This window comes from Rattus norvegicus, chromosome 3 (genome assembly GCF_021556685.1).
Source record: "Rattus norvegicus strain SHRSP/BbbUtx chromosome 3, alternate assembly SHRSP_T2T, whole genome shotgun sequence".
Taxonomy (NCBI): domain Eukaryota; kingdom Metazoa; phylum Chordata; class Mammalia; order Rodentia; family Muridae; genus Rattus; species Rattus norvegicus.
Window position 1 is genome coordinate 159,553,202 of NC_141536.1, and position 72,089 is coordinate 159,625,290.

A 72,089-nucleotide genomic window follows, 5' to 3' on the forward strand; every position below is an offset into this window, starting at 1 on the left:
TGGCCTATAATTTAATGTTAGTCCCGTTGTCTTTTCTTTTCGTACTGTTTTGCAATCATTTTAGTCTCACAAAAGAACCTTTAGAAGGATCCGGTTTTGGGAAGATGAATTCAACACACACTCTCTTACTTATGGCACGTGTTACAATGTAAACCTTTGCAGTTTTTATATGAAACAAAGTCAAGGAACCTTCAGGAGGTGGGGAGAATAGTTAGATGGCTGGGGACAAGGAGTGAGGAGGCAGAGCATTCTCTTGTGTTTTCCAAACAAACCAAGCTAGAAAACATTTAAAGAGGGGTGGCTGGGACAACTGGACTGTCATGCAGACAAATACACGAGTGGGGCTCGGACTTTGCCCCTTTCTCCCAAATTCCCTTTAAAACTCAATAATACACTTACTCTTAAATTGCAAAATCTAAAATTTCTGAAAGGCATGGAAGAAAATGTATGTGGTCTTGAGCCTGGTGATGAATTTTCAGACACAGGGTTGAAAGCACAATTTATGTAAGAAAGACTTGATGGATGGGTTTAATTAAAACGAAATGCTTCTGCTCTGTGACAGTCACTTGTACAGAGAGGCAAAGAGGAGTCACGGGCTGAAGAGCGTGCCCACAAGACACGCACCGCGCCGGGTGGCAGACGTGCATCGTAAATTGGCTAAGGACTCTCTACCTCGGCCAGAGCAGCCCTCGGTGTGTGCTGCTACCTGGCTTCCGTCCTTAGCTTGTCAGCTCTTCTCTCGTCTGCATTGTTCCTGGCCGCCCTAGAGTTTTAAATGCGATTAAACCCAGTGTCCTCACCCGTCTTCCACTTCTTGAGACTCTAGGACCTGCCCTGTTTGTCAGTGGAGGCTGCTGTTTGTTTCCCCTTCCCTGGTTGACTCATCTCTCGGTTGCTACTGTTACCGTCTTAAGGGAGGCGTCTCTTAATCAGGAGTAAGAGAAGAGGTTTTACTGAACACTTCCTTCTGCCCTTGAGTCCCCTTCCTTAGAGCAGCCTGCCCTCAGACCTTTGCTCTCCTCGAAGTTCTTTAGCCTTGAAAAATTTTCTTCTTCTTAGGAAGGGGCATCTTCTCCTCAGCCTTTGCTCATTTGAGAAACTTTTTATCACTTCCCTGGGTGTGAAGTGGAATTTCACCGGACCCGGAAGCATGATTTTAGCCCCCAGTGTTTTATATTCCACCAGGTGTCATGAACACCTTTAATTCCAACGTGTGGATGGCAAGGGAGGGGATCTCTGGGTATTCGGGGCACCTGTGGTCTCCGTAGTGCATCACAGGCTTGCCAGACCTGCACAGTGAGTTTAAATATGGAGTTCGGAGAGGAATCCACTGGAGGCTCTGTTTTGATTCTGTGTATATAGGCGCATGTGTGTATGTGTGAATTCATGTGTGCATGTGTGTGTATTCATGTGTGTGTGTATTTATGTGTGTGTATTCATGTGTGTGTGAGTGTGTATATGTGTATGTATGTTGTATTTGTGTGCATGTACATCAGCATAGGTACATAAGAAAGTGTCAGGCTCTTTGGAAACTATTCTTCAGTTCTTAAATTATTTATCACACACATACATGCACACACACACAAATTTGGGCAGTATTTTTTATGTTGACTCTCTTCCTAACCTATCTAGTTTATATGTGAATTCATCAAAGACACATTTCACGTGTTACATTTTCTTTTCTTTTCTTTCTCCCCTCCCCCTCCCCTCCCCCTCCCCCTCCCCTCCCCGTCCCTCTCCCTCTCCGCAGTATCACTGGTAGCTCACATTGGATTTGTAAGTATTTTGTAGCCAAGGCTGGCCTTGAACTATAAATCCTCCCACCTCTGTCACCCCAGTGCTGGGATGGAAGTTCCTGGTTTAACGCTATTGGTATTTAGATTTCTTAAAATAAATTCATTTCTCTTTTATTCTTCCTTGAGATTTCTACTCTCTGATGGCCCAGTTCCTTTCAATGATGTTTTTGTTCGGGAAGGGGCAGCTTCTCCTCATTAGCGCTTTCTTCCATTAGAGCCCTTAGCCTGTTAATCATGCTATTTTTAAATCTCTGTCTGATAGTTTAACATCTGTGCCATCTTTAAGTCTGGTCCTAATGCCTGCTCTGGTTTCCTCTGTCTATCCAGACAGCTGCTTTTATTTCCTTTTAATATGAATTTAGACTTCTTTTCTAAAACAAATAGCCAGTTTGGTTACATTTGCTAATAACAGACCCAGTCAATAGGTCTTTGGTGTAAGATTATTTTTATTAGTCTTCCTATGAGTTGGGCCGTGTTTAATTTTTAATATATCGGTATACATCAGTTTTCAAATTCCCAGCATTCCCTATGCCTTCATCCTTTGGCTTGGGCGTCCCTATGTAGTACTTCCCAGAGATGCTCCCCCGGTCATAGTCATGAAGTGTTGGGGAGGGGAGCATCCCATAGCTTGCAAATGAATCTCTCTGTCCACACTTCTATGGTGACCTTCCCAAGTGCCTTTGCAGGCTGCTGCTTCATTTTGAGAAAAGGCACTGGAAGTATTTGTGGCAGGAGAGGTTGGAAATCCCTTGCCCACAGTAGCTGAGGAGAAGCCTTTTTTTCCTCAGGAATAGTGAGGTCAGAGCCCTGCAGTGCTGGGGGCCCTCTAAGATTACAGCTGGGTGGTGTTTTCAGCCTCAGACTAGCATAAACCTAGCCGCCAAGATTTGATCAAAACGGCTTTCAAAAGCCACCTACAAGGTTATGGCGTCAGTAAAGTCAGCTCGAAGTAGCTTTCCTGTTTCTGTAGGAGGAGGGTGGTAGTGGTTTACTCTCCTCATTAATACATTCCCTCCTGCTGTGATGATCCCAGCCCTGAAAGTATTTTCGTTGCTACTTTGTAACTGTAAATTTGTTGCTACTTTGAATCTTAATGTAAGTATCTGTCTTCTGATGGTCTTAGGTGACCCCTGTGAAGGAGCTGCGCGCCACCCCAGGGGTCGCGACCCACAGGTTGAGAAGCTCTCAGGTTGAGACGCGCCCACCTAAGCCTTTCCCGGGTTTCACTACTGGACTTTCCCAGTTCCGTCTAGAACTCTGCATTTCTTTACCATTGCTCCTTGAAACTCCTTTAGTCCAGATGAGTTTTCCAACCTGCTTCACTTTTCCTGGCGTCGGTACTTTCATAGAGCACAGGGTGGGGTAGCTGCGTGTGTCCGTACTTAAGGGCTTGGCGGCAACTCCCTCTTTGAATGTTAGTTTTATTTATCCCTTGATTCAACCTAGCATCGTCTAGAAAGGACATGTCAATAAGAGATCTGGAAATCCGTTGGCCTATGGGCAGGCATGTCAGATTGTTTCAATTACCCTAATTGATGTGGAAAAACCCAGCGGGGGCTTGGGGTCTGGTCTGTATGAGGAAGGGAAAGCTAACAGAGTAAAGTCCTGTATGAGGCTCTGTGCTCGCCGCCAGTCTTGGGCTTCAGCTGCTGAGACTTCTCAGTGTCGGGCTGTCACTTGGAATTGTGAGCTAAATACTCCATATCAGTCTCTAATGCCAGTTTAGTTGACAATAAAATGTAAACATGCACACACATACATGACCACACATGACCACCCATGACCCACCTATGACCACACATGACCCACATATGACCACACAATGTGAAAACAGGATGAGATGTGAGAACGAAGTGGGAGTATAGAACTGGTAATGGGGGGGGGATATATTTCACGTAGACGGGGGATGATTTGGGGGTGGAAGGATATCATCAAGATGGGAAGGCGGGTTAGGGAGGGCAGTGACATGCCTAAGAGGACAGGACACAATGACATTGTGTATGAATATCTTATAAGATCACTTATCATGTATGCAAACTAAAAAATAGAAAGTTAAGCAGAAGGGTGCTAGGACGAAGTCTGTGCTATAGGAAAACCACTGAGGTTGTATGAGGAACAGATCAGAGACAGGAAAAGCAGCTGATATTTTACTTCCCTTTGTTCATCTTTTTACTTGTGGTATATGATATATGAAGTCCAATTCTTTTACTGTATTCTTTTTCCCAGGGTCACATAAATTTTAAAACCAGGCTATTCTGTTTTGACTTATACTGCGAAAGAGTACATATAGATATTCCCTGAAAATAAATATTAAGTGTTTACTGTATTTTAGAAAGTGCTTTAGTACAAAAATGTACAAAGTCCCCAGCCTTGTGCGACATGGGACGTAATATTTATTTTAGAAAAACTTGATTAACTGATATCAGTGTTTTTGCATTTCCTCAAAGATTTTAATCAACTCATGCAGCCGTGTGTGTCTATGCATATTTTATAATTTCTTCATAATATTTAATCTGTGTCTGTAATTGTATGTTTGTAGTTTATGTATTGTATAGGTTAAAGCCCTATAATTTCATGCTAAAAAACAATTCTACTAAACCCAGCAATGTATATTATTTTAAGCATCAAAACAACTTAAAAATTCCCTTTAAATTGTATATTTCATTTTTATAGCATCTCTTTTGTTTAATATATTTTCTATTTCTCTTCAAGTTCTTTTTGTTTGTTTGTTTTCAGGTAAGATCTCGTATAGCCCTGGCTGACCTTCAACTCACTATGTCACTGAGGATGACTTTGTATCTCTGATCCTCCTGCCTCCACCTTCCAAGTACTTGGATTATGGGCATGCACCGCCATATTTAGTTGATTGAGTGGTAGCGATGGAGCCCACCCACAGTCTGTGCTACAGCCCTGGCACCTCTCAAAGATTCCTAACTGGTCTTGTATAACACTCTGGTTTCTCTATCATACTTTATTCCCATAGCACAATTCAGCCAATCCCAGTGCCTAACTAAAATAGAGTGATTTGAAGACAGTGAATCATTTATTAGCAAGGGGATTAATTTTCTTTCCTTTTGAATGCAAGATATTATTGACTGCTCTCACAGACAATTCACCCAAAAGTGAAGAATCCATAGAGAGAAATTTAAGAAGAAACAGGAGGCGTGATTAGATGCCAGAGGAGCTCACAGTAGGGGTATGGCATCCCCATCACTTATGAATGTTCCTCTTAACTGTCAACGTGACAGAATCTGGAAATGACCTTAGGTGTGGGTTCTAGGCATGTCTTCGGGAGTTTACCCTGGTTGTGTTCACTGAGGTGGGAGAACATAACCACCCTGCACATTTTGTGGGGGACAGTCTGCATATCTGGCACAGGATGCTAGCAGAGGAAGAAATAAGCTCTCCCAGGATCCTCTGTCACAGCTCCCAGCCCATCAGCTGACAGGTGCTGAGCAGGAACCATGCTGTTGACCTTGGTGACCATGCAGCCAATGCTCACAGGTCTTGGTATTCATTTCTGAGTTGTCCTTTGCAAAGCCTGCAGCAAATCGCGTTTCCATCACAGCGGAGGAGCAAATGTTTGTCCCCCCTGATGCTTGGAATTAGGTCCTGTTCACCATCAATGATTCAAACTAAGAATCAGGGATCCGTTGAATGACAAGTTAATGAGTACTTAACCCAGGTAGCTCATTTCTGTCCAGTGCCAAGGTATGGCAAGGAGCTAGACGCTGTGCCTTTTCTGATGAAGCGCAGTGTCATCTGCTGCTCTGTGATGCACACAACTGCTGTGCCTTTCCTTCCTGCTTCTTCCTGGCTCCTCTCTTCTCCCCTCTCTTTCCCACCTTTCTCTTCATCTTCTCTTCTTTCTCTTTCTCTCCCCAACCTCTACTCCTCTCTTACCCTTATCTCTCCTCTTTTCCCCCTTCAGGAACACATTTATTTAATCAAAATGTTGATTTAAGAAAAATGAAATTTTATTTGTGATGGTTTGAATTTGCTTGGCCCAGGGAGTGGCACTATTAGAAGGTGTGGCCTTGTTGGAGTGGGTGTGGCCTTGTTGGAGTGGGTGTGGCCTTGGAGTGGGTGTGACCTTGTTGGAGTGGGTGTGGCCTTGGGGTGGGTGTGGCCTTGTTGGAGTGGGTGTGGCCTTGTTGGAGTGGGTGTGTCACTGTAGGCATGGGCTTTAAGACCGAGGTACTAATTGCCTGGAAGTCAGAATTCTCCTAGCAGCCTTCAGATGAAGATGTAGAACTTTCAGCTCCTCCTGCACCATGCCTGCCTGGATGCTGTTCTGCTCCCACCTTGATGATAATGGACTGAACCTCTGAACCTGTAAGCCAGCCCCAATTAACTGTTGTCCTTATAAGAGCTGTCTTGATCATGGTGTCTGTTCACAGACACCCTGACTAATACATAATTAAATTATACCACTCAAATAAATTTGTTCAAATTACAAAATGCGAGTGCATTCTGCCAAGATCAAATCAAACGGAGAAGACTGGGGGTCCACACAAAAGACCCAGTGCTCACCTGGATTGATCCAGCATTGATGAAATGCCCATCCTGAATGTTCACGTCAGCACAGCCATGGAGTTGAGAGTGGAGCTTCCCTCTGACCTTGAACAGGAAAAAGAAGAATGGAGAGATGCCCTAGAAACTCTTGGTGGATACAGAAAAAGAGAACAAATTTGAGGAGGCAAGATGCAAGTGTGTGTGTGTGTGTGTGTGTGTGTGTGTGTGTGTGTGTGTGTGTTTATGTGTGTGGTGGTGGTGATTTGAATATGCTTGGCCCAGGGAATGGCACTTTTAGGAGGTGTGGCCTTGTTGGAATAGGTGTGTCATAACAATGGCGCTTCATGCTGTAATGTCCCCCTTTTCTGTTTGTCCCTGTTTACGAGATTAATAAGCCACAGAAACCACTTGAAGACATGCATGCTGGGTAGGTAACTTAACGATGTTTTTCAATGTAACACCTGTAGATTGTTTGCCTCACCATCCTGCAACAGAAAACATTTCATACAGCCCAGGCTGTGATTATGTGTCCAGCCAGAAACAGGTGCTGCTACATCCATTATGATCTCCCCTGGATTACGGACGACACACTCAATACCCCTTGGCAGGGCAGGTGAATCAATTTTCTACCTCAGCGGGCCAAGGCACAAGGATATACTTCTGACATGACTCGAGCACATGACCGATGAGCAGCGGCCATGCTTCCTTCCCATTGTTCCTTAGTCTCTGTATTTCATCGTCTTTCTGACTTCAGGACATTTCTGTTGGTTTTTGCTCATCAAAATACACCTGTTAATAACCTGCTTATTCAACTGGTACTTAATACACAACAGGAGGATGTCGTAGGCTCCCTGTTCCTCGTGTTCAGTAGCCACGGTCCAGCATCTGACTGGGTGGCAGCGAGCAGCAAGAGAGAAGGTCCTCATTTGTCACAAGAAAAGATGGCTGCCTTCTCTCCAGCCTACCTGTGACCTCAGCCCTGTGCATTGTAACTTGGGTCATCAAGACACAGAGTGGTACTGGGTAAAGCCCAAGCCTTCTCTAAGACAAAGCAAAAGGGAATCAACGTCACTCATAGCAAAGTCTACATACAACCTCAGAACACAGCCACCAACCAGTCTTTCTTGAACCATAACCAGCTAATTCAAGGCACCCAGTATTAGCGGGTTAACTCAACTTTCTAAGAAGAAGGGAATAAAAGCTTGATGATGTGAAATCTTTGCCACAAAGCAGGAATGAAATGGTGGGTGCGAGGGAGGGTGGGCTGTGCTGGGGAGAGTCAGCTGCAGGGTTGGAATGACTTTCTCCCAATCACTCATGACTTGGTGGAAGGCTGGATAAGTTACTTGCTTTCTCTAGGAGGTTGAGAGCCCTTTCTGTAAAACGCATGTAATAGGGTTTCAGTGTTTTAAATTATTATTTTTCCAGCACTAAAGAGCGTTTCTAGGCTCCCCCACATGCTAAGCACGACTGCACCATGGAGGTCGCATTCTTAGATACTTTAAACTTTATTTTAAAACAAGGTCTACTATGCTGCCCAGGTTGGCTTTGAACTCACAAAGCTCAAGACTAGGCTTGAGCATGTTAACCTCTTACCTCAGTCTCTGGAGTAGTTGGGATGATAGGAGAAGAGCCTTACCCCCAGCTGGAATTAACCCTTTAGTACTGCAACCCAATGTGTGAACAGAATAAATTTGTTACTTTAGTATTTAATACATAGCTCCTATTTTTCATATTTTCATTATTATTCTTTTATGGACTCCGTCTTCTGGCTGGGTTCACTGCATAGTAGGTACCAAAGCATGTCCCCAGAAGTTAACTGACATCATTTCAACGGACACGTTTCCCTGTGGCAGGAATTATCCATTTCCCCATCTTTCAGATAATTGGCCCAAGGCTAGAAGAAAGTCATTTTCTCAAGTCACAGACAGCGAGACAGAGCAGCCAGGACAAAGCCAAGTATTTTCTGCCTGCAGTCTGTCTTCTGACATCTTTACATAGACACTCGCTTGACCATCCTGGCCGCTACAGTGGGCAGCCGGTCCCTCTTGAATTCTTTATTCGATCGCTGGGTTTCTACCAGGGGAAACAGTTCAAAGTAGGATTTTCTGAGTTTTTCCAAATTGTGGGTTTTCAAAACAGTTATAAATAAAGCTAAACAATTTCTGGTGTTCCAATAAAGTTGTGGTTTCTGGAACATCTAAATCATAGCTTAACCATGCTACAAACTATAAGCCATCCACAATCATTTATATGATTGTTGCTTTAGATGGATAAGCAATAACAAAGACTCCTTAGTTGGGCAGACTAGCATGACGTAAGAGATGAGTCAGCCTTTGCTTAGCTCCTCCAAAACGCCACAGCTGGGATGTATAGGCAGAGGAAGGGGTGCAGAAGCTAAGGGGACAATCCAAGTGCTGGACAGTTTCTGAAATGTGTTTTCTTTTCCTGTCTGTGAAATTACCATGTTGCAGGTGGCTTGTGATCCTATAGCTTTGCGGCTTACAAGTCTTGGACTAGCTGGGTCTTCTGTAAAGCTGTGGTTACAGTGCTAACCTGGTTGGAGACCTGCTGGGAAACTCCACTGTGGAAGGCTCCATTTCCAGATTCATGTCCTTGACAGAACCTATTTTGCAGTTGGGGGGGCTAAGAATTTCAGTTTTTTTTTTGTTGGGGGTCACTTGAAGGCCATTCAAGTTCAAGTATGCGTGCCTACTATGTATGTTTTCCAACATGGCAGCTTCCTTTCTTAAATCCAGTAGGGGAATAGTAGACTCTGGGTCTCTGACAGGATGCATGCAGCAGGGTCGGCTTGGGCCCAGAATTCTGTTATTATATATTAAGGAAATAATTGCAGTGAACAGTGAGTCACTGTGGCCTGCAAGCCAGAGAGAGTCAAACGTGAGGAGAAGAGCAAACACGTGTAAGTCAGTGAGTACTGCATGCTCTCGGACCTTCACAAGCACTTGGAGGAACCTTGGTGTCGGCTGGAGAAGTGTCTAACCATAAGTCATTTCACATCCGATTCCCTACGACTCATCTAACTGCAGGTAATTCCAGATCCACTTCCTTATGACTCATCTAACTCTAGGTCGTTCCAGATCCGACTCCCTCTGACTCATGAAAACAGGGAGTAATTTTATATAGTGTAGGTGCAGTTCAAGCTCCTGTAATTCAGATGCAAATGATGCTCTAAAGAGACTGGATCCTTTGTGACTTTAGCTTGATCACCTTTGACTTGTGTCTCGTTTCCCCTGTGGTCACACAATGCTTGCAGTAGCTCCTGGGCACACATCATTACCGAGGAACAGGAAAAAATTCTCGCCTTCCCCATGAATTTTTTTCCCTGTATTTGAAAGTTAAGAAATGTTTTGAAGAAATCCAGGCAGTGGACTTCCACCACATTTCATCAAATAGAACTCAGTAGCGATCACTTTTCCAGCCAATCAAGGAAAGGGGGCTGGTGGAAGGGTTATGGGCTTAAACTCACCAGTACTGATATAGCTGTGTCATTTTCTTAGATTAAAACCAGTGAAGACCGACAACACTGGAGCCCTGGTGGTAAGGAAACAAATAGGCAGACATGGGGCTCTTCATGCATCAGTGTGGCTGTGTGTCTCAAGTGTGTGTGTGTTCATGTTCGTCAAAGGTGGAAGTATGAGTTAAACAGCTGCCTTTGAAGGGTGTGTGTACGTTTCAAGAGATCTCCCTCCTGACAAAGGCGGTTGGTGTCAGACATAGGTTAAACCATGACCTAGGCGTAGACCAGCATGGGTAAGCCAGAGCAATCTCACCAGTAAAGTGGGCATGCTAGTGTTAGCCGTCTTCTTAGTCTTTCATGAGATTCCCCAGTGTCTGCCAAGTGCCCAGTGCTCAGTAGGTGCTGGTCTGTGAAGAAAGGGCAGATGAGAGTCTTCTCATGCCCCTCTCTTGAGTGATGTCAGAGTATCGTCTCCCAGGATCATTTCACCCTCACTCCAGTGGGATGACTAAAGTAACGAGGGGAGGCATATCGGAACCTTCTCAAGGTTCTTACCCACCTCTCTGGGGTTCTTCTTTCACATCTGCAGAGTTCACGTCTTGGTGGCATTTCTTCTCCATTTGAAGCCTTCAGAGTGCTTTCTCAAATCGCCAGCACAAGTTCAACACAAACACCCTTGCCAGGATCAAGGTCGTTTTTTACTTTTATATGTACTATTTCTCCCTTGACAGTCTCATCTCCCGAATCGAGTGCCATGGGCGACTGTTTGTTTACGGTGTTCTACGTCTTCCTTTCTCAGGCAGTTCCAGTTCCAGAAAGATCATAAAATACGTGACTGTGGTGGGCGGCTAAAGTTCTCCAAGAAGTCAGTCGTGAAGTTTAATTAAAGGTATTGGAGAACTTTTTTTTTCTGGTTGATATTTGCCCAGGATAATGGAGAAATATATATGAATGACTATTGAGCGTTAAAAAAAATGAGTTAAATAAAGTAAAAGGGTCTGTGTCCACAAGCAAGCAATCTCCAGGGACTGTGTGATATGCTAAAAATAAAGGCCCATTAGTGAGTCAAATTTTTCAGCAAGTCGATTGGGAGTTAGAAAAGTCAGGGAGTAGACCTGAGTTAGTGGAAGTGAAGACAGGTAGAGGAGGCAGGAAGGGGTTCTCCAGAGAGGAACCTGTTTGATTAGAATCTATTTTATGCACATGACAGAAACCCCACTCAAACGAGACCAAGCTGAAGAATATGCACTAGCTTTTGTGTACTTGACTGTATTGAAAGGTCCAGGCAAATGGGTTTCTGGCCCACAGTCTCTCTCCCTTCTCTTTGCTCTTCTTTCCTCATGATACCTCATTCACAGGCTAGCTGTGGTGGTTAGTTTTGCCTGTCATCCTGACACAGTGTAGAATTAACTGGGGAGGGAGTCTCAGCGATAAAGTGTCTGGATCATGTTGGCTGTTGGCATGCCTGTAGAGAATTATCTTGGTTAGTTGGAAGACCCATCCACTGTGGGCGGCCCCATTCCCTAAGAAATGAGACTGCACTGTGTAGGAATGGAGAAAGAGCTGAGCACTGGCTTGCACAGATGAATTCATCATTCCCTACTCTTGACTGTGGATTTGATGTAGCCAGTTCTCTCGCTCTCCTGTCTCTGTGATTTCCCTGCTATAGTAGATTATAACCTGGAACTGAGAGCTAAAGAAAGTCCTTCTTCCCCAAGTTATGTTCTGTCCAGATATTTTGTCAGAGAATCAGAAAATAAACTAAGCTGCCAGTTTTTGTCAAGATGGTGACAGTGAACTGTTGGGCTTTTCTATACTTCCCAGAATCCTTTCAACAGTGGTTGGAGCAAGAAAGGTTTTCTTAGTTTGGTCAATCTGTGATGCAGGTGCAAAATACTGTAGATTCTATAGCTTTAGCAACACATATTGATGTCTTGTGATTCTGGCAGCTGATGTGTCCAAGATTGCTATGCCAACTGATTAGATCTCTTGGGCTCTTCGGCATCAAGAGATGACCAACTGAGCATTGAATGCATGCATGCATAAGGAAGAAGCATCTAAAACAGCATCGGGGAGTCTCCTTCACAAGGCAATGGGCAGGAATCATTTGCACATGACTTTCATGGTGCTAACCAGACCACAGGGTATTCACACTCATGAACTCAACTGCCACCCAGGGGCATCACCCCGAACATCACTGCATGGGAGACTGGGGTTTCTACATGTGAATTTAATGTTTACAGAGGGAGCATAACTATATAACGTTAAATATGTGTATTTGTATATATGTTCCTCTGCTATGACGAATGGGCAGGGGATATGAAGAAGGTAAAATGGGATAGATCAGTTGGATTCAAGATCAGGTCAGTGACCCATGGGGAGAGTGGCATGAAAAGGATGGTGGCCAGATCTGCTTTTCTCTGAGGCCTGGATGCTGCGGGCATAGGAAGCATTGCTGGGTCCCTGATGGCTCAAAGACTCATAGACTTGTGAGGAGAAGGGTCTCCTCAGTTCTGGGAGGACTCTGGTAAGCTCCCCGGGCATCAGTGATGGAAGCCAGCCTTGCCTGTGCCCGTGAGAACATTAAAGTTCCATGGGATGGCCCATTGAGCATTTAATGTACTCCCAAGGAGAAAGACCTCTAAGCTGGTCCTGCAGACCCTAGTGACCATTGACTGGAAACTTCATGAGTCTTCCATGATACCTAACAGGCAGCTACATACTTAGAAGCATAACACAGTATCCATTTACCACCCCACAGTTTCTCCAGCTGTCATAGGGGCACAATAACCTCCATGTGTACTTAGCAGAAATACCCCTCTAGGAGTTATTTTTTGTTGCTTCTTCATAACCATAATTTTACTGTCAAAATCATAATGTCAATATCCGTGATTTCTGATGGTGTTGGGAGGCCCCTGTGAAAGGGTCGTTTAACCACCAAAGGTTCAGATCAGCAGTGTATACCTCGTGCATGTGTGGGAGACCTTAAAAATGATCAGTTATCAAGGAAGAGGCTTTGAGATGGTGTCTTGATCAATAAAGAGTACATTTAAGAAACAGGACAGGATAAAATATTCAATGTAAATATAAAATATTTTGTTTTCTAGTGGGAATAACTTGTGGGGAAGCAAATAATAGTGGACACAAGACAGTTAGAGGAGCTTGCTAAGGTAGAGGCTTTGGGCTCAGCTCCAGACTTTGTAAGGTCCAAAGTGTTCTTCTATTTAGTTCTTTCTCCTTTACTTGGTGAAATTCTGCATGTGAAGGGCGCGCCTGATTAGTTCAGACTCATGTAAGGACCTGTCACTTGCTTGTCACCACCTGTGACATTTCTACAGCGTAACTCCATCACAGGGTAAAGCAGACCGTCTTCACCAAAGATCATGCCCAGCACATACATGCTGGAGCCTGGAAAGCTCAAGGCATGTGCTAAACTTCCTGCCCTCTCCAGCAACAGAAAAGCTCACGTACGAAACTTAGAAGGGCGGACTCCATGCCTGGGTGGGGAACACATAGGAGAGCCCGAAATAACAAGACTCTATGCCTCGGCAGGACGCCTAGGAGGCCCTAAAACAGTGGTTCTCAACCTTTGTGGGGGTCACGGATCCTTTCACAGGGGCCCCCTAACACCATCAGAAAACACAGATATTGATGTTATGATTCTCCAGGATAGTGAAGTTCTAGTCATGCAGTAGAAACAAAAATAATTTTGTGGCTGGAGGATGTGATACTGTGGGGCCCTTTATTAAAGGGTCACGGCGTTCGGAAGGGTTGAGAACCATCGCTCTAAGAGGACAGACTCTAAGCTTGGTGAACACACAGGACGCTACGAAGCCTCCTCTCTTTTGCTGACTCCCTTCAATCTTACATACTTCTAAATGCCAGGGAAGCCTGGAAGGAGTCATATTTCACAGGCGGGCTGATTTTTCTTTTTATGCAAACCATTTTCTGCAGGCAAACTTACCTTCTTGGTGGCTCACTACATAATTCGAAGGAAAATAAGTCAAATTCGTGTATGACATAATGCCACTTAAATGGCAGCTGTTATAAAGGGCTTCCGGGAGGACCATCAGTCAGTAAAGTGGCGGCAGAGATCCCACCCCTGAGTCTGGATGTGCTCTGGAGCATGTGAGTAAGCAGACATCTTCAGCGTCGTCAGTCTCTGTCCGGTACGTGCTCATGTCTGGAAAACAGCCTATGTGATTTCCAGAGCCTTCAACTGTATTAGCAAAGAAGTCCCTCCAGTCTCCTGAGCTCCCTCCTGGTTGCTATTATCTAGCAATTAATCACTCCGTCTGTCCCAAGCTGCTCCTCAGTTTAATCCGTTTGAACTGTTGTACCCACACACATAAAACAGAACTCTTAAAGCTTACTTACACTTAAAAGTATAATGCTTAGATTAGTTTAAACAACTTTCATCGGGTTTTAGAGCTTTAGTCAGACCCTGGAAAGAACAAATCAGCTAAGAGAATGTATAAGGGGTGGGGCGAGAGGAAGTGTCTATGAGAACAGCACAGAGACAGAGGGGAGAAGTTTACTGTATCCCTCACGGTGGAGGGAGGGCATCTTCAACACACACACTACTGAGTTCAACAAATGGAAACAGCCTCCCCCCATTCTTATATGCAGAATGGGATGACAAGACACTTGCCAATTCTTGCTGGTGTTTGTAAAATCTCCCACACACCTTTGTGAGAGACTCACTCTTCCTCAGGCAATGGTGTGTGTGTGTGTGTGTGTGTGTGTGTGTGTGTGTGTGTGTGTGTGTGTGTGGCTATTCTTGGCAGTCAACTTGATGACATAGGAAATGAGCTACAATCCAGAAATGAGGGCACACCTATGAGAGACTCTTTGCTCAGTGAAGTGGGTGAACCCCTTCTAATCGGAACCTTCGAGGTGGGAAGACACATGGCTTTGATCCGGATCCTGAGTCTGGGAGACACACCTTTGGTCTGGGCCACATCTCCTGCTAGAAGGCTGTAGGAGGGCATGGAGGGAAGAAGCGTTTGCTCTTTGCCTGCTTTCCCTCACCCTGTACATCCAATTCCTTCACTGGCACTACAGCTTACTTCTCTGGGATCCCAGGGTTTACTGAAGAGCAGCTGAGACATCCAGCCATAAGGACTGAATGACTACTGGGTTATTGGACTTTTCATAGCCTGTCATTGTTGGGTTAGTTGGATGGACACAGTCTGTAAGTCAAGTCATCCTGAATATATATATATATATATATATATATATATATATATATATATATTTATATTTATATGGGACCATCCTAAGAGGGCCTGTGGTAGCTGGGGGACTTTTGTTGCATTTTGTTTTCAACATTTTATAGAAATTTAAGTTTTATATATTGAGTATTATTTTTATATTTTATATATTATATTTTATATATTATATAACATGTCATATAATAAATAAAATACGAATAAATATATATGATGAATACATGTATAAATTATATGTATAAAATATATACACACATATACAGATGCAGATTCAGATTCATATATATCACATATATCATATATATACATATACACATCATACACATACATGTACACATACATATGCATCATATACACATACACATACATATACATATTCATCATATAAACATACATATACATCATGTATATGTACACAGACACATACACAGACACATACATATACATAATCATATACACATACATCATGTACATGTACATGGACACATACACAGACACATACATACACCTCATATACACATACACACATATACATATGAGAGAGAGAGAGAGAGAGAGAGAGAGAGAGAGAGAGGCTCATACAGTAAGTTCTGCTACTCTATAGAACCCTGACCGATACAGCAGGGGGAGACTCTATTGTAAGTGAGCAGAAATGTGACTCAGCGTGAAGAAGGCTTTCTCTTCTACCATATTGTTTATATCGGTTTTCTCTTCATTTTCTTTTCCTTCCACTTTCATGTCATGTTCTGCTAACACCAGAACTGGGAGTATTGGGTGGTTAAGGCAACTCTTCCCTGAAATAGTCTATAGTGTCAAGACACATAGACTGGGTGTCCCAGGGCGGGCCCGACAAGCAAAGAGAGGACAGAGATGTCATGCTTGGGCTTTGGAGGGTCTCGGTGGACAATGCAGCACAGAAAGTGGGAAAAGGAAAAGGTGCCCAGCTCATGGTAAAAAGAAGTTCCCTCAGGCCTAAGACCCTGCATGGCCGTGTGCAGCCACAGTCTCTGTTCTAATAATAAAGATGGGGCGTCAGCCCCGGTGCTACTGCAAGCCCCATTGCCATGTTTGTGAAATCGTGGAAGTTTTGGTGACCATTTCTTCTAGTTAAATTCATGTTGCAGCTACAGGATCCTGGTAAGTGAGGGTGCTCAGTGTATCTTCCTGTGCTTATCGGCCATTTAGTCTTTTTATTTTTTAAAGTGCAAGTTAACTGTTAATGAAAATGAGGATCAGGTGTAGACGGAGGGGACTTGAAAGTGAGTTGAACTTACACAGCTTGTGTTTACTGAACACTGAAAAATGTTTATTTATTCACTTATGGAGGCCAGGTGTCTTAGGGTTGACTGCTGTGAACAGACACCATGACCAAAGCAACTCTCATAAGGACAACATTTAATTGGGGCTGGCTCACAGGTTCAGAGGTTCAGTCCATTATCATCAAGGCAGGAGCATGGCAGCATCTAGGCAGGCACGGTGCAGGAGGAGCTGAGAGTTCTACATCTTTATCTGAAGCTCGCAGAAGACTGGCTTCCAGGCAGCTAGGACAAGCGTATTAAAGTCCATGCCCACAGTGACACACCTATTCCAACAAGGCCACACCCACTCCAACAAGGCCACACCCACTCCAAGGCCACACGCACTCTAACAAGGCCACACCTCCTAATAGTGCCACTCCCTGGGCTGAGCATGCACAAACCTTCACACCAGAAAAGAGCACACCATGGCAGAGGTGTTTTTAGTGAATCTGTTCTCTCCTCCAACCATGTGGATCCCAGGGACATAACTCAAGTTAGTCAGGCTCAGTGGCCTTCAGCTTCTGATCCATCTTGCCAGTTCCTGAATTGTTTTTTTTTAAACTCGGCTATACTGTTTAAAATATTGAATCGATTTAAATCCTTATATATCCTGTATTAAAGTATTATGACCAATACAGATATTGAGCAAACAGTTTTTTAAAACACAGAACTCTTGGCATTTTTTTGTGCCTACTTTATTAGGTTCTTATATCTACCACCCTTGCACCTCCTCTCCCAACACTGGGGAGAAAAGACAGAAGGTTAGAGGGGAAAGAGGGAGTGGACCTCTTTAGGCTACTTCCTGCTGATTAGGAGTGTTGGGTACCTAGGCACAAGTCCAACCTTCATTGTCAGAATATCCAGCAATCTAGCAATCCAACGAATGCCGTAGCAGGGACAAGCAGGGGCAGCAGCCAGGGGCACAGCAGCCACCACAGTTCCCATTTATATCCTCTCCAGAGTCCCCAGAATTAAACTCTCTGCAGTTGGCAAAACCACGCCCCTGCTAGTGTACAAGGCAAATCATAATCACCTGCCGTGAAGCAGCCTCTTACCCCACCCCTGGGATTAAAACACAAACATTCATATAAAATAACTGGGTTTTTAAAGAAACCAGCATTCAGGCAGGAGAGATGGCTCAGCGGTTAAGAACCCTGACTGTTCTTCCAGAAGGTCCTGCGTTCAATTCCCAGCAACCACATGGTGGCTCACAACCATCCGTAATGGGATCTGATGCCCTCTTTTTGTGTGTCTGAAGACAGCAACAGTGTACTCACATACATAAAATAAATAATTAAAAAAAAAGAAGAAGCCTAAATTCTATCAGTGTTGTATAATCTGGATATTTATATAGAAGACTAAAAAAAAAATCCAACACACAGATCAAAGCATAAAAGTTAATTTGAGGTATATTATAGGTCTGAATCTAGAAAACCCTGTTGACTCTGGAGTATAACCAGGTTTTACAAGAAAGACAAAACTGTCATTAACAAGAAAGAAAAATAACTGTTGTCTTTTAATCCAGATTTTTTTTTTTGGTTCTTTTTTTTCGGAGCTGGGAACCGAACCCAGGGCCTTGCGCTTCCTAGGTAAGGGCTCTACCACTGAGCTAAATCCCCAGCCCCTTAATCCAGATTTTTAAATTTTATTTTATGTGTATGAGTGTTTTGCTTGCATGCACGTGTTTGCATCAAATATGTGCTTGGCATCAGTAAGGACCAAGAGAGGGTGTCAGATCTCTTGGAACTAGGGTTGTTGACAGTTGTAAGTCTCTCGATCTTAATGCTGGGACCTGACCCAGTGCTCTCCATCGCTGAGTCATCTCTCCAGCCCGTGATTTTTAATCTAAACTATTCTTATTTTGGGAAGATTATCTGGGTCTTCTAGATTTTTAGTTTTTCCATACAAATTGTAAATTTCTATAAAGCGTTTAAAACAAAACTCAACAAAAATCGACCCATATACCCCACAAACAAAACCACCGGTAAGTACCCTTGCATGGCTCTGATTGTAGGATCATGTACTCTGCTCATGCAGGAAGAACCATGCCTTAAGGGCACCAGATGCTCTACCCAGAAACATGCCTTGTATCTCGGCATGGACAGCCTCAGGTTTCTGTTTCCCTTTTCAATATAGAGATTTTGTTCATATTTTTCAAAGTATCTTTCTGAGCATGCCATGCATTCTGATGCTATTGTTACTGGTATTTTCTAAATTATGTTTTCTTTTTTACTCACAAGTAAAATGCATATTTCAAACTTGAAATCGTACCTAGCAACCTTGATTAATTGAGATATTAATTTTGTAATTGTCTTAAGGACACCTTTTGCATCTAAATGATTATGTAAAATGTTTCACTTTCAGCCCTATATAGTACTTGTTTTCCTTTCATACCTTAATAAACACAGTGAACTATACAAGGAAAGTTGACCAGAGAGAAGGGGTCATAAATTGAGATGTGACGCATTTGGACTGAGATGATTAATTTATGAATTTAGATGCCTTCTCACAAAATTGCCTAGACTAACCTTGAGCTCGTGATCGTCTTCCCTCAGCCTCCTAGATGTTGGAATTACAAACATGTGTCGCCATGACTGTCACCTTCCTCTTCTATTTTCTGAAAGATTTTTATGTAAAATTGATAGTGCCCTTTGAAATGTTTAATCGTCGGCGAAGGGATTTGGTTGTGGCATTTGCTTTGCCAGGAAGTTTGTGTGTTGCAAGTTCATGTTTGTTTGAGATAAAAAAAAAAAGAAAAAACTTACTCAGAATTTTCTATTCCTTTTCCTGCTCATTTTGTCCAAAGTTATCCTTCCAGAGAATTCGACAATCATCTAATGTACGGAAGGTGTTTATGGCTTGCCGTGTTCTCTACACACTCTCTGGAGAACGTGAAGTGTAGACGTTTTTCTTGTTGGGGGTAGGGCTACGTTTTGTTTGTTTATCTTTGTCATTTTTCCCTCATCACTGTGTACGCTGGTTGATTTTATTACTTACTGCAAGAAGAGAGCAGTTTACATCGCTAATTCCAGGGTTTTCCCTTCATTTCCTGTTCATGGAGTGTAGGGTTTGAAGAGATTCCCTGTGTCCTTCCTTTCTTCCGAGGATGGATCTTTCATCTTCCCTTTACTTGTAGGGTGCTTAGCGGACTCACGAACCTCACACCCACACTTGCTGACAGGTGGATGCTGGTCATGTGACCCAGCCCCTGCCTGCGCGCCATCCTTAGCCTTCTTGATTGGCTCACAGAAGAACCCGCCATTCGCCTTCTCCAATGAGACTCAGAAACCCAGAATTATTTTTCCTCTAACATTTGGCCAAGGGTATGGAAGCACAGACAGTGAACTAAAGCGACTCCCAAGATCCTCCAGGGGAGCAGAAGGTACATGAGCACCAGAAAAGAGGACAGAGAAACCGAAAGACAGTTGGAGGGAGGGGCAGGCAAAAGCACCGCACCATACCTTAAAGGTTCTTCAGACGGTCCGAGATGGCTCAGCAGATACAGGGGCTTGTAGCCAAGTCTTACAGGCCTACGGTCAATCCCAGGAATCGAGCAGTGGAAAGAAAGAACTGACCCAAGTTTTCCTTTGACCGCCACACGTATGCAGTTCCACCCAAATAATAAATGTGGAACTCACCACCTCCCCCAGCCTGCATTTGGTGATACGACAGTAATCTTAGTCATTTCGTAAATCAACTAGGGTTGGGGTTTTGCCGTTGGTCTGGGGGAGAGGATGACAATACCTGGTGTTTCTGTCGTGGCAGTTGTTACGAGATTACTGGAAATTACTCGAAGCACATTTCCTGTGCTCTGCCCTTCCCCCACAGGAGCAATGGCTGCTCACTTTCGCCTTCCCGCAGTGAGGTGATCTCAGCCCTGAAGGGTGAGGTGGTAGCAAGGAGTAACTTTGCATGATTTCGTTCCTAGGGCGCTTTTTAAACTTCACACTCAGTTTACTCCTTGCCAACACGCCCTCACATTCGCTGAGCTTAAGGAATTACTACAGGAGTAGGGGCAGGACTTTTCAGGAAGGATGCGGGGAGTCCTGGGTACCTTAAGGAAGCATCGTTAATGAGGCCGGCTGATGAATAAAATACCGTGCTTTGCACCGCTCCCCCGGCCTGCTAGGACTGCTTGTATTTTGAACAGGGTCATCATTCTTTAATGACAACTTGTTAACATTTAGATTACCATTTTGTGTTCTAGCAAGGCGTCATGCTGGCAGGAGACACAGGGAACACCCACAGTAAAGACAGGCGGTGGTCCTCCTGACTGGAATGCACAACCCTTTTGAAGTTGATTTGGACCACAATAGAGCCTGGAACTTTTCCTTCTTTCTATGCTGTTCCTAGCATGCAGATTGGGTCCTGAAGTAAAAGAAAAGTTAAATAAAGTGAGAGAGTATTGATGTTCAAAGTTTGCTGCTTAGACACCACCACCACCACCACCACCATCACCACTGCCACCATCATCATCACCATCACCAGTATCACCAATATCACTACCACCATCACCATGACCACCACCACCACCATCACCACCACTACCATTACCACCACCATGACCACCACCACCATCAGTACCACCCCTAGCAGCAGCAGCCTCCACCACTTGCTAGAAATGCAGAACATCAGGCCTGAGCCCAGAGCTGTTGGACTAGAAGCTACACTCAGAGCGGCCAATTAATTTGCAGGCACTTAATGTCTCGGCAAAGCCTGAGCAGACCGTGTGTTCCCAAATTCAGTCAAGGGTTACAATTACCAGAGCAGCTTCTCAAGAACCTGCATGTTCCCAAAGTTTCTAATGTGTTCCTGAACCCCGAAGATACTTTCTCTGGTAGGTTTAGGAGGGTTTCGGGTGTTTGAATTCTTAATAAGCTTTTCTAGCAACTTGGATGCACATAGCTTTGGATTGCCTTAGAAAGACCGAGCCGGTTGCTATGGGATACACAGGCGTGTTTAGCAAGAGGAGCAGAAAACGAGTAGAGATGGAAATAATTTCTACTGTGGTTTGAGACTGGTAGTTTATTGTGTTTGAATGCATATATTTCATATACATGTGTATATATATATGTTTATGAACATGCATATATGACACACGTATAGTATGAGGGCTAATCTTGGTTCTTAACTTGACACAACCGGGAAGAGGGACCCTTAACTGAGAACTGGCCTCCATTGGGTTGGTCAGTGAAACCGTTTTAATTGATTATTAGTTGATACAGATGGGGCTAGTCTGTGGACAGTGTCACTGTGGACAGTGACATCCTTATGCACGTGAGCCTAGGCCTTAGAGGAAAGGAAGCTGAGTTCGAGCTGGGGGGTTCAGGCAGTGAGCAGCCATCCTTCTGCTTCAAGCTCCTGCCTTGAGCTCTTGCCGTCACAGAGTGTAACATGTAAAATAGGACATGTGCGTTCCTCTCCGTGCCGCTTTCGGTCCCGACGCTTACTTATCGCAACAGCAGAACGGGGCCTGGAACATACATGTGTATGTGTCATACAGCATGTGTTCAGAGCTGGGTGCACTTGGCATGTATGCATTCAGGCATGCTATTTCTGCTTGGCCATTAGTTATCATGGGTACAGATGCAGCAGCAGCAGCCAGCAATTCCTGCAGGGAGCCTACTGTGTGCCAGGAGCCTACTGTGTGCCAGGTACTATTGTAAACCCTTTTATTTTCCTACCACGGCAATCAGGACTGTTCCCATTCAAAATATTAATATATTAATGCAAATGTATACGTGTCTAATTTCTATACACCATGTATACAAACATGTTTCTGTTGATTCTATTGACTACAGGAAAGGGAGATTATTTTTTAAGTGATTTTGATCTATGCACTCAATGTGGCTCATTTGTAATTCCATTATTTTAAAAATGGAGTTCAATTGCTTTGCAAAAGATCCTTTGGTCTCAAACATCTTAATTTGTTCACACGCATACATGTGCCGGAAAGGGCCATGTGCCCATCCCAGGGCAGGCTGCAAGTGACAGGGCAGCCAATCCTCCTCTCTCAGATCGTGTATCTTTGTGCAGACTTCTGGGCTTCCTAAGGTTGAGTAAACTTACCTTTCTGAGTTTTGTACCTTCCGTCCCCTATGTCACTATCTGGCACAATGAGACTGCTGCATAGCTCACCGGTAACACCGAACAAAAAAATTCTGACGCGTATCAGTCAATCTCAGCTTTCCCTTTCATTGAATGAGGGAAATGTGGGCCATTAGGAGAATAATTGCTGCCGAATTCGGGTTGCATAGTCAAACCTCCAGAAGCACAAGGCTCACCTGGCACCCGTGTGAGGTGCAGATTCTAACTCAGATATTCCGGCGGGAGATTCTCCAGTCCCATCATCACCGTAACGAGGGATACTAATGGTGGTAGGGCGGTGATGGTTTGAATGCCGTTTGATGGAAGAAAGCGCGTCCCGAGTTTGCACCCCGGCACCTGTCTCCCCGGATTCATAGCTTACTGTATTATTATTCAGTGCGTTTTCACTGCGCGCTTACTTTCCTACAGGTAGTAGTAGTCCAGGCACGAGGAGCAGTACCTGTAACCTTGTCATTTGCCTGCTAGGTTGGTTGTCTAATAACCTCCTTAATTATGGTGCCCGAGCCCTCTCCCACAGGCTTGCGGAGGATGAAATGAGCTTATGCAAATGAACTACCCAAGATGCTGCCTGGCACGCAGTAAGTGCGAGGGACATTATTCTTTCTGAGGACTTATGCTCGGACTCCCTCAAACTGTGTGAAGGCTCTTCAGTGCTGGCCTTGATGTTGGCAATATGACGGCCAGCTGGGAATCAATGAGGGGGAGTAAATCAAGGTCCCCCATGAATAATGCATGAGGTTAATAGTATGCAGTATAATGGGGAGCTGACTACATATAATTTAAAGGGGCTGAGTGACATTTTGGAGTAAATTCGTGGTCATGAATCAAAAGCTGTGATCTGCAAATCTTCAGCTTCCCACTGAAGCTTTTTGAAATTCTACCCAGATTCCCATAACTCACACCCCACTTCCTACAAAGCAGGTACTGCGGAATTAACCCCCGTGGAAACTATTAAAACACTTAATAATTCAATTCAACAAATATTTATTGAGTATCCTACAAGGCGGTTTGTCCTAGTGGGGGCATCAATAATTTAAGACGTCATTAGTATTCAGAGGGCCTCGACGATGTTGGGGAAATGAGAGTAGCGTTTCCTCATTTGTTTTAGTCGTTGATTCGTCACATACTCATCAAGGGCAGTGACGAGGGGCCAGGGAGCCCTCTTCTTACTGGAGAGCTTTTATCGGCTAGGAATACTTGTAATACATGTGTAATCCCAGCACTTGGGGATCTGAGGCAGGAGGATTAGAAGTCTGAGGCTATGCTGGGCTACAAGATTGGAAGAAAACAGGAGAAAGGAAGGAAGGACTTAATGTTCTCCTTAGTCCCTTTGACAAGGGATGGTGTGGAAGTACAGACAGATTGCTCATAACAGCTAAAAAGGAATAAAGAGGCAGATAGGATCTTGGGGTCCTATGGATTCCATAAAGTTCATGCGTACATTTGCATATTCAGGAGCAGATGTTAAATCCCAGAAACATCATAAAATCCTGGGGAGACAGCATTTGGATTCACTCAGGCTGGAGGAAGATAGCAAACATTACTAGGGGACAAAGAGATGGCTTAGTTGGTGACTTGCATAACTCTAAGGCTTTGGTGTGCATAACTCTGAGGCTTTGGTCCCCAGCACCAGGGCTTAGTGGGGGAAGGAGACATGGAGTCGGGAGAGCGCTGTGCTGGGGTGGTAAGGGGGAGCTGAAGGAGGGAAATGAGCGGTTAATGTGATCACATTTTATTGCACACATGTATGAAATTATCAAAAATAGTGGGAAAAATCCCAATTAAAAAAGTAAACTGGACATGGCGGGCACATGGCTGTGATCCTAGATCCGGGCAACAGACAAAGGAGGATTGTAAGGGTTTGCTGGCCAGCTGTCTGAACCATCTGGTAAACTTCAGTTCACTGAGAGACTCTATCTCAAAAAACCGTAAGAACGCGAGTGCTCTCACGTGTGCGTGCGTGCGTGCGTGTGTGCGTGCGTGCGTGCGTGGCGGGGGTGTAGGGATTGAGGAAGACACCTGAAGTTGACCTTTGGCCTCCATGTGCAGACACACCCAAACATGATTACGTGCAACACCATTGAAAGGAAGGAAACGTGAGTCGTTTCTAATGCTCGCAGAGGGCTTTCTCCGCAGTCCGAGTTTTGCGGTTCTTTCTCTGCCAGCACAGACGTTGTCATCTGGCAGCAGGGGCAGAGAAACCGATGGAAGTTTTACATCCGGATATGAAGGGAGAAGTAAGCACAGGGTAGAGAAAAGACGCATACACCGAGGGGTTCAAGATTTGTAAAAGTTAGGGATGCTTGAGGGAGGAGACTCATTTGGGAAATTAAGAAAGGCTTATAAAGAAGGGTTGCTTTACAATCCAGCAGGAGCCTTGGTTCAAGTAAAACAAGCCGGGCTAGGATGCTCCCCCAGAGGAATCCCCATGAAGGGACGTTGACTTCTTAGGTGGTTTGTCTCCAGGGATTGTCTTTGTGACGGTTTGTGTATGTTTGGCCCAGGGAGGGGCACTATTAGGAGGTGTGGCCTTGTTGAAGTGGGTGTGGCCTTGTTGGAGTTGGTGTGGCCTTGTTGGAGGAGGTGTGTCACTGTGGGGGTGGACTTGGAGACCCTCCTCCTAGCTGCCTGAGGATGCTCAGTCTGTTCCTGGCTTCCTTTAGATGAAGGTGTAGAACTCTCAGCCCCTCCTGCACCATGCCTGCCTGGAAGCTGTCATGCTCCTGCCTTGATGATAATGGACTGAACCTCTGAACCTGTAAGCCAGCCCCAATTAAATGTTGTCCTTTATAAAACTTGCATCGGTCATGGTGTCTGTTCACAGCAATAAAACCCTAACGAAGACAGGCTTCTAGAGCTGCTGGGACCTTAAAGACTAATGTGACAGGGACTATGAAGAATGATACCAGAGGGACAGACACAGAGCAGGGTAAGAAGGATCCTTTAAAAAAGAAATGTTTATTTATTCATTTATTTATTTGGTGTATTTGGTGTGTGTGTGTGCCCCTGCCCACACATGCTCCTTGGCTGATGTGTAGATCAGAGGACAATTTCCAGGAGTTGGTTCTCCCCTTGTCCTGAAGGTTGGGTCTTGAAGGTTGAACTCGGGTCATCAGATTTGATGGCAAGTGCCTTTGCCTTCAAAGCCAACCCTCTGGCCTTACCCAGGATCTTATGTTCTGTCTAAGAGTGAAGGGCGTCTGACGGCAAGAAGAAACTGGGACACCTGCAGGAAAAGAGATCACACAGGACTTAAGGTTTTCTTTTAGATGAGGTTTCCTGAGGTGCCGATGTGGGGAATGTGAGAAAGCCATTCGGCCTTGATGTTCCCAGGGAAACTGCTCAGAGAATGAGCGAATTCTCACTAGGAAAGGCCAGGGATCTCACGGTCCCTGAAGGTGGCTACAACCTGTTCCTGCGTGACTGCAGCAACCATGAGTTCTACTTCAGACAGGGATGATGGCCTCTGTCCTTCACAGGTGCATTCTAGTTCCCTGTGTCAGTGACCAATAGATTTCAGAAGCAAACAGGTCTAAGGAGATAAATACCAGGATGACCACCTGTACCTTCATGTGCACTGGGATCTGGCAGGGGAAACGGATTAGTGAATGCAGAGGGAAATCTTTTCTTATTCCACTTACTTAGAAAATGTCACCCTTCCTTTTGCCTGGGTATCACATTTACATAGGAAAGTTGGATATCCCTGTCTCTTTTTGTATTGTGTCAAAATTTTAGGCTGCAGAATGCCAGAATCTTGAGGAAGGGGGAGAATCTTTGTCCTTGGTGTTAGCTGTCACCCCCACTGTTGGGGACTAGTTCTTGTCACTTGTCTACACAGGTAGGGATGGGAAACCCTCACCTTGTTCAACACTAGTGGTCTCTTTCACTGTCTTGGTAGCTCTTGAGCAGATGCTATGTCCCCATTGTGTCTGTTACAGAATGCTCATGGGAAATGCTCACAGGAAGATATTTAAGTCCCCGCCCTGACTCCTGAGTCAGCCTGACCTATTATAGCAGAGTCCACTGGACTGGGGGCATTTATTTCTCATAATATCAGAGGCTGGAAAGCTCAAATTTGGCCTCGGGGCTCTGATGCCTGCTGGGCCTGTTTTCTCCTTCACATGGTTTTTCCTTTTTGTACCCTCATATGGTGTCAACAGTGAAGGAGCTTTTGAAGTGTCTTTTACGTGTTCAGTGAGGTCACATGTCTGCTCGTGAGGGCTCTATTCTCATGACCTAATGACCCCCAAAGATTTTTACCTCTAAGAGTCTATCACCTTAGGGGGTAGTAAGAGTCCTTCTGCCACGTGAATTACTCACTTACCCTGCTTCTCTGGAACTTTATAAAGCAAGGCAAGAGAAGCTCGGCTCTTGGGTGTTGTCTTAGTTACTTCTCTGTTGCTATGGTCAGATAATATATCTGGGGCAAATTATAAAAGGAAGTTTGTAATTTTGGCTTATAGTTTCCGAAGGTTCGAGTCCATAAGAACAGATCAAAGGCCCCTTATGTGTCACAGCGTCAGGACAGCTGAGAGTTTGGATCTTGATCCAAAAGTTGGAGACAGAATCTTTTAGCTTCAAAACCCATCTTCAGTGATACCCACTCCAACAAAGCCACACCCCCTCCAACAAGGCCACACCCCTTCGACAGGCCACACCCCTCCAACACAGTCACACCCCCTTCAATACAGTCACACCTCCCTCCAACAAGGCCATACTTCTAATCCCTTCCAAACAGTTCCACCAACGGGGGACCCAGTATTCAAACACACCAGCCTATGATATGGTCATTCCCATTCAAACCACCATAGATGCTCTAAGTCTTCAGGGAGCTGAGATAATCTCCAAGAGTCTACATTGCTCCCTCTGGGGCATAGCTTGTGTCTAACTTCCTTTAGGAGAAAAGCTTCACAGTATTAAAAGACGGTGAAAACCGGTGATTTAAGATAGAGTATTGATATCTTATTAATGATGAAACCAATTTCATATTGTACTCCTCAAGATAGGATGGTGTTCATGATTCAGAGAGCACAGTACATTCTGCATCTCGTGTGTTGTGATCATCATGGGGGAGAGGAAACTAACTGAAAGAGAATGTGTCCTGCAGTGACTTCTCAGGGACTGGGGCATGTGTCCTGCAGTGACTCCCAGGGACTGGGGCATGTGTCCTGCAGTGACTCCCAGGGACTGGGGCATGTGTCCTGCAGTGACTTCTCAGGGACTGGGGCATGTGTCCTGCAGTGACTCCCAGGGACTGGGGCATGTGTCCTGCAGTGACTCCCAGGGACTGGGACATGTGTCCTGCAGTGACTTCTCAGGGACTGGGGCATGTGGCCTGCAGTGACTTCCCAGGGACTGGGGCATGTGTCCTGCAGTGACTTCTCAGGGACTGGGGCATGTGTCCTGCAGTGACTTCTCAGGGACTGGGGCATGTGTCCTGCAGTGACTCCCAGGGACTGGGGCATGTGTCCTGCAGTGACTTCTCAGGGACTGGGGCATGTGGCCTGCAGTGACTCCCAGGGACTGGGGCATGTGTCCTGCAGTGACTTCTCAGGGACTGGGGCATGTGTCCTGCAGTGACTCCCAGGGACTGGGACATGTGTCCTGCAGTGACTCCCAGGGACTGGGGCATGTGTCCTGCAGTGACTTCTCAGGGACTGGGGCATGTGTCCTGCAGTGACTCCCAGGGACTGGGGCATGTGTCCTGCAGTGACTCCCAGGGACTGGGGCATGTGTCCTGCAGTGACTCCCAGGGACTGGGGCATGTGTCCTGCAGTGACTTCTCAGGGACTGGGACATGTGTCCTGCAGTGACTCCCAGGGACTGGGGCATGTGTCCTGCAGTGACTCCCAGGGACTGGGGCATGTGTCCTGCAGTGACTCCCAGGGACTGGGGCATGTGTCCTGCAGTGACTCCCAGGGATGGGAGGTTAGGGCTGCTGCTGCCTTTATTCACTTTTGCCATAGAAATCCCTGTAATTAAGAATCAGTCAGAGGATGAATGTCTGTGTGGGCAGGTGGCTTCCATGTGTGCCTGAGTGTGGAAGTCAGAGGGCAACCTCCAGCGTTGATCATCTTCAGTTTCCAAATTCCTTTCCATGCCTTCTTCCCCCTTTGCTCCCCATCACCTCTCTTCCTTTCTTCCATTATGTCCGCCTTTCTTTCTCTCTCTCTCTTTCTTTCTTTCTTTTTTTCTTTCTTTCTTTCTTTCTTCCTTCCTTCCTTCCTTCCTTTCTTTCTTTTTCTTTCTTTCTTTTTCTTTTTCTTTCTTTCTTTCTATCCTCCCTCCCTCCCTCTCTCCCTTCCTTTTTTCCTCCCTTTCTCTTCTTTTCTGTCTTCTTTCTTTCTCTCTTGGCAAGGCTCCTACTGCCCTAGAGCTCACTAAGCTCACTATGTCTAGGCTTCCAATGCTCCCGTGGCCTCCATCTCCACAATACTGGGATTATAAAAGCATTCCTTTTATTGAAAATCTCTCCCCCGCCAAATAATGAATCCTGATTATGGTTACTCCTCCCAGTTCTTCCCCACCCCTCCCAGATCCACTCTTTTTTTGTCTCTCATTAAGGGGAGGAAGACTTCTAAGAGATAGTAATAAAATAAAATATAATAAAGACATCACAAAAACTTTAACATCAGAGTTGGACAAGACAAACACAAACAGAAGTAAGAGAGCGCAAGAATCAGAGACTTGCTCGTTTACACCCCCAGGAATTCCTTAAAATCACTAACTTGGAAGCCATAACACATATACAAAGGACCTGGTGCAGACCTGTGCAGGTCATGTGCATGCTGCCTCAGTCTCTGAGTTTATGTGTGCATCACTTCCTGTTGACTTAGAGAGCCTTGTTCATGCTTGGTGTCTGCCAGAGGGGATCTCTGGGTCTCACACTTCTTATACCTCCTCTTCCCCAAGAGTTCCCTGAGCTATGAGGGGAGGAATTTGATGAAGGCATCCCATTTAGGGCAACTGCCTAGGTTGCTTGGGCATCCCTTGGCCAACAACTCAATTAGATGTGATCCTGTCCTGGTACTAGAAGCTTCATTTGGTGACTAGAGATGGCCAGTTGGGACTCTGTCTCTCCCATTGTTTGGTGATTTCGTGTAGATCACCTTCATATATGTATATTAGGAAGCTTCTTCTGTACTGTGATCTCATACCAATGACCCTCAAGTTTAGCTGTCTCGTCCTGTATTTCCTCCTCCACCATCCTCTTCCCTCCCACTCCACTTCATCATTCCAGCTTCCACAGAGCATTCATCCATGACCATCTTTCCTACTTCTGTTTCCAATTAAGACCTACCTGTACTCCCTGATCCCCTACTCTATATGGAACCTCTGTGGTTCTATGGATGGTAGCTTAGCTATCATTCACTTAACAGCTAATATATCCATGTAAGTGAATATACACGATATTTGTCTTCCTGGTTCTGTGTTGCCTCCTTGTGATGATAGTTCCATCCATTTATCTCCTTTTTATGTTTTTATAAATGGCTGAGTGATACTCCATTGTGTAACAAATGGACCACCTTTTCTCTTTTCGTTCTTCTGCTGAGGGACGTCCAGATTGTTTTCCAAATTCTGGCTATTATGAATAGAATAGCAATGAGCTTGTTTGAGCAAGTGTCTCCATAGTAGATTGAACATCCTTTGGGTATATGCCCAAGAGCGTATAGCTGGATCTTGGGGTATATTGATTCCCAACTTCCTGAGAAACTGCTACATTGATTCCCATAGTGGCTACGCAAGTTTCCATCTCCACCAGCAATGGATATATCTTTCCTGTACTGCTCTTAGTGAGGGGATCCAGCAGGAGGCTGGTCCTGCCTCTCTCTGGCTGCTCGAGGACCCTCTGAACTGTGCCTTTGCGTCTGAACCACTGACACTCCTCATAGAAGAGGATGTGTAGGCTCGGCCATGCACCATCAGCTCACACCCATGAATTTCTGATGTTGACTATAATCTACAAACCATGATCTGTTTCTAGGGCCCTAGGTTGTGTTCCACATTGATGGATAATTAAAATACTGCAGATCTGGGCATTGGCTGTCAAGCTGCTGAAAGTCTGACAGTCTGACATCGCTCACCGCGGGCTCATTTGTCATCCCTGATAAATAAAGGATAACGGGCTTTGGCTGGCTCATCAGCGAACGTCCCGCCTCTAAGAGCCTTTCCTTCCATGCCTGGCTCAAACTGATCTTCATCCTACACGCGCCCAGAGACCGACACAGCTGAGCTCTCTGCTCATTAGAGTCCACTGGCAAAGCTCATGGTGCCACCGCCCCTCCCTGGGCGATTAGTGATTACTCCAGACCACACGTGGACATCACAGGCTGCCACATCCAAACTGGGAAGGCCTGGAATTTGGGGGGGAAACATGCTCAGTGGGCAGAACAGAAGAACAGCGCAGCGACAAGCTCTGCGATAATTTTGAGAACAAAAAAAAAAAAATTCAGGATACTTTGAGATCATTAAAAACAAGCTAAAAACTCTCCCCCAGGCCAATTAGTTTAAAATATATTAAATAAAGATAAAATACTCGAATATTCTATCTTTATCAGGTTGACTTTCTCCCTCCCTCCCTCCTTCCCTTCTCTTATTCCCTCCCTCCCTCCCTCCCTCCCTCCCTCCCTCCCTCCCTCCCTCCCTCCCTCCCTCCACCCCTCTCGTCTTTCTTCCTTCTGCCCTCTCTCCTCATCCTCTCCCATCTTTCAAGCTTCTCTTCCTCCCTTTCTCCCATCTTCCCTCTTTCTGTTTTTCCTTTCAATAGGGTGTTTTCATGTAGCCCAGGCTGGCCTAGAACTTTGAATCCTCCTGCCTCAACCTCCTAAGTGTCAGGATTACAATATTACCACCTCCAGCTGATACGAGGTGGGGGGTGAAGAGGTGGGAAGTCAAGGAGAGGGCCTTTGGTGTAGAATCCCATTTTATTTATTTGCCAAATACTCATGAAGTTCTTATTGTAGATTGGGCGTGGTACGGGTGAGGATGGGGGAACACTAAAGGAAAAAAATGCCAGCAACAGTATCAGGGGTGTGCAGTGTGATTCATGTTGTGTGCCTGGCCCTTTAAAAGATCCCCAAGGCTAGACTGACTCTTTGGGAATGCTTAGCCCTCAGAACTGCTTGACCTCAGGCCCTTCAGTGTTAGTTGACTCTTGGAATTCTGGGACCAGGAGAGGATATAAAAGAGCCGAGCCGAGGCTGAGAGCGCTGGAGTAGAATTGGGGTGAGGGAGGAGAGGGGTCCAGGAGACAGAAGTGTAGGGTCAGGAAGTAGGAGGAGAAAAGACAGTTGGTGACAGTGGAACCGGGAGAAGTTGGACTGAGCCAGAGAAGACTTAGAGGATAGGTAGAAGAGGAACCCACAAAGTAGTGAAAATGAGGAAAAAATTAAGAATGACAGCTACAGTTGGCGCCCAAATACTACAGCTTCATGTGCCTCTAAGTAGATGGGTTTCACACACACACACCCAAAGTACCTCAGATGTAATCAACTGACAACTGACAAAATTCACAAAGCTGAGCTTCCAGACAATCCACATACAACCAGGGAATTCTGGGACTTTGTTTTGTTTTGAACGTGAGGTTTTGTCATCTGAATAAACATAAGAGAAGCAACAGGTGCCCTTAAAGGCTTTATTTGCGGACTGCACTCCTGCGTCTCAGAGCCTGGGGTGGGCAGGATGAAGCACCGAGGTTCTGTGAGTATAAGGTGCTTTTCAGTAGTGCCTTCCGGACACGTGAAAACGGTGATTTGTTCGTGACTCCTTAACAAGCTTTGCTTCTGTATTTCAGGATCAGCCACGTCTATGCACTGTGCCAGGAAATACACAGTTAAGTTTTTGTCCCAGGGTTTAATGAACCTAGCATTTCAGAGATGGGGCCCAAGCCATTGTATTTGGAGGAAACTTCTCGGTGATTCCAATGCATATTATAGCATCTGCCAGTGTCTGGAAGGATGTCTTAGTTGAGTGCCTTCAGCACGGGCTACTTCGCTTTGCCTGGTGAATGTATGGTTCTCAAATAAATCTCTCCTCGGGGAAGATCTATCTACAGACTGTTTCATTTCTGTTTGAACAGCCTTTGCTATTTGTGATGGTTCATGTATGTTCAGCCCAGGGAGTGACTATTTGGAAGTGTGGCCCTGTTTGAGTGGGTATGGCCTTGTTGGAGTGGGTGTGTCACTGTGGGTGTGGGCTCTAAGACCCTCAACCTAGCTGCCTGGAAGCCAGTCTTCTGCTAGCAGCCTTCAGATGAAGATGTAGAACTCTCAGCTCCTGTACCATGCCTGCCTGGACGCTGCCATTCTCTCCCCTTAATGTTAATGGATTGAGCCTCTGAACCTGTAAGCCAGCCCCAATTGAATGCTGTCCTTTATAAGACTTGCTTTGGTCATGGTGCCTGTTCACGGCAGTAAAACCCTAACTAAGACACAATTCTATCCTTTACCTATTGAACTGATGTTGAATGTTGTTGGGAATGTTTGGTCATAATCTTCAAACTTGTATCCTTTTTTTCTCCCTTACCAAACCAGATGGCTCAAGCCAACCCTTGCCTTACTGAGTAAGGACAGAGTGCATCGCTCAACCTCTTGTCCAGGTCTATGTTCTCTTTTCTCTGTTTTCATGTAAATCCTGTCTTAGTCCTTGGGACACTTCCCAGCATTCACCACACGTGCAAAGCTCCCATCTTCATGGGCCCTATGGAGGCTCCTCTTTCTTTGGATTAGAAATCCTCACCTGTGTCCTCTCGATGAGGTTCCGAATTGTTGCTCTGTTCGTGCGGTAATTTATGGAGCCAAGGAAGACACCTTGATGACTATGATTAAAAAGAATGAAACGTGTAATTAAAATTGCCCAAAATGTAATTTTATGCATGAGCGTGTTTTTGAAAAGTATGTGCAAGTGTGGAATCTAGTCATTGTAGTTTTTAAAATAAATGTAATGAATGCTGAATTGCTATTGATTGTCACTTTTTAAAAATCGTGCCACCTGGGACTCTGACCCGAGAAGAATCTAAGTACTGCTTCTGCTGCAAACACGTTGTTTTACGTTTGAAGAGGGGGGAGGGTGGGGAGGGGAACACCCATAAAGAAGGGGAGGGGGAGGGATTAGGGGGATGTTTGCCTGGAAACCGGGAAAGGGAATAACACTCGAAATGTAAATAAGAAACACTCAAGTTAATAAAAAAAAAAGAAAAAAGAAAAAAAAAAAGAACACAAAAGACAAGGAGTCCTTCAGCAGGAAGGAAATCTCACAATTAAAGCATCATAATTAACTTTTTGAATTTGGCAAAAAGCATTTGGGTTTTTTTCTTATAGGGATAAAAATAAAAATAGAATTGTCATATTTTGTTTTTTGTAAAACGAGTGTCTTGGGGGCAATGGCAGAGGCATGGGATCCCTTGTACTTCAATGACTCCTGGTTGACATGCTTCCCTTATAGGCAGTGTAATTTGCATTTCACCACTCCAGAAAAATTAGCAAGCAGTGGGCTTGAGAAAAAAAACTGGGAGTGGGAAGAGGCTAGCTTTAATTATTTGACAGGCTACCTTTCACTTATGAGAATAATGCCAAAGATTTTGCTGAGAAATAATATAGAAAATAGAACAGGTGATGTACACTCAAAGGGGTGGCAAAAAATTATTGTATTTAACAAAATTTTTCCAGCTATAAAATTTATGTGCTTAACACATGCCAAGACACCGGTAGTAATAAAATTCACATATGTATTCAGTCCATTTAATTATCTACCTAAGTCTACATGTAACGCACAATTTATGTGTATAAACACATATATACATATTTCAAAAGTTACTTGTGGTCAATCATGTGCACATGCATGTATTTCTGTGTCATGAGTGTCAACGTGCTTATGGAGTTCAGAAGAGACCATCAGAAATCCTGGAACTAGAGTAATATGGAATTGTAGACCACCTAAAGTGGGTGCTAGGTATAGAATGGGTTCTGGGGAAGAACAGCGTTCTTAATGTCTGAACCAGCTCTCTGGCCCCATGTGCTGGCTAATTTTATGTTAACTGACTCAAGCTGAGGGAGCCTCAGTTGAGGAAATGACTCCATAAGACCCAACTATAAGCCATTTTCTTAATTAGGGATGCATAGGGGAGGGTCTGCCCATTTTGAGTGGTGCTGTTCTAGGCTGGCTGCCCTAGGTTCTATAAGAAAGTCTGCTGGCTGAGCAAGCTGTGAGGAGAAGCCAGCAAGCGGCACTCCTTCGTAGCCTTTGTGACAATTCCTGCCTCTAAGTTCCTGCCCTGCTTGAGTTCCTGTCCTATCTGCATTTGATGATGAGCTGTTGTATGGTAGCATGAGGAAAACACCTTTCCTCCCTGAGTTGCTTTGGTCGTGTCTTTTTCATCATAGCTATCTCAACTAAGACAGAAATTTTTGCCAGGACTGAAGGATATGTCTGTGTCAGACCTGACTGTGTTGTTCTGAGGGTTATGGAAAGGCTTCGGAACTTTGGACTATCAGTGAGTGTTTAGAGCTCAGTGAGCTGTTCTATGGGATCTTGGAGGATAAGAGTGTTGAGAGAAATGTAGATGATTATTGAGGCCTGGCTTATGACATTCTGGAAGGAAGTTTGAGAGTCTCTCAACAGACTCTTTCAGGAACGTTGCATATTTTGAATTGAGAGTCTGTGGTTCTGATTACCTGGGGAATTGGCTGTGATTAATGGGAGACCAGAGCTAGTAAAATATTTGCTTTACTGGGACAATTGATGCTGGTCAGTCAGCTGGAGCTAAGAAGTTAGTGGTGATTAAGAAGAGGCCAGAATCACTGAACTGAAATCTGGGAAGTGTTTCTTGAGAGTCAGCACACAGAAGCTGCAGTCCAGACAGGGCCAAGGTTGTACCTCATACTGGCAGCTGAACTTGGTAATGTAGGAGTCACCCAAATGGTCCTTGTTTTAAGCACATGAAGAGATCTTGGAGAGCAGCTAAGGCTTGGCACTGCCTGGCAGGGCTGGAATCCCAGAAGAGAGTTCAGCAGAGGCTACAGGTGAAAATGCAGCCCAGCCCACGAAAGGGACCTCAGTGATTTTGGAGATGCCGGTGCCATGGGATGACCACCAAGAACAGCAGCAGCTGTGGAATGGAGCCAGGCGGAGCCTAGAAGACAAGCGGTGTGTGCCGTAGAGGGCGGAGCCTGAGAAGTGACCAATCAAGAGGGGCCCAATCTTGAGTGAGTCTATACTGTTGCAGTTTGGTTTTGCTTTTGTTCAGATTGTGACTGTCTGCTGGTTCTTTCCTCTTTCAATAAGAAAGTATTCAACTCATTTTTTTAATTTTATAAGGGCCCAGTTTAGAGATTTAGCATTTTAGAGAGGAAACTTTTGTTTTTAAAAGAGACTGAACTTTGAATGTGCTTAAATTTGTTAAAGACCATAGGACTTTCAAAGTTACTTATGTTTTATACTGTGGTGTTAATATTAGTGGGCATCTTCAGGATGAATGAAGAAAGAAAGGTTCTAATTGAAAAGTGCCGTGTTGTCAAGTTGTGCTGGCTGGTTTTCATGTCAACTTGGCACAAGCTAGAATTATTGGGAGCAGAAGGAGCATCCACTGAGAAAACACCTCCCTAAGACCCAGCTATATGATTAATTAATTAATCCTAATTAATAATTAATAATTGATTTTCTTAATTAGTGATAGACAAGGGAGGGCCCAGCCCATTGTGAGTGGGGCCATCCTTGGGCTGTGGAGAACAGGCTGAGCAAGCCTTGAAGAGCAAGTCGGTAAGCAGCATCCTTCCATGGCCTCAATCAGTTCCCGCCTCCAGGTTCCTGCCCTGTGCTGTCGTGTCGTGTGGAACTGTGAGAGAAGTAAACCATCTTCTGTTTCATCATGTTTCATCACAGCCATAGCAACCATAACTAAGACACCCTATACATATATTTTTCTAAGACACCGCACATGATGGATTATGTCTGTTTTCTTTAACCATCTGAAGGGTGTAATCTGTGTTACTCTATTCAAAATGATGCACTATATAAACACATAATTTGCTTAATTAGTCTTTTTATTTTTGCAGAGTCACATGATTTCCAGCTTGTTCAATTATTGCTCCTATAGGAAAGAAGCACATAGGACTGTCTGGCTTTAGGATTCGGTCTCCATGGTCTAAGTCTTGGCTGTGGGTATTAGGGCTTCCCATATGCACTTCCCAGCCCCCATCCTCATTAATATTACAGCCTTATGCAGCTCTGCCTTTTCGTTAGAGAAGTGTTTTTGCTGGACTCAAAAAGCACGAGTGTTTTAATTTTCTACTTATTTCTAGGTGAAATTATTGCATATATTAATTTAAGGTCAAGATTTTTTTTTTGTCTTCAGTAGTCAATTGAAATTTTTCTCTTGAAAAGGTTCTTGGTGGGTGTGCATGTGTGTCCATACACACATGATGTACATTTATACATATACATACATATGCATACATACACATATATACATATGCATGTACATACACATATACATATATACATATATACATACACATACGTACATATACATATATACATATATACATACACATACACATAAACACATACACACACATATATATCATGTTATTCTAGTGTCCACAGAGATCAGAAAAGTCTATTAAATTCCCCCAGATCTTGAGTCACAAGTGTCCATGAGCCACCAGGTAAATGCTGGGAACTGAACTATCTTCTATAAGAGCAGTGGGTGTCTTAGCCACTGAGCCATCTCTCTAGCTCCATATATTTTTGTAAGTAATAAAACATACTAAGTTTTGGAAATGTCTTCTAAGTCAACTGGAACTGTCAGAGAGGTGACCATTCACCTCTTCCATTTGTTTCTGGGAGAATCACACATGCTATCCCCAAGGATCCCGGGGGCTAATTTATATACCAGATTTCATGGTATCAACATGCATGGGCTTTTGCCTAACTGTCTTTATCATTAGTGTTAGCTCTTTCCATTATATGTATGTATGGAATCTTAATTTTCCTGACTTTTTTTATCAGAAGGATTTGTTTTCTCCTTTTGCCCCATGCTTCTTAAATTCTTCATTGTCTTTGCTCTCTGGGAACACTGTACAATTTCCTCTCCAATATTGCAGCGTCAGTCAAACAGAGCAGGGATCACTGATGACAGTATTGCCAGCCTGCCTTCCTCTTATTTGAATCTGGCTGCTATTTTCTTCTTGTGTCTGTCTTTTTGCTCCTTGAGGCAAAACTCCTAGTCAACCACCGAGTGAACTTTGTGGCTTTGAGAGACTTGCTAGACTTTGTCCTAGTCTCTGTTCTGTGATTTAGGGAGAGCCCTGCCCTGATGTGGCTACCATTAGCATAGTAGCATAGCTGAAACTGTGCACACACTTAGCAGATGCTTGGCAGGCTCTATAGTTCGCTGATGGTAGCTTTGCTTCTTCTCTACCTCTGGACGTTTGGGTCGTGTTTCTCACAGTCAACTGCCTGTTAAATATTTTTGTTGCTGCTGTTGTTACGTTCCAGAATCTTTCTTTTAATAAACTCTTTTCATTTCTGTGTTAGCTTCTTTTGGAATGCGAGCTATTTGACCTCGGGAATTCAGCATGTGTTTGGGTGTATGGAGGGTTGTGTTTTCCTGTCTAAGGGTTTCTTATTCTGCCTTTTGCTTCCCATGCCATCCATATAACGTGTGGCCTGTGAAGGTAAGCAGACATCTGTTTTTGCAACTCTGTTATACCAAGATTAAAACTCATCCCCGTCTCATCCTTAATTGTTCTTTCTTGGTCCCTGCCACTCGGCCTTCCTCAGTGGTACCACCCCCTAGATCCGTGATTCTCAACCTGTGGGTCACGACCACTCTGGGGTCAAATGACCCTTTTGTAGAGGTAACAGAGAGCCTGCAAGGTACCGCTTCAAATGGGAAGGAAAAGCACCTGGCTTTCTTTAGATTCCGTTTATTATTCGAGTCTGCAACCTGGTTTATCAGCTGATGAGGGGCTCCATCCATGCTGATTCATAACAGTAGCAAAATCAGAGTTATGAAGTACCAGTGAAAATAGTTTTATGGTTGGGGGTCACTATAACATGAGGAACTGTATTAATGGGATGAAGCATTAGAAGGCTGAGAACCACAGCCCTAGATTCATGTCCCTTCCCCTTTCTCTCACTAGTTGGGTTCCTTGCGCGTATGTGCTTTTTTTTTTTTCTTCTAAAAACACGTAGCAATTCTCATGTATAAAAATGGCAAATATTCTGGCAGTGCTTTATGGTTTCTGGCATGAACTGTATTATTTTCTCTTTAACGTGTATATTTGATCATGTGCATACAAGTTGAGTAAGGAAAGGAGGTAAACGCAAAACCCGGGATTCCTAGCGGGGACCTGGAAACTCACAACGCCACCCGGAGGCACTTCTCCTTTCCCTCAGTTTTTTTCCCCATGTCTCTTTATTTCTAAACCGCAGCAGAGCCTGCTCCGATATTGTACTTCACACCCCTCAGCTAATAAAATGGAGGCAACCCCTGCGCTTCTTCGATTATGAAGAAAGCCTGGCTTTTGTGCGAATTACATCCCGTCTCTGCTCACATTAGCATGTCTGTCATAAAGAAACCGAGAAGCCAACTCAGGTACGGCTTCAGAAAGCACCTTGATTTCCTCAGATTACGTTTATTGTTTGGGACCGCAATTCTTGTTTATCTTGATGAGGGAGTCCGCGCTCAAGGGAAATGTAATTTCCCATAAACCTCCCTCTGCCCTTTCTTGGGGAGGCTGAACTTCGGGGCGCATTTCTCCAGCAGGTGCTGCTTTAAATCTGTGCACCTGGGGACCTGCTATTATTTTGAAAGTAGGTGTGGATATGCAACTGGGAAGTCTCTGAAGGTAGGCATCTCTAGAGAACTTGCTGTAGCTATAATCATGATGAAGTGATGGTTAATATGCATAAGGGTTTGCTTTCTGATCTCGGAGCTGGAGGCATTCCCTTAAATAAACAATCCCTTAAATAAACAATCCCTTAAATAAGCAAGCTCCTTCATGCCTTCTTTGATGTCTCTCAAAGGTAGCAATCTCTTCATTCCTCACTTGCACAAACTCATGTGCTTGAGTTTCATGGGATGTGCCTGTTAGGTTTCATCCCTCCATCTACCAGACTTTCTGCTCACACTTAAGTTTGAAATCAGATCTCAGATTACCGCTGTAGATTATATTAATGTATCTGTTGATCTAAGACGGTCCTGGAGGCAGCATAAGGTAGATTCTCTAAGAATGAGCTTTGGGGGGCTGGGGATTTAGCTCAGTGGTAGAGCGCTTACCTAGGAAGCGTAAGGCCCTGGGTTCGGTCCCCAGCTCCGAAAAAAAAAAAAAAAAGAACCAAAAAAAAAAAAAAAAAAAGAATGAGCTTTGGACCGAGAACAACGTGAACCGCACCTGCTGTACTGTTTAGAATCCCTTCAGACCTTGGCCACAACGTCCACACTTACAGATCTCACGCTTGCCTTACAGCAAGATGGAGATACCAACTAGGTCATTACTTTCAGGAATGTCAGGAGGATGGAGCTCAAGGATACAAGCCAGAGGTTAGCATAGCAACAGCCCTACAGGAGAGAGCTTTCAAGTAGAAGAGCCATTTGCGCGACGTTGGTATGGCACCCCTTGTCGTTTACTATCACATTTGTAGCTTCTGAGCCTCGTGATGGAAACATGACTGAATCTAACTTCTGACTCCTGAGTTTCCTTCAGGACGCGTGAGGGCGACCATGAGTTGTATCTCTTTTCCACATTCACCTTAGTCCAGCTCACAGCCACTCTTTCCAGGGCTCACCTCTCGCAAGCTTCCTTGTGAGCAGATCTGGGGAAGAAAACATAAACTGTGTTGTTTGCCTTGGCCGCTATTGGCAACGCCCTCGTCCACCCCTTGTGTTTCCTGGGCCAGCGAAGGCATCACGTGGATGCTGGTATCACGTGGACGCTGGCATCACATGGACGCTGGCAAACTTCCTGGCCACCTGTGATGGTAACCTTGATTGATAGCTTGACAGGATCTAGAAGGATCTCTGAAGAGACAAGTCTCTAGGCATGTCTGTGAGGGATTATCTGGATTAGGTTATTTGGGGTGGAAGGACACTCCATATGTGTGGGCAGCAGCATTGCGCAGACTCGGAGTCTCAGAGTCTCCACAGACTCAAAGAGAGAAGGCAAGCTGGGTATCAGCATTCACTGCTCTCTGCTTCCTGACTGTGAATTCAACGTGACCATCTGTCTCATGTTCCCGCTACCAAGCGTTTGTCACCATGAGGGACTGTGTCTTTATATGCCTGTCAGTATAAACTCTTCTTTGCTTTTGCCAAGTTATTTTGTCGTAGCGGCTTGAGACAGGCTACTAAGCACTTCCCAAGAAATGTTCCCACTACTGTATACGGTGGCATTTTCCAGACCCCGGATTTGCTGCATATTTACATTTGGGGCAGTTGAACAATGTCAGAACACAGCCCTAAGAATGGAGTTGTCTGAGGAGAGTTCTGACGGCTTGTGAGAAAACTCCACGAAGAATAAGACAAGAGGCCTGTGACCTCAGTTTCTTTAAAGACATAGAATTGTTCTCAGAATGTGCTTTCCCGTACCTCCTAGGTGTAGCAGAGAGGAGTGAGCTTACTTTAGGTTATTTATTTCAGCTGGTAATTATTATTTTGTTTGTACAACTCTATAAAAAACAAAACAAAACATGGTTTCTGCCACGTGAAGCTGGTCCTTATGATCACACCCTTTACTCAGGTGACTCTCCTTAACCCTCGGAGCACAAATTGTCCGATGCTCTGAATAAAGTCGACTATTGCATGAGAAGTCACTCTGCCTCATTTTTCAGGCCCGCTCTCCAAGAGTCACACCACCAATGAGATAGGTAAACAGCTGAGGAAGTAAGACCCCTGTTCTTCCTTTGGAGGGCACCAAACCGGCTGGTGTCTTACATAAGATAACGAAATACACAGGCTGGCATTTCACAGAGATGATTCCAGTACTGTTCACAACAGCTAAGTTATGGAGTCAACCTAGGGTGTCCAACGGGGAAGACTGGAAAAAGAAAATGTCATTTATGTCCATGATAACATCATATATAAAGAAACCATTTCAGCTATCTAGCAGAGCAAAACTGGGTAATTTTCAGGAAAATGGATGCAACTGGTGATCATCACATTAAGCGAATAAGTCAACGTCTAAAATTCAAACGTTGCATGCTTTCGCTTATTTATGAGTCCTAGACATGATAAATGCAGATAATATCGTATCCACACTGACATAGAAGTCGAATTGTCTGCGAGACAAGGCAGGGTTTGTGGCAGAGGGAGACGCGGAAAGAGGACAGTAATGCAGCATGCGTCAGTATGGATGGTCAAAATCCATCACATAAGAAAATGGCTTATGTGACCAGGTATGAAAAGAATGTCAGTGTCCTCGGGGCCTCTCCTCTCAAACAGTACTTAAAAGGGTGGACAAGCTGCCGCTCAATGCCATGTCTTCTCATCATGTCTAATGGCAGTGAAGTCATCTCCCCACTGCAGGTGCAAGAGTGGTTTCTGCATCAGCCCAGAAAAATTCTGGCAAATCCTATGTCAGTGCCGATGAGTGGTGTTCAAGTATATGTGTAAGACCTACATCCCCATGTTCTGTAACCAATACACAAGATCTACTTCGTGCAAACAAGGGATGCTTGGCAACTGAGGACTTGTCAGTCGTGAGCATAGCGGACACCAGACTGTGGACAAGGATGCCATAAATGATCCCATGAGCAAACAAGTATCCCAGCAAGGCCACCACCAGCTACACACTTGGTGGCCATGCTCCACTGAGGCTGAGACCTGAGATATAAGAATAGGGTCCTTGGTACATGGGCTTTCTTCTCAGAGTCTCATCTACGTGGCTTATTTTTGTTTCTGTAGACACCTGATGTGGTCAGAGCTGAGAATGTCCGTGGGCACACAGCACGTGGACATCACAGCAGGGTGAAAACTAATTGGGTTGACTGAAGACTGCAGAACCCACCATCATCATCACCACCTGTGTCCAGGATGCCACACATCTCCATAGATAAGTGGTATGTCCCTATGTCTCGTACTTAGCCGACAAACTATCATAGGAGAGACAGGAGGGGGTGGGGAGATGAAATTATATGCATGCGTTCTTAAGATAATCACATTTCTCAATCTTAAGAATACAGACTCTGTCTGCATTGGAGATTAATTCTCTTACGTTAAGACAAATACCCAAGCGAAGCCTAACCCATAGGGGACCATGATGGTGGTTCTCTCCTTTCTTCATAGTGTAACGTTTTATATCAAGGCAGCAGTGAATCTCAGGCTTGACTTAATTAAAAAATCTGCTTCATTTCAAAACCAGCGCTCAGGTAAGTGTCAGCCTTCCAATTATACACACAAAATATATGTCTGGACCCTGTGCTAAAAACTGTGTTTGCATGAAGCTTTAATCACCGTGAAGGGGAAGCTGGACCTTCCAGCTAGATAAATAACCATCCCTTTCTTAGGTGTGCTGTGGTTCTCCCCATGAGAAAAATCCTACAACTTTGAGGGCAATATAATGGTAATTAATTACTTGAAGGAGATTAATGCTGCATGCCAAGCATGATAAAGAAATGCAGCCCATAAATGCAGTCTGCAGGACGTTCGGCGGGGGGCAGAGTCAATGCTGTTCATTTCAGGCGTCAAATCTGTTTCCGAGACGGCTGTTTGTCTCATTTTATTTTCTTTGTTCTGCGCTACGTTGGATTATTTTGTTTTAGTCCACTGGTGTAATCAACTCCTATCAAAACAGTTGCATTTCCTTATAATATTTTATGTTCACGTGATATAATATGCGGTTCACGTGAGTGTGTAGGGGGGTGGGCACGCACACATGTGGAGTCTATAGGAGGATGACGGGCATCTGCTCTAGCATTTCCTGCCTTATTCCCTCGAGACATGATCTCTCACTGAAGCAAGATCTTGGCTGGTGTCCCCAGGCCACAGTGCTGGCTTCGTCTCTGCTCCCCACAATGCTTCGGTTATAGGCTTATGCCTGGCTTTTTTTATGTAGGTGCTGGGGATTTGAACTCAGGTCCTCATCCTTATACAGTAAGTGCTCTTACTCACAGAGCCATCTCCCCAGCTCCCAAATCATTTTTTATTGGTCTTTGTGTTCTTAAAATTAAACTCTTGTTTTACAGTACCTATTGTCAAGATATTTGCTCAAAAGCCTTTCATGGTTATTGATCTGGGGCGCATTCTAGTTTTGTGTGTTCGTGTGTGTTTGTGCATGTACTCATCATGGGTACCTCCCCTTTTCTCTCTCTGTCTCTGTTTCTCTGTCTGTGTGTGTGTGTGTGTGTGCGTGCGTGCATGCGTGTGTGTGTGTGTGTGTGCGTGCGTGCGTGCGTGTGTGTGTGTGTGTGTGTGTGTGTGTGTGTGTTTACCTGGCTAAGCACCTCTCAGTCAGTCTGTAAAGATGTACACTGAGGTCTTCACGAGCCTGAACACCTCCTAGCATCGTCTTCCTAGGCTCCCACATGCCCGCCAGTAACCCACTGATTCCCAAATTGAGCTGCTGAAACATGATTGGGGAAGGTTAGAAGTGTTAGGCCTCTCCCAGGGATTAGATCTTCTAGGCAAATGGATCTGTCATCTCTACAAGGGAGCCATAGTGTTTACGCAAGTCTGCAACGCCATTTGCTTCAAACCACAGGGCATGCCTTCCCTGAGGCGTGTTAACTTTGCTTCCGGAACCTCTTTGCTAAGCATCCGCCATCTTGCTCTAGATGTGGGGAGTTCCGGCTTCCTCCCTTCCTCCCTCCCTCCCACCTTCCCTTCCTCCTTCCCTCCCTTTCCCCTTTCCTCCTCCCTCTCCTTCCTTTATTCTTTGTTTTTTTTTTTTAAATAATTTTTCTTGAAATAAGGTCTTGTTATCGAGTCCCAGATGGTCCCTGTAACAAGCTTTTTCTAGAAGGACTTCAGTGTCATCCAAGTTGGACAATGGTGGAATCTGGAGTGGAGCAGCGCTGCCTTCATAACCTGCCTCAGAAGTGACATGCTCTCTCTCATGCCATCCTGTTCCACAGCACAAGAGCAGCCATCGAGTGCACTCCCAGCTCTGGCGGTGGCGCCTTGGTTTTTCTCTCAGTTGGGACCAATCGTATTGACACAATGACTTAGGGAAGGAGGGGTTTATTTTAGCTCCGCCCAGGTTGCGGTCCACCAAAGAGGAGTCATAGGTAGCAGGGACAGGAAGCAGCTAGCCACATGCGCAGTCAAGAGCTGCAGAGGAGGGATGGCTGGCAGCCCCTGGTGCAGAGCCCATCCTCTCCCCTCTTAGAGTTCAAGTATGAGCCCAGGAAACATGCTGCTCATGCTCAGGGCGAGTTTTTTCTCCTCAGCCCAATTAAGGAATCCACTCACACTGTGCCCACAAACCAATCCAATCCCTGTGAGTCCCCATTGAAACTCTCTTCCCAGGTGACTCTAGCTTGTTTCAAGCTGACAATTAAATTGGGCTGTCGTGCCTGGAACCTTACACAGGATGAATACCAGGAAGCACTGGTCCTAGGGTCTTGTCTGAAGCTACCTATCACAGCAGACCTTCTAGATTTTAGCCCCAAGGTTTAACCCTTGCTTGTTTATTCTGAATTTGCAGCTCCTCTGGCACAGTATTTCTCATTCACTGGTCATGTGTTGCGACCTCCAACCTCCCTGCATTCATGAGACCTTACCAGAGGCAGTGTGGAACAATGACTGAAAACTTGGCTTTGAGACGAAACTTAATGCATTGGATATGACCTCCCTACTATGTGGCATGGAGTAAGTCAGTTAACCACTTTGAATTCCAGTATCCTCCCTGACTATGACTGTATACTACAGCCTTTGTAGAACCCAAATAGCCATCCCAAGCCTGAATGTGGGCTCCATAAATGTGAGTTCTCAGTAACGGAAACGGCAGCGTGGTGACTCCCTGGAGACAAGGCTTCCCAGTTCCCATAACCTGTGCACCCTCCTTGTGAGTGCGCACTACTAGTATTTAATAACATTCATGTCATGACCAAATTTCATGTTAAAAGCCACTGTTCTGCATTTTCTCAGTCAAGTGTGCCTTTTTCCGCTTTTGAAATTTCTATAAATTCAAGGAAATATTAGATGTATGGAAAGGACATTTAAATAAGTCATTGATATCTTCCTCAAAGAACAGTCTTTGAAAATGAATCCACATGGAGTCCATCGACAGACAGTAAGTGTCACAAGTGTCCAAGACGCCCCTGGCTTATGGCTAACTCACCTGCTGCACAGGCTGAGGGACAAGACTGAACCACCACAGTCAGGGGGTTCACTCAGAGTTTATAATGGTTTTGGTGCCACCTTTTTGTTTATTAAGCCTCTGATGAGTCACAAGGTATAAGGAGCTTTGAACTTTCCCTAGGCTCTGGACTGGAGTCTTCCAAGTTCTTTGAAGTACATGAGCCATAATTTTTGTCTCCTAGAGATGACCTCAGAAACCTCATTAGATACTGATTAAATACCTACTGTGCGATAGATTCTGAATAGAAGCAATCAAACTGGCACACAGTAGGCACGCCAAAGGCACCGTTGACCTTGACTAAGATACTTGAGCAGACAGTCGCATGGCATCAAGCGGGGCCTCCGAAGACTTGCCCCAGCGTCACAGTAATGTCGTGTGACCTCGGTCATGCTCGGTTTCACCGTCTGACCTGTGTGGATACCGACAGCACGTACCGCACAGTGTGACTGCAATCACCAGAGACATCATTGACCAAAGCGCATAAGCCAACCTGGCTGACGGTGTCTAGTCGCCAATTCTGTGTCTGACTGCTTTGTTCTTATTGTACTTCTTGCCCTTATTTTGTTCTTATTCATACCTGCTGCCCTTAGGTTTTTCTGTCATTGTCCTGAGAACCACTGGTGTCCTCCTGTCTCTCCTGCCTGCCTTTATCCTCCCCTTCACCTCACACTTTCTTTATGCTTTCCACCCTACTTCAGAGTCTCAGGCGACCATTCTTATTTAAAAATCACCTAGGGGGTGTGTTAAGGTGCCTTGTTCAGTAGGTTGATTGTAGGGACTAATAATTGACTGTGCATGTGTGTGCACACACATGCATGTGCATGCTTGTTCATATGTGTGTGTTTGTGTGCCTGCTTCTGCCCATGAGTGCATGCATACACATACTTTCATGAATGCTTGTTCATTGTGTGTATGTATGTTTGTGCCCTTGTGTGTGTCTGTGCATGGTTGTTCATGTGTGTATTTGTATGTCTGCTTCTGCACGTCTGTGTGAGAGTGTGTGTGTAGGTAGACCAGAGTTGATCTCAGGCATCAGATGCTGCACATCAGTTGCACTTGCCTTGTTCTTAGGAACCAGTCTTTCACTGGCTCAGAGCTTGCCAAGTAGATTCAGTTTCCTGGTCAGTGAGTCCAAGGATGGCCCACTTGTTTCTGGCTCTCCAGTGCTGGGGTTACAAGCATATGCCATCCTGACTAGAATTTCCTCAGGACTGAACCTGGATCCTCAGGCATGCAAGGTAATCAATTTACTGGTTAGGCCCTCTTCCCAGGCACAAACTGATATTTTAAACCTGGATTCTCTCAGACAACACCCCCATTCCGTAGAGGCTATAACCTAGCATTCTGGAGACCAGCTTGTCTTAGATCCTGCTCAGTGGGCTTTCTGTGTGTCTCTTGCTCTCACACAAGCTCTGCCAGCTCCATGCTGCCTTCTCCATTTAGCGATGGGCAACTCTCAGAGGATTCAAATAGCTTACCCAAAGGTAGAGTTAGAAAGTTCCAGAGCCAGCCTCTTTCTAAAGCCCGTTCCATTCTCATCACGCCATGCTGTGCCACCATGGGTGAAGCACTCTGCTGGATCTCTTTAAATCTGCCAATCTCTAAGGCTATGTCCTTTAGTCTACTGACCTGCACAGGCCCAGGATGTAGGACCAGTCCAATCTCAGAGGAATGAAATATAGAGAGCCCCAGATCTTGACTTTATGGCGCCCTGTGAAACCAGCCTGGTCACCCCAAGGGCCTCTCTTTGACTTCTGGATCTCATTGCCAGTCGCCCCCCCTGAGCCCCTCTCCCCCTGAGATCAATGTCCTTTGAATCTTCTGAAATTGGCACACTAACTAAAGGAGCCTGAAGAGGCGGGTCTAGGACCAGGGCTCAGCCTATGCTTTTAAGAGTATAGCCCCTGGGATCACATGACCGGGGCACCTAAGTCCTTAAGGATGGAATCCCCCAGTGAATAAGGAAGAAAAACATTGCTTGCCACTGAAAGTAAGATATATTTACAGTGATACACTTTTATAGGGTGGATGATATTGGAATACCATTTTGAATGACCAAACACGATGCTTTAAGACCCGGTGCATGTGGAGAAAGAAGGGCAGTGGAAAGAGGTCGAAATTATCTTTGCACCCTGGGAATGTAGTATAGGGTATGAGGAGACATGGTGGCTGGTGTATGAGGCAGAGGAATGATGAGGAAGGTGACATAGGGTATTATGCTTAGGGATTGGTCGGGGTTACCGGAGGATTTTAAGCACAAGTGGAGTGTGGGTTCAGTCATGTGCTGTGTTGGGATGCCCATGATGAGATTCGAGATGCACAAAAACACCATGACTCACAGGGATGTTTCACAACTCTGTCTCTGTCTCTCTCTTTCTCTTGGCATTTATGTGTGTGCTTGTGTGTTTATGTGCATACATGACTCAGCATAACGGACCATCGAGAATGTTCCTTTGTAGCATCTCACCTTCTGTTTGTCTTTGAAAGTCTACTGCGAAAGATCAATAAAAACATAACAAAGAGAACTCAAAAGTTAACCAAGTATTTAAAAGCAAAATTAGCTTCTTGCTAATGGCTGAGTCTTCCTCATAATTTTGTCCTAAGGAATTCTCTGCATGTTCTTCCTTGACAAGGATATCACTTAAAGTCACGGAGGAGAAAATGCAGCTAATAAGTTCCTCATTCCCTTCCCTGACAGATTTTTAATATAAGTGTCACAGAATGGATATTCAAAATCCACTCTCCGCCCTCTCTAGTCAACTCTCTCCACACCAGCACATTGGAGGTGATGTCAGGGGCATCTGAAGAGGAATAGATTCGTGACTGCTGATACTCAATTAAAGCAACTTGGCAACTATTAATTGAATATTTGCCAGGCACTAAGGCCTATGGCAGACAATACAGGCCCTAGATAAATGTAGCATAGGTTATTTCCATCTGTTGCACGTGTGGGTAGGTATGCACATGTATACACAATAATGGGGAAGAGTTGTGAGCTGAGTCAGAAACCATATGTTGGGCTGGATAACTGGAGTTGCTATTAAGAGTTTGCACAATGAATGGTAAGTGCAAAATAAAATATAGCTGACAGATCAGTTACATCAACAAGAAGTACAGATTCTATTTCTTTTATCACGAGAGCAATAGCATCAAGCCTCTGAAAGGATTTAAGCAAGGGGCTGACACTGGATGATCTCTTAGGGACGACATTTTGATGGATAGTCAGTAGGGTTAGCTAAGGCACACACTGAGTAATTGATTAATGTGCTTAATCTATGTCTCTAGGCAGAGTTGCTGAAGGGAGATGGTGGTGTCTGGTCACTGGATTTATAGTATGAGAGACAGGGACAAGAATAGCTGGAGAGCAGCCTCCGATCACCCCAGGCAAGCAAAACCAGTGCGGATGGATGAAATGGAATAAAGTTTGAAAGCCTCTGCAGCCATCCTGGGTAGAGAGGCAGGAGAGACTGCACACGGTAAATAAATCACATACATAGGAAGATGCGAAGACAGAGTGAGATAGCAGTTAATTTTACGTGTCAACTTACATCAATCTAGGATTACTTAGGAAGACGGCCTCAATTCAAAGTGTCTAGATCAGGCTGTCCTGTGTGGGATGGTCTTGATTGTTAATTTATGCAGGAAGACCCTGCATGTGGGATGGGCTTGGCCTCTTAACTGCTTAAGGGTGAAGAAGGCTAGCTGAGCCTAAGAGGCCAAGTCCACAGCCTCCGTATCCCCTCAGTGATGATCTGAAGTTGTCAGTTAGTAACCTCGATCCTCTAAGGTGCTTTTTGTCTGAGGAGGTCACCAGAGCAACAGAAAAGAAGCTAGGATAATTGACATCATCAATGGGCTTGGGCTTTGTGGACTGTTGAAGGGTGAGAGAGGAAGGATGCTTGCTTCCACACTCAAGCTCCTGCCGAGATTACCTCCGAGGACACTTAATAAATACCTGTATACAAGATCATGTTACCACACAGAAGAGTTTGTGCATGATGCATACCTGAGTGTTTGTTAAAAATTCTTAACTCTGAGTATCTATGGGAACTCTTTCGATATGTCTCTAACTACTGCTAAATATTCCCCAGGCAGAGTAAACAGTTTTCTCTGATTTCCCTTCTTCTTTTGATGTTGATGAGATTCTATCTGGTAGCCAACAGGTGTATGGTTTCCTGATGCCGTTATGCAAATGTGTCAGTGCCAGCAATCCTTGGGTTGCCTTCCTTTCCTTGATCTGCAGATAGCAAAAAAGCCAACACACTGCCATGCACAGCATCATGCCCAGTGCTGTTTAGCCTTGAGTAGAGTTTACCTGTGGGCCAGCTCCTCCCTTTGGGAGTGAGACAGGTTCCACCTAACGCTTCCTTCCTTTTCCTCTCACAGCCTGCGTGAATGGTCATATAGTCACTCACATCCACTCCTCTCTACCCTGCCTTCCCAGGTCACTTCAGATTTTTCATGAAAAAGGCCTAGTTATTCAACATTTCCATAGCTCTACATTTTAACTACCCCAAGTATATAACTTAATATACTTCTTCGGCAGGTCAATTTCCTCACAAAATTAAAACATCTGTTTCTGTGAGTTCTAATCACATGCCTGGTCTGGCCCAGATCTCAAATGGTGGCCCCATTACTTTGCTTCCAATTTTGCTCCATAACCAATCATGTGTACGGGGACGGTGACCACAACAAAAGCAAAATGAAAATATGAAGTAGAAGAAAGTCTTTCCTGAGCAGCGACTTCCTGACATGGTTCTCCAGAGTGGGCTTTTTATTTCTGCTAAAATAATTAAAAAATAAAAATAAAAAATATATGTTTCCTTCTTTGAATGAACACATGTACATTCAGACCATGGGTCTGCTGTGAAGTCAAGAGGACTGGCCTAGCCTTCTCAGAGAGCTCCCTGGATTCACTGAGAGGTATATGTCAACATCTACACTCCTTCTAGAAGCTCTGGAAGGAGGGAGGGAGCCTGAGGAGCTGTTGGTTCAGAAGTGCACAGAAGTGGAGAGAGCTAGACACAGGGGTGGGGGACTTGGCAAACGTTTCACGTCTGTGGTAAACTTGTGGTGACTCCAATTACTATTACGGTTAACATAGTGATCATTTCCCAGAGTGCAATTTCACCAAATACAGCCCAGGACTGTGGCTCCCTGACATGCTTCAGGCCATTGTTCTGTGAGCTCACAGAAGACAGGCGAAGAGCTTTCTGGATCCCCTCTCTGGGAAGCATAATCCTGAACACTGAGAAAGTCACACAGGCTCCTTCCCCAAGTACGTATTGAGCCTGAGTTGCATTTCCTCCCAAGATTCTGATAACCCAGCTACACAGGAAAGTCTAAAAAGTGTCGGTCTTGAGGACTTCTATGTTTTATGTATTATTTTTTTATTTTCCAATCTCCCAATGTGGTTATAATGTCAAAGGAAGTGAGTGTCTCTTCTCCACAAAAACATTAAGACAAAATTGAAAACAGATATCGGACCTGGTATGGGGGCTGGAGGGTGGTTACATTGGACCTCAATGTGGGATAACGACGATTTCGTAAACCCTAAATGTATTCTTTAGACCTCTAAGTGCATCCTGGTCCCCAGGTGTCGTAGCTCAGACTGATGGCTTTACTTCCTCACAGTATTCTGGAGAAATCGACGCATATTTTTAAACGCGTGTGTGTGTATATGACTTCCTTAATGAAAGTTTTACTGCAAAAACACTTTGTTCCTAATGCATCCTTAAGTGAAGGTTTTGCATTCTTAATTTTCCACTCAAGTCATTTAGAAAGCATTAGTTAAAGTGGATGTGGTAGAGTAGGGGCCTTGCAAGTTAGACGGCTTCTTCTGAAGATTGCTCTTATAATTGGCAGAGAACGATAAATTCTTAATTGCATTTCATTACATCTGGGCAGCGGCTGCATATCTGGGCTCCAAATACCTGCCTGCTAAGGATAGGGAAGAAGGGGGATGGGGATGTTTCCGGAATGTCAAGCTAACATGTTCTGGACTTTGTCAGCCAGGGAAGGGCCCCTGTGGTTTCTCCCTTTTGCTCTGTAGGAGCTCCCTGCACTGCCACTCGTAGTCACGTGACAGACATTCCGTTTGCCTGCTGCCCCTCTTTCTCTCCTGGTTTACTGTGTAGCTAGACAAGAGAGTGCTTGCTGCTCTGGAGGTTAGAGACTGTAGCTGGCACCTTCCAAAATCCGCAATCACGGATAGTATCAGGAGTAGAGTCAGGAGCGACTACCCTCTAGTTGTTTTCTCACCTCAGAACTGTGCTTTTTGCCTCCTGGCCCTTTTCAAATCTCATTTGAAAATCTCTTTCTCTCTGTGCCGGAACGGCTTGATTTTCCTTTCAAGTCGGAGGTCTCCCGCAGAAAGACTTTGAAGTACAATCAGATCTGTGTTTCTAAAGTAAAGAGATGTGTTTCGCCGATCTGAAGGAAGGAGCTGCGTTTGCTAATACCCATATTTGCCCAGCACCCTTTCCAAAACGCTTGATCACTCTGAATGTGGGTTTGGCAACCTCGCTTTCGCGCCGACATCATAAAGCCCCTTTATCGCAGAGATCGCGCACCCCCTGCTCCAGCATGTCAGCTGACTCCGGTTCCCTTTTTCAGAATAGTTAGAAACAGTAGAGATTTTTGTTAGAAATTCTCCCACAGACTCCAATGCTAAACGCTGTTTCAAAGGCTATTGTCTGTGTTTCATTATTAGACAGCCAGAACCATGTTCGGATGCTTGCAAACTGCTGAAGGGTTTGCACGCTTAGTGATATTTCTCCTGAGAGATTTGTTTGAGGAAGGGAAATGGAGTCTGATGGGATATATGTACACCTCAGTCAAGACTCCCTAACGTGTGGGTGAAATGAAAGCGATCTCAGCTCCTATATACCTTAACAGGTGCATTCTGTGTTTTCCCTTGACACAAAGGCATATTAATTATACCTTCATCGTGTTGCAAAGTTTGTTTTAATAATTATGATTTTTTTTGCTTGATTCATTCAAGGCTGGTCAATCTTTTAAATTTATTTATTTATTTATTTTATTCATTCACTCACTCATTCACTCATTCACTCACTCACTCACTCATTCACTCACTCACTCATTCACTCATTCATTCATTCACTCATTCATTCACTCATTCATTCATTCACTCATTCACTCATTCACCCACTTATTCATTCATTCACTTATTCATTCATTCACTTATTCATTCACTCACTCCTTCACTCATTCATTCATTCACTCATTCACTCATTCACTCATTCACTCATTCATTCACTCATTCACTCATTCATTCACTCATTCACTCATTCATTCACTCATTCATTCATTCACTCATTCATTCATTCACTCATTCACTCATTCATTCACTCATTCACTCATTCATTCATTCACTCATTCATCCGTTCATCCACTTGGGTGCTTTCCTGGTGCCCACAGAGACCAGAAGAGGGCACTGGATTCCCCCAGAGCTGAAGTTACTGCTGGTCGTGAGCCACATTGTTGACGCTGGGAACTAAGTCCGGGTTTTCTGCAGGATAACCAGAGATCTTTCTTTTTTTTTTTTTTTTTTTTCTTTTTTTCGGAGCTGGGGACCGAACCCAGGGCCTTGCGCTTGCTAGGCAAGTGCTCTACCACTGAGCTAAATCCCCAACCCCGATAACCAGAGATCTTAACTGCTGAGCCGTCTCTCTAGACCTCAAGTAGTCAATCTTTAGGCCCATTTCTTTTGAAGTATTTTTGTGCCATACAACATATGGTTTCCATGTTGGTTCCTTCTTTGTCCCAGACCAAGCAATACCCATCTGAGAGAAAAGTATGCAGATTTGTATGTAAACATTTTTTTCTTTTTGGTTTAATCTTATTATTAGAAGCTTTGTCTTACTTGTATCTGTTCATGTATTGTTTATATATATATATGTAACATACAAAACACATGTATACAGAGATGTGAGTTCTTGATGTTTCAGTATATAGAACAGTTTATTTTCATGTCAATGCATATTTACATGCACACATATATCTGTGCATATATACATATATATATATATATATTTCTCCATGTACAAATGTGCATGGGTAATCTGGAGGTGAATGTCTATATATGTACAGTTAGTATACATGTCTATATGTTTGCACATAAATATATACATTTGATTGTGTATTGGTGATGTAGTTTTGCATTCTTGTCTACACAACAGCCTGTGCCAGGACCCGTTCAAGAACCCTGAGATCCAGCCCAGGCTTAAGGTAAACTTGGGCTCTGTAACCCAAAGTTGCCTGGAAAATCCACTCTCATGTTGGAGATTTGCCAGGCTGGTTGACCAAAATGCCATGACTGTGGAGACTTGGAGTGTCGTAGATCCAGATGCAAAGGTGTCTTGAGCGACCTGTGTTAGCCAACTCTGTACTTGATCCTGTGTCCCTTCATCACCAGTGGAATTCTTTGGGTTGTGTACTTCTTAATTGCTTTCACTTTTGAGATAATTACACCATCTCTCCCTTCTTCTTTCCTCCCTCCAAACCCTACCATATACTTCTTACTCTCTTTCAAACTGATGGCATCCTCATTCATCATTAATTGTTATTATATATATATGTATATATATATATATATACACATGCCCAAATATATAAATATACCCTGCTCAGTCTGTATGTCACATACACACACACTCACACACACACACACACACACACTCACACACACTCACATACTCACACAGGTGCACACACACACTCACATGTGCATACACTCACACACTCACACTCACAGGTGCACACACACACATTCACAGGTACACACACACACACACTCTCACATGCACATACACACACTCACACGTACACACACACACACACACACACACACATACTACTCTTTTCTAAGAGTTTTTAGAATTTCCTTGTTATAAAAAAAAACATTAATGATGCTGTAGGAGCTTCAAGAGACCAGGTATAATGTTCAAGGGAGTGAGGCAACTTTTTTTTCCCTGAGCTATGTTGAAAGAAGAGTCTGAGGAGGTGTCTTGACCAGTGCCTTCCCCAAGGCTGGAGGTGCTGAAGTGACTTACTGTCAGTAATATCCCACGAGAGCAGAGGTCATGTGGTTGCTTTCCTAGTGATCTGAAGCCTTTGTGCTTAGACTGTCTCTGCTGGTAGGTGGAGGCATGATTGATTATAGATGTCCTGGCTTCTGCTGAGTTCCTGCTTCCTGTGGGAGTCAGAAGCTGTGGGATTGGCAGTGTTTTGGGACACTTGGTTAATTCTCGATAGAGCATGATATTCTATTTTCTTTGCCCAGACAATCTCATTACTCAGAACCTTGGGGGAAACATGTTACTAGGCATCTGTGAAAAGTGCTTCTTCATTGGCTGGGAGCAGAAAAGACAAACAGAGGAAAGTTTTCCCGTACACTTGGTTCATAGACACTGGCAAAGGAGCTAGGTCACTCCCCTGCACTGCTCTCTCTCTAATGTATCCTGTTGAAAACTTTTAGAATAAATAAATGCTTTCTTCATAATTTTACATGGTGAGTATAGAATAGGCATGTTCCCTGCTGTTTAATAACTTTATTCTCAACCACTAACTTATGAATGACTTCATTTAATAGCTCAATAAATTATTCATGACAGTTAAAATAAAACCTCTGTAAGCCATGTGGGACTACTGTTTTTTTTTTTCTTAGAATTTTTAAGGCACTGTTAAATTTGTATTTTTTATAGTTGATCATAGACAGATATCATTTTACTGGTACCTTATCTCCTATAAACCACAGTAAACCTTACATACTTGTATTTTCAAATAAAATATTCTTTTATGATTTCAGGTAGTACAGTTTAGGGTTTGGAAAATTGTGATAGAACATAGTAGCAGAAAAATGTTTGGGTCGTAATTCTTTCCCACTGCATCTTGGGAGAATCACCCTCTGGACTGTGTAACTTTTATGTCAATTCAAGAGGAATATTATTTTTTAACAGAAAAATGTGGAAATCTTTAAGTAATTTTAAATTTTAAAGATACCATCAATAAGTTGGGATATATGTAGACTTTGAGAAAAGCTAAACTTCCTTTAAAAACTAAGTAAAATGAAACAAACATCTCAGTCTCCTGTATATAATGAATTATTGATAGTATTGGTGGAATTTCATCTGCAGCTGATTTTTTATAATAATTTTGAAACAGTAGTTATACTGTTGTTAGTATCATTAAAGGAATAATGGTGAAGGTCAACATTATAACTGACCGTTTGCCCCAAATCCTTTCTTTGCTTCTACCAGTATGGAGCATAGTGATCAGCCTTACCCTCTTACTCACTGTGAACTCTGCGACCTCTGTCCCATTTCCTTTAAGCCCAATCCCACTCTGAGTTCCACTTGACTTTAAACTTGATATGTCCAACAGGTCATCCATTATGTTTATTTTCCAGTCTATATCAGTTCTTTTGCGGTCATATCCATCTTCCTCTCTGTGATCTGTGTAGTGTTGTCTTTAGCCAACCAACTATGCCATATAGTGAGTACACTGTTGAAAGATCTCCCAGATGGTCCAACCGTTACCAAGCTTCTCCCATGAGTGGCCATTGTAACTGGAGCTGAAATGCATCGCTAATTAGTTCAATGTGACAAACATCCATCAGTTAAGTGGCTGCATGTGCCAAATTCAGGGCAGATGGGATGCTTGTCCTTTGGCCTCTAAAGTGTCTCTGCAATGAACTGACCACAAAGAGAAGAAAAGTCGCCTGCACTTACTCATTTTCAAAAGCACATAAATGGCAGACTCAATGAGCTTACAGTGTCTGAATAGCATGTTGCACTACAGGATGCGTAACTACCATGTTGCACTTCTGGGAGTTAGATGGTTTTAGGCTATTAAAGCATGGGAGGAAGGATTGTTCTGTGAACTGTGTGGTTAGAATATGTAGATAAGTTTCTCATATAATTTCTTGGGGGCAGTCCATGGAGACACAGACTACAACTCTGATATGTCATTTTCCTCTCCCCCATTGGATAATTTTCCCTTAATATTTGACTAAATAATTAAAAGAAAACAAGAATGAAGAAGGTATGGTTTGTGGCAGTTGGAATGTAAAATGTTTCTCATAGGCTCATATGTTTGAATAATTGGTACCCAGCTAATGGTGCTACTTGAGGAGGGTGTGGCACCATCTGGACATGAAGGCAAGCTAGTGGACACAGGTCCTTCGAGGTGGGAATTTGAGTGTTATAATACAGCCTAGCTTCTAGTCCCACCCTTTGTCTTTCCTGTCTGTTACTGAGGTGTGACGACTTCCAGCCATGTATTCCTGATGACATGAAGTCCACCGCGCCTTCATCGCCACGATGGACTGAAACCTTTGACCTGTGACCTTAAATAAACCCTTTCCCACTTGAATTTCCGTCTGTCAGGTATATGGTCTCAAAGCCAAGAAAAATATCCAACATAGGGGTTAAATAATTTTTACAAAGAAGCTTTTGTTAGATAATAAAGGCTCTAGAGAAACCCCCATTGTGTCTGTGAGAGAAAGAGGAGGAGGTACTATGGCAGAGCTGAGAGATTCGTGGCTCAGCCTGCCTCTCCAGCTCAGCAGTTCACACATGCTGCGCTGCTTACTATGACTCAACACTGGTCGCTTCTTGCAATTTGGGTATGCCAATGAATTAGACTTGATTCACAACTATGGACATCTCTTTGTTTAAATAAGGAGGTTCTGATGGAAAAATTATTAGACTAGAAGAATATAGTAGACCTTCAAGAGAAGGAAGGTAGTCTAAAGCTGTGCCACACAAGGCTTCCAGCTAACCAGCTTTAGTGATACAAATCTATGATGTAATTTGTATCAGTTACTTTTCTCTCACTGTGACAAAACATCACAATCGAAAGAAGATTAGGTGGGAGCTGGGTTTCTTTTGACCTCGGTTCCAGGAGGGGAGTCTGTCAGGGTAGGGAAAGCATGGCCACAGGAAGTTGAAGGATCACATTTTCATGCTCTGAACAGTCCCCCAATTGTTATTTCCTCATATAACTCTGGACTGTGTCCCATTGACAATTGAAGTTAGGCCAGCCAGACACACTGGGGATTAAGAGTTCAAATGCATGAGACTACACAAGGTATTTCTTACTAAAACCACTATAGAAGTATGACTTTTTTTTTCTTTTTTGAAAGATGCCTCTTACTGAGCAGCTAATACACAAAGCCATGTGCCCACATTCTCATATTCTCACAACCTGTTTTAGATATCTGCCCAGAGACACCAATTAAGCCGCAGAAGACCCAGTTTGCCTGTACAGAGCTGAGCCCCCGTGCAGGTCTTTAGAACTCCAACACCTGGCTCTTCCTTCACTGCTGTCTGCGGGCAAAAATCACATAGCCCTGTGTGTGTGTGTGTGTGTGTGTGTGTGTGTGTGTGTGTGTGTGTGTGTACACATGCCACAGCTCATGTGTAGAGATGAGAAGGAGGACTTGGGGGAGTTGGTCTCTCCTTCTGCCATTTGGGTTCCAGGATTGGGTCCCAGACCCTCGCTGGCCTTTACTCTTACCTTTTTAGCAGCGTCTTTACTCTGAGTCATCTTGCTTGCCCCCAAGGTAATTAGACTTAAAAATACTACACAGTTTCTTACCAACTTAAAATGACAGGTTCATGCTGCCTTACAGGAGTCCAATCATTCATCCTGATTGAACCCTGATCACTTTACAGCTCAGGTGGGACCTGTGGCTGCAGAGGGGCTCTTTGGTGACAAACTTAATTTTTGGTTGTGAAAATTCTTTATGGAATCTTAGAAGGTGTCAGAGAACTATTATTTTGTCCCCCCTCGCCCGTTTTTTTCAGAAATTACTAGACTCCAAGATGACACAAATATTCAAACACATGTATTTTTATCTAGTGCATGTTAGATGTGTAAATTATTTGCTAAAGTAATTGGGAAAAGACAAAGAAGTAGGAGAAAGGAAACGGAGTCCTATTTGTTCATAGGGCTAAATGAAGGTGGGAGATCAGTTAGCTCACAATGGGTTGGTTTAGTTTCTTCCTGGCCTTCAAGGAAGCTCTCATGAGTCAGCTCTCCAGGGCAAGAGATTTTCGGTAAGACGGAAAGACAGCCTCCTTTTTACTCTTCCTAATTGAATTGATTACGGATATTTACTACCATATTTAAAATTTTCCTCAATGCAGCATATTGGCTAGGGTGCCTTATTGGGAAAATTGATTAAAGAATAGACTATTGCTAAATCGGGACAATTACTGTTGACATCTTCGATTTTTATATTACATGCAAATCACATTTCCAAATCTCCATATCTATGGGCCTTTCTTGGGGCAGAAGGGTCTTAGGAAGTAGGGGGATATTACAACGTGTGTCTGGGGTTGCGTGTCTTAGGATGTGGATAAAATTCAATGACCTGTTTTCATTGTAATGCTAGCGTTTGTTTGAATGTACAGGGCAGAGAGAGACAGAAGATAAGAGTGGGGCCAGGCAGGGGTTGCAGGCAGATCCTAGGGGAGATGAAGCCAAGGCCTGAAAATGCAAGTGGGACCCTCTTAGGAGTCATTAACTCAGCCTCTCTCCCCCTGCTGTGTCTGCTACATTGGAGTCAAGGAACATTACCACCTTAAATGTGGCTGGAATTCCTGATAGAGGCTCTAATTGAAAGAGGAACTCTAAAATCATCTTACTTTCCTTGATGCCCTCAAACTTTATCTTAGTTTAACAGAGGAGGAGGAAAACTTGAGCAGAAGACAGAGAAACCAGTGCACTGTTAAATTCAACTACTCGTGCTTCCTTAGCTCTTGCTAAGACCTCCTGAGTCATCTCTCCAGCCCCATACTTGTATTTTGAAGCAGTATCTTTTAGGGTCTCAAGCCAAGAAACAGGCTAAGGTAGCCAGTCGGTGAACCCCAGGGATCCCCCTGACCTGTCTCTGATTCCCTAGGGTTGAAAAAACAAGCTCTTGACAACATCCCAGTTTCTTTTACATGGAATTGTGTATTTGCAAAGTGAACATTTAACTTTGTTTCCTCACTAGCCTGAATTTTACATATCTGATAGTAGGTTTTCCTCTTTTGACCTTGGAAGTGGACTTTGAAAGAGCACTCTGAGACAATGTCACCTGAAGACATAGCCATCTTGACATCTCATTCTTGGCCACCATCACAGAACTTCTTGAGTCACTGGGTCTGAGGCCATTGTCACAGAAGAACAAGACTGTGCCAAATCAAAGGAGATATTTTGCCCAATTCCTTCATTTTGCAGAAAAATAATTAATCGTATCTGTCAAGGATTTTCATTAATTGTTAATGACGCAAGCTAATTCAAACTGGTATGGAAAGAGAAAATTTTAAAAAGAGCATTTAGGAAAGATGTTGACCTACGATAAGTCTGGGTGGATGATAGATTCAGGCGCTCACATGATACCACCAGAATCATCTCTCTATCTGCTGCTCTTTCCTTCCCTGTCCCCTCTTCTCTTCCTTCCCCGTCACCTCATTCTAGCTCATCAATCATCCCAAGATCAGCTTTGCTCTCTGTTGGCTTTACTTAAATTGGAACAGCTTTGTTCATGGTGACCCAGCCTAGCTTGGTGCTCTGTATTTTTGCCACACATTGGGCTGAATTCTAATGTTATTTTTCTTGTTGCTGTAGTAAAATACCTGGCATATCACTGCAGGGAAGGGATGGTGGGTGGCAGCTTCATCATATTGTGTCTGTTGTCAGGAGTGAGGGGAGAGGGAGGGAGAGAGAGAGACAGAGAGGGAGACAGAGACAGAGAGACAGAGATGCAGAGGTGCAGAGATACAGAGACACAGACGAATGAGAACATCTCCTGTAAGACTTTAATAAAATTGACAAGAAAAATTGATCGACTCAAAGCTCCTGTCTCCTGGGAAGCTAACAGCTCCATTGAAAGCTGAAGGACCTCAACGAGATGAAAACAGTTTCCCTATTTAAAAAAAATGGGCACTTGCTAATAATAGCATTGCTAAGTAATTTTACCAAGACCTAATAATTTTGTCTTACCACATGACAGGTACTTTCTAAGTACGGAATATCTACCTCTCTAATCTTCAAAGCTTACATATTGTGGATTTTGGCCTCTGAAGAGGACAAGTCATGCAGAAATTGCCTGTGGTTATGATTTAGAAGTCAATGGTATATGAAAGACCCACCATCTTTCAATGCATATTTATTTATTTAACCCAGTTATTTATTTGGCCCTCACTAGGACCAGGGTTTCTTTCCCAACACTGTGAAGAGATGATGACCTGTAACCTCATGGCCCAGAGTAGGAATGAGAGACTATGTCAATTGGCTTTCTGTCACCATACCAAATAAGTAATAATTAAACTACAGACAACATGGAATTGTGGTGGCTTTGTAATTGTGGTGGTCTGTGATGACTGATTGCCCCATGACTTGGAGGCTGTGAGAGACAGCACATTAGGGTAGAAGCCAGGGGAGGAACAACTCCACTCACCTCATAGCTGGGATACATGGAGAAGGCTAGACTCCTACCCTGCCTTCTGTTTTTGAGACAGTCTCACTATGTAGCCCTAACTGGCATAGAACTCACTATGTAGACCAGGCTGGCCTCTAGGTGTTGGGAGTAAAGGTGTGTGGCACCATCACAATTCTGTGTTGTCTGTAGTTTAATTATTACTTATTTGGTATGGTGACAGAAAGCCAATCGACATAGTCTCTCATTCCTACTCTGGGCCATGAGGTCATCATTTCTTCACAGTACCGGGAAAGAAACATCTTCCTACAAAACCTCTTAAGGCATGCCTTCAATGACCTTAGGACTTCCCATTAATCTCCTGGTAAGGTCCCACCCTCCCCAGGATTCCTCCTGGGAATAAGCCTTTGCCAAGTGGGACTTTGGGATTGTCTAATATATAACTTAGAGCACAGACAACACATTGTTGTCTATATCCACCCATTGAATGTGTAGCCTAGAAACATCTGGCTCAGTAGTAGAGTACTTGCATAGCAAGCACAAGACCCTGGGTTTGATCTGAGAGAGAGAGAGAGAGAGAGAGAGAGAGAGAGAGAGAGAGAGAGAGATTTTATTTGTTCCCTGTTTTGGTTATTTAATATAAAAAACAAGGTCTCAGTGAATAGCTTTATCAAAACAAAAATTGAGCAAAATGCCAGTAATTGTTCATCAAAGGAGGCCCAGTTGTTTAAGAAATTAGGCCCATTATCCGTTCCTTGAGCTGATTGTTAATAAATTGAAGAGGGAACTGAAGCTCAGAGATGAGAATGCTGGAGGAATGTTTGTCTAGAACAGACGAAGAACAAATCGTTCTAATGTTAATGCGGAAAAAAGGAGTTCATACTTTCATTTTTCTCTGATTTATGGCAAACTTAAGAGGTACTCTATGAAAGCCTTAGGATTTGCTCATTATAACTTAGAGATGGTGTGTGTGTGTGTGCACGTGTGTGCATGTGTGTGTGCATGTGTGTGTGTATCTGTGTGTGTCTCTCTGTGTCTGTATCTGTGTTTCAGATTTGTGAAGGTTTATGAAGGACATTTCCCTAATTTTAACTAGAACTTTCTCAGTATCAGTTTTGGGATTTTATTCCTACTCAGAGGACTTCATTTAAAGCCTTAATCTTAGCTGTCTCTCAGTTAAAGCTCTCGAACACCTTGGCTCATTAACAAGATACTAGAAGCTTTGTTTCTGCACACATTGGCTACTGTGCCCCATACAGCGGTTCTGAAAAAGTTAGTGTGTATTAATAGCCAACGTCACAAGAGGGTAATTAGCAGATAACCCAGAAAGTGAGCTTTGATTCCAATCAGAAAGCCCACGGGGTGCTCCTCAAAAGATACCCAGAGATCCACATTGTATTGGAAGGCATGGATAGGCTTGACAAATAATCTAGAAATCAAAATCAAACTCATATTGAAAAAAATTTTCCCAAGACAGAACATTGAGTTTATATAGTCCTCAGCTTTCATTGACACATCTGAATAACTTCTCTAATGTGTAACTTACCTCACAGAGGGGGGAGGGTCTTGCTCAGGAGATGCCCATTGTTAGGTCTAGTAAAGGGACAGGGGGACTTTCTTTCAAATGTCTCAGAAATGAGACGTTGAAGGCCAATGAAGTCTAATGCAATTACGCTGAGGGCTTTTCAAAGCATTTGGTGCTTGGGGATTTTAACCAGAAACCGGAGTCTGTGAATTAACAGGCTCTGGATTTTCTGGTGGGTTTGTGAGCGGTGGCTGTGGCTTTTCTTATGGTCATTTGTCATAAATGATTGCCTGGGTCCCCACTGAATGTGTCGTGATAGATGGCTGGGGTTGCAGAGTCACCTGGAATAATTCAAGGTAAGACAGCAGCCACTGACAAGACAGCTTTGCCCCAGCTGTGACATATTAAATTAATTAATTAATTAATTAACTAATTCTGATCCGATTTGGAGCTGCTACGGAGGCAGCAGGTGTCAGGGAGGGGCTGTCTCCTGTGTTTGTTTTGTTTTCCCCTTCCCATCACATTTCCGGGGTTATGGGTCTAACGTTAATGCACAAGGGAATTATGGAAATGTGCTCTCTGGAAGAGAATTTCAGGCATACTTCTAAAGGCTTTAGACTTTCCCCTGTCTTGGGCCCCAAAAATGTAGCTTTTGCATTTTTAAACATGTTGGGTCGAGTCACAAAAGTCCTGAGGGTCCTGAAGTTTAAGGATAATGTGCAATCTCCCATCCTTTCTTATTCACCACTCGATACTTGAACACTGTGCAACTGGGATAGAGTGAAATTCAAATTAAACTGGACATTCACAGGATCCTAAAGTATGAGATTGGGCCTCAAGAATCACAGTGAAGACCCAAATATGCAGACACTTCTACAAACAGCAGTGTTTGCCATTTAAATAGTTCGTGATTATGTGTATATATATATATATATATATATATATATATCAAATTGTACATAATCATATGTTTATAACATGTTTATTATATGTATCATATGTTTTTGCATGTATTTGTTATATATGTGATATATTTACATATATGTCAAGAACGAGGCAATATACCAATATGTGGCCATTGTTCCCAGAACAGCAGTTTTTGCTGTTGAAGTAGAATACACACACACACACACACACACACACACACACACACACACCACACACATACACACACTACACACACACATACCACACACACACACACACATACACACACACACATACACACACTACACACACACACATACCACACACACACACACACACACACCACACACATACACACCACACACACACACACACACACACACACACACACACACACACACACACACATGGCCAGATCCCTTTCCATATGCGGTGCTTAGACTGGGGCCCAGCACATTAAACAACATAAGGGCGGTGAAGGTCATATGACAGTGTGCGCCGTGCACTTGAAACATGTATGTTTATGTTGCACACACACGGCCGTGCGCTGGTTGTGTGTAGCCCACTCCCTCCCCACAGCTATGATCACACTGGTAGCAGCAGGACGCATTAGCTTGCCTCAGCTCAGTCCTTGACACCTACACAGCCCCTTTGTCTTGGTTTCCTGAGCACTCTGGGCTGTAGCTGGGACAGCACCTGGAGTCACAGTGAAGGTCGCCTCCCCGCCTAAACATGGAACTTTAGGGAGATAGAACATGCAAAACCAAAGGCAACGTCTCTGTAATTGTGGAGGGTAGCACAAAGGCCTCTGGGTGATTAGCTCCAGACACCCTCATTGCCTCCTGGATCTCTCCTTTCCCCAACGTGCTGTCTTTTTGTTGCACTCCAAGATTTATCTATCCACAGGCCTTCTTCTCTAACCTTAAAAAGAATCATCTCAGGTTTTACATTTGAGGATAGCAATGGGGGAGGGAGGGAGGGAGGGAGGGAGGGAGGGGTGCTTTCAGAGAGGCCTAATTTCCAAGCCAGCCATGTTTGCTTTTCTTAATGGATCCCTCTGTCAATGCAAACTCAGATGCAGGAGCTGCTGCAGCTGGGAGTTAGGGAGTCACACTCCGGGGGCCACATAGCAAGGAAGAAGGTGACACAGTGCCCCAGTGACTGCAGCAGGCACAGGTTGCCAGGCAGCCTCCTGCACAGGGACCAGAGAGGTGGGTCAGCAGGAAAGAACGATGGCTGCTCCTCCCGAGGACTCTGGTTCCCGGCACCCAAAGGCTGTTCACCTTGTCCTGTACATTCATGTGAAGAAGAACTGGGCCGTTATTCAACATAGTCATTGAGTGGCAGATAATTGAGAAGAAATAAGACACGATTATATATATTTATATATATATACATATATATGTGTGTGTTATGTGTAATGTATATGATATATATATGTATATATTCTTTCTCTCTTTTTTCTTTTTTTCTTTTTTTTTTTTCTTTTTTTTTTCTGGAGCTGGGGACCGAACCCAGGGCCTTGTGCTTCCTAGGCAAGTGCTCTACCACTGAGCTAAATCCCCAGCCCCATATTCTTTCTCTCTTGTTTGTTTGATGGCTTGCTTACATTCTTGCTTTGTTGAAATAGTGTCTCACGGTGCAGCCCCGGCTAACTTTGAACTCGTAGGTCCATCCTGTCTGAATCACCCGACTGCTGAGATTGCAAGTGTGCACGCCTGCACCGGGCTTTTACATTTTTTTCTAGTTCGTATGTAGAAGTGTTTGCCTGCATGAATGTATGTGCACTTGTGTGTGTCATGTCCACAAAGGTCAGAAGAGGGCACTACATCCTTGGAACCAGACTTACTGGTATTTATAAACCACTGTGTGGTGCAGGGAACCAAATCCAGGTCAAGGAACCAAATCCAGGTCTTTTTCGAAGCCACCAGGGCCATGTTGGCTCTCTTGCCTTTCTAGAATCTTTAATTTAATTCTTTGATTAGAATAAAAGCCTCATGATTTATTTATATATTTATGATTAACATTTATGTGCCATTTAACTTTGTTTTTGCCATTGTGAAGGAAACTATAATTTATTTTGCTTTGCTTCTGGAGGAGACGGGTGATGCTCACGGAAGCAGCAACAATAGTCAGGAAACATGTGCTGACCAGCTCTGAACTGATCCATCGAAGAACTTTTATGTGTTTACTAGTTCAGTGCATCGTCTGCTTTAACACCACGACATCATAACGAGGAAAAGTAATTTGTCCTAATTGTATTCATGGAGAAATGGAAGTCCTGAAAGAGGCAGGGGGCAGGGCAACCCGTGGCAGTGCACACTTGTAATACTAGTGCAAAGATCGGTGAGTTTGAGGCTACCCTGGGTTGTATAGTGAGTTCTAAGGTAGCCTGGGCTACATGGAGAAATCCTGATTTCAACAAACAACAAAGAGTGAAGAGAAGGAAGAAAAGAAGGAAGGGAGGAGGAAGGTAAGAGGGGAGAGAAAGGGAGTAGGAATGGAGCTGCTGGTAGTCAGTGGGTACAGTGGGAGCAGATCATAGCTCTCAAGACCCACAGAGACCAGTTAGCCTAAATCCAGTTAGGCTCCATTCCCTAAGGGCTTCACAGGTTCCCAAAACAGTACTTTCAAATGGGAACCAACTATATAAATACAGGATGCTTTATGAGACTGAGGACACTGGTTGTCTATGAAGCAGGAGGACCTCTCATTCATGTAGAACTACGGAAACCCCTGAGGGAGTTCTAGCTCTAATGTGGCCGAATTAACAACTCAGGGTGTGTGGTAGACTGACATGACTACTCATCCTTGCCCCTTTTGATCACAGTGGCTTTTCTGCTTCTCTGCTCTTCTCTGCCTCTCACCATGAGCAAACAGATTGGCTTCCCAACTCCTGGGTTTTCACACTGTAAAATCATAAGCTAAGTAAGCACTTGTGAAGTGCTAAGCCTTGAGTATTTTGTTGTAGCAACATAAGGCACACTAAAGCACCTGGCTAATGGCTATTTTGTATTTAGTTCTCCATGTTGATTTTATTTTCTTCAGATAATAGCTCTATTTCAAATGCTCCACTTTTCCTGTACTGTACTAGGTTTAAAGTAATAATGTGCGCTTAACACAGTTCCGTACTCATCTCTGCTTTGTAATGGGTATTTATTCTGTTTGCCTCCTTACGAGCTTCTTGGGACAACAGTTCTAATACTGCACATGTGTATACCACATACCAACCATCTTCAGCAGGCACTGTCTTAGTCTCTTTGACAAAAAATAATTAAGGGATAAAGGCTTGATTTTGTTTCAGAGTTCCAGGTTTCATAGCTGGAAAATCATAGCGGCAGGAGCTTGAAGCAATTGGTTACATTGTAGCTGCAGTCAAGAGCCAGCAATGGATGTCTAAAGCAATTGTTCACATTGTAGCTGCAGTCAAGAGCCAGCAATGGATGTCTGCCTCTCTTCAGTTTCCCTCTCTGTACAGTCCAGGATCTTTGTCAGGGAATAGTGCCGCCCACAGTGGGCTTGTCTCCTCATTTCAGGCAACATTAATCAAGTTAATCTTCTCAGGCATGCCCAGAGTCCTGTTTTTCAGGTGATTCTAGAGTCTTTGTTAAGTTGACAATTAATTCTAGCCACAGTTACTATTTTAGGTTTAATTACATTTTGGTATCATCTACCCGGAGGCCACATCAGACCCTATGGGTTAAAGGTACCACAAGTCTACCACCCTTTTGGATACTAACTACAAGTCACTGAGCACAATGTGATACATACTTCTGTTGAACTAGCCTTGTCTTTCTATGGCCCCTTCTTGAGTTAGCATAATTTGCCAGAATTTCTCACAGAACATTTGTGTGAATAATAGATCTAATAAAGACTATAGCTGCACAGCCAGATGGAAATCCATAGATAATTACCTGGAAGGATCCCAAAGGAAAGAACTCTGTTTCCACTGGAATGGAGCGCACCTCTATCCTAGCACAGACACAGAGTCTCTGACTTGGAAGCTCTCCAAACCCTGTAGTCTAAAGATTTTCAGGGAAAGTTTGCACTGTAGGTGCAAACAGTTATAAACTAAAATCTCTGGCTCCCCTTTCCTTCCCAGAGACAGAAGGATAAAGAGATGAACTTTCCAAATTTCTAATCGTGACGGCCAGCCCCCATCTAACCCAATGAGAGTTGCCTCACACAATGCTCCTGACTTCCAAGAAGCTCTGAGGGATTTAGTTCCTCCATGCAGATGTTTCTCTCATTACAGGAATGGCAAATTCTCTTGTTTTGAAGAATTTGAACCAAAAGATACTGAATTAGTAATCAGGTAATATTGAACAGTGAAGTCAAAGGAGCAACAGAGGCAAAAATGGTAACAGAGGTATGTGGGGAGGGAGAGGAATGGGACAGAAGTCGGCTGTAGCAGGACGAGACATACTGCATGAGATGGAGAAGGTGACAGCAAGGGTTTCCATTCCATTTCTGAGATGAGGTCACTTATTTATTAGGTACCTAGTGGATGACTGTGCGTCCACAGTTTCCTCACGACAGCTAAAGATTTCTACACACTGCACTCAAAAGAATACTCTTAGAATGTTCTCAGTCAAGAACATTGAAGTAGCCACGGGGCTTCATTGGCCATTCTGAGTCTTTGGTCCTTTGAAACAGATCGAAGACTTAGTTTTTGTCATGGAGAAGCAAGCTGGGAATGAGCGTAGGTATCGGTTGAAGAGAAGCTGTAAAGGGTAATGACTTTGGCCAAGCTGAAGAGGGGGCAAGGGTATGGCTGGGAGAACAACTTGCAAGGAGGTTCTGGCTTCAGGCTCAACCATGTCTTTGTTTAAGCCTAAAAGTGAGTGTCAGATCTTGCTCTCCCCTCTCACTGATTCACACTTAACAGATAGTGAGTGTCTGCTGTGTGTGAAGCAATGAAGTCAGGCGGAGACAGAGTCTGAGTCATGGTCCTGTTCCCAGAGAGCAGACCTTCTAAAGCAAGCTGAGAAGGAGCAGCGAACATGTCCTGTGTTCTGTGCTCTGAAGAAGAGAGAGAGAGAGAGAGAGAGAGAGAGAGAGAGAGAGAGAGAGAGAGAGAGAGCGCACACTCTGGTGAGGGGTCATACAGGTATCAGGAATTTGGGGAGTGAAGATCTTGGTCTGAGGAGTTAGTTTCTAAATCTGGTTTAGAAGAATTAGAAGTGGGGAGACAGAAACTATGAAAATGATTCTGTGAATATAAATGACAGATGAGTTGGGAGACATGAATATTATGCGCATGTGTGTGCCTGCATGAGTTTTTGTGGGTTAAGTGTGCAAAGACCAGAGGAGAGCATCTAGTCTTCCTGGAACAAGGGCTATAGATAGTTGCTAGCTGCCATGTGGGTGCCCAGTCTTCTGCAATATGAACAAGTGTTCTTACCTGCTGGTTCATTTCTCCATTCCTCAGATTAGACTTTGCATGTTGGGAGAACTGAGAGAGTGTCAGTCAGTGTGAGAGGAGAGGGTCTGGGTCCTGTAGACCATTGGATGCCTCAAGTGGCAGCTCACCCCGTTTTAAAGCCATTGGAGATATTGACACAGGGGTAACACTGCCTGGGACAGATAATTATTGCAATATGGTTCTGTGTGGTGGACAAGTAGGGTTTCTAGAGGCCGTTACAGTTGGTCTGGGTCAGAAACGAGCAATTCGGGTGGTGGATATGCCGATAATTTATTAATGAGATAAGACAGATGATGTAATTCAGTGTCATTTGCTGATAGATTTATTGTGGCAGAAAGGGTACAAGAAAGACCGTAAGTAGTGAGCCTTAGTTGAGTGACTAGCCCCTGGGTAGAGCCACTGATCAAAATGTATGCATTCATTCAGCCAGAGTGTGCAGTGGGCAAGCCTTTGAGCTGGTCTGTGGCTTTTAGCTGAGAGTTGCACACACAGGGTCCCAACTCCTATTGTGTTTTTATTATTCCTAGGAGAGGGAACGTAAACATGGAAGATGTGTATTATGTTGCATGGTGACCGAGATGGTGAGGGCTCAGGAGAGGAGGGAGACAATAGTAGGGTGGCTTAGTGCTTCCTGGGGTAGATGGCATTTGGGCAGACTCATGGCTTTGGGAGGGGTGAGACAGGGAGAACTGTAAGTGTATCGAACCTGTCTCAGGCGGAGGGGGGGGGGGGGCTGTGGCCGAAATACAGCTCTCCAGGGAAAATCAAAACAGCTTGTTAAAAAATTATCTTGAGCCTATCAAAAGGGGGCACGGAAATACATAGATGTTTCCTTTTATCCTACAAAATCAAGTGAATTTGATGGCGTTTTCTAATGAGGAGTCAAAAGCTTTAATGAGAATTTGAACTCGTGGCTCCCGGGACCCACACTAGCATTATATCAGACTTAAGTCTCCTTAAGCTAGACGCCTAATCCTTTAATAAGTCTACTCTGTCATTCGCTGAGCCACCTCTCTGTGTCTGTTTAGGGAGAGGGATGTCTGTTTGCTCCCAGAGGTGTTCTTAAAGTCACAGCCAAATGGAAACCAGCTGCCATTGCAAACTTGCTGTGAGGAAAATCACAGACTCATTGATTCTGCTCAAACCTGTCTGTGGTGTGGCAAGAGGCACAGTGGAAGTGGTTGTGGCCCGGAGCTCAATTTAGGGAGTAGCTCTTACTCTCCCTCCTCATCCTCCCTCTCTCCCCCTCTCTGTCTCTCTGTTTGTCTTTCTCTCCCTCTCTCTGTCTGTCTGTCTGTCTCCTTCCTTCTCTCTCCCTCCCTCTCTTTGTCTCTGTCTCTCTCTTTATGTCTTTTTTTCTTCCTTCTTTCTTTCTCCCTTCCTCTCTCTCTGTCTCTCTCTGTCTGTCTCTGTCTGTCTCTCTGTCACTCTCTGTCTCTGTGTGTCTGTCTCTCTGTCTCCCTCTCTCTGCACCTCTTTGTCTCTGTCTCTCTCTCTCCTTCCTCCTTTTCCCCTCCTTCCTCTCTCTCTGTCTCTGTCTGTCTGTTTCTCTGTCACTCTCTGTCTCTCTCTGTCCTTTCTCTTTTCTCCCTCCCTTCCTCTCTCTCCCTCTCCTCCCCACAGTGTGTATTACTGTTTTATGTGTGTGGTGTACTATACATCTGTGTGGTGGTGCATGGCCCTTTGTAAAGGTCCTGGGGTTCATGATCATATCCTTATGCTCAGCTGTCACTTTATCAAATAATGTCACCTCCTTGGATTAATGTTTTTATTTTCATACTGTCATATAGGGCCATAATTCTGGGCTTGGAGGATGGACCTAGGTTTTGGTCTTTGGAAAGCATTATCCAGTCAGCGATATTCATTCTTTTTCTAAAAAATGTCTAGGCATTTTAAATTATATATCATCTGACTCATATGAAGCATGGATACATTTGGCTCGTTTTGTAGAGAGGTGTCACAAAGAGACACACTTTCAGGCGGGCCTGAAGTTCGTATATACAAGTGGAACAATTGGTTATAAGAAAATGGTCAAATTGATTACAGTAGAAGCTTACAGTTTGGCTGAAGAGTTTGGGGTTCAAAGACTTTAACTCTTTGCTAATTGAAGCAGCACTGGGCTTTCCATGCCTTTTCTCCATCCCTAATGAGGTGGGGGTGACAGCTTCTGCCTTGCTCTGTAGCTGAACAGTCCAGAGGATGGAGCTCTTAGGGCTGGGCATGTAGCTCAGTGGGTAGAGAATGCACACACCCTAGAAGGTACACAGTCTTCCCCAGGATCACGCGTGGTGCACACAGTAATCTCACAGCACAGAGGGTGGAGGCAGGAGGATCAGAAGTTCAAAGCCATCCTCAGATGGATAATAGGGTGTTTTTTTTTTAAGACAACCTGGCCTGTAAGGGCTCTTGTCTCAAACAAAAAGATGTTTTGTAAATGCTTCTCACCGAGCTTGGCCATTTAAAGGTCCGTAGTCAATGGTAAATGTTATTATTTTCATTAAAAACCATGCCAGTCAATCATTACATTGTATGTGCAAATTTATATTGCTTTGTCTATGCATTTTGATATTGTGACATTGTTTTGACTAGTGATAGGCTAATGATAGTGACTAGTGATATATATTTATCTCAACCCAGAGGCAGCCCTCCCTCACCTAATCTGTGTACATCACAAAGCGATCTTCTGTAGATGCCATCATTCTAACATCAGTACCAACAATTTGGAACCCAGAGAATACCATGAGTATTCAAGGCAGCCAGTTCTGTCACTGTCCACCTCTGCTGGCCTGTGCCGCAGAGACCCCTAGCTCCTCCTATCCTGACTCTATCATTAGTTATGCATGGTTCTGTGTAAGCACCTGTGGCCATGATAAAGATACTTTTCCTGAGTCTCTCTGGAGCCCCCTTGGGTGTCCTTCACAGATCATTGGTCATGTAAAAGAACACAAAACAGCTCAGGATCTCTGGGAAACACTTACGCTTCACAGAAAACTGTGGATTACTTGGAGTCTCCTCTCCCCGGGTTTTGATTG

At 44.1% G+C, this 72,089-nt stretch overlaps 2 long non-coding RNA genes across 2 annotated transcripts; one reads left to right on the forward strand and one right to left on the reverse strand.

The window, feature by feature from the left end:
• Positions 1 to 5,753: 5,753 nt before the first annotated feature.
• Positions 5,754 to 18,955, reverse strand: LOC147995838 (uncharacterized). The gene is made up of 4 exons (XR_015684019.1): positions 18,850 to 18,955; positions 6,330 to 6,416; positions 5,927 to 6,129; positions 5,754 to 5,832 (listed from the first exon to the last, which is right to left on the reverse strand). It is a non-coding gene; the product is annotated as an uncharacterized LOC147995838 (long non-coding RNA).
• Positions 18,956 to 35,218: 16,263 nt separating this feature from the next.
• On the forward strand, positions 35,219 to 48,258 carry LOC108350532 (uncharacterized). The gene is made up of 3 exons (XR_015684023.1): positions 35,219 to 35,631; positions 42,333 to 42,487; positions 45,073 to 48,258. It is a non-coding gene; the product is annotated as an uncharacterized LOC108350532 (long non-coding RNA).
• Positions 48,259 to 72,089: the final 23,831 nt, after the last annotated feature.